This window comes from Elgaria multicarinata, chromosome 5, assembly GCF_023053635.1.
Source record: "Elgaria multicarinata webbii isolate HBS135686 ecotype San Diego chromosome 5, rElgMul1.1.pri, whole genome shotgun sequence".
NCBI lineage: Eukaryota > Metazoa > Chordata > Lepidosauria > Squamata > Anguidae > Elgaria > Elgaria multicarinata.
This window is the reverse complement of record NC_086175.1, coordinates 110367284-110439372: the sequence shown is the minus strand read 5'-3', so window position 1 is coordinate 110439372 and position 72089 is coordinate 110367284. Positions and strand designations below refer to the sequence as shown.

General features: G+C 42.9%; 2 protein-coding genes across 2 annotated transcripts in view; one reads left to right on the top strand and one right to left on the bottom strand.

Moving 5' to 3' along the window:
* The first annotated feature begins 16260 nt into the window (after positions 1-16260).
* Positions 16261-44863, top strand: PDX1 (pancreatic and duodenal homeobox 1). Its single transcript, XM_063127726.1, has 2 exons — positions 16261-16672; positions 44442-44863. The coding sequence occupies exons 1-2, from the start codon at positions 16261-16263 to the stop codon at positions 44861-44863; spliced, it is 834 nt and encodes a 277-aa protein (XP_062983796.1).
* A 26235-nt stretch (positions 44864-71098) lies between these two features.
* Positions 71099-72089, bottom strand: part of CDX2 (caudal type homeobox 2) — a 22082-nt gene continuing 21091 nt past the window's right edge. The window contains exon 3 of the mRNA XM_063127725.1: positions 71099-71299. Within this exon, the coding sequence (XP_062983795.1) occupies positions 71099-71299 (201 nt within the window). The remainder of the gene's footprint in view (positions 71300-72089) is intronic.

The window sequence follows — 72089 nt, the reverse complement described above, 5'->3', positions numbered from 1 at the left end:
TAGATTATGTAAAATATTAAAAGAGAAAAATAAAATGAAATTAAAGGATTGGTTAAGGGATATAAAAACAAGAGAAGATATGGAAAATTTGTTAAAGGAAAAAAATTATCTTGGTTGGAGTATGGACAATTACAACAATGGAATAAAAAGTGGATTAAAGACAATAGAGTTTGTAGAGAGATGACGAAGTTTGAAGAGTTAATAGTAAATAAGGAAAAAGGTAAAGGAGGAAGTATAGTTTTAAAAGGGTTAATGAGCGAAATATATAAAATATTGTTAGAAAAGGAATTAAGGGATAGCTCAGGGAAAATGGTATGGGAGACAGATTTGAAGGTACAAATAGGGCGACAGAGCTGGGAGGGACTGTGGAAACAAAGAGTGTTGAGAAGTATGTCAGTGAGAATAAAGGAGAATTATTTTAAAATTTTGTGGAGGTGGTACCTAACCCCGATTAGATTGAATAAGATAAATGAGCAATATTCAGCAAATTGTTGGAGAGGTTGTGGGGAAATAGGAACGTATTTACATATGTGGTGGGAATGCAAATATGTACAAAGATTATGGAAGATGTTGTTTTTAGAAATTGAAGAAATAGTGGGAATGAAAATAGATCAAACACCAAAGATTGCATTACTGTCACTATTTGAAGATTTAAAATGTGGGAAAGAAATTAAAGAGTTGATATCGAGTTTGCTGACTGCAGCACGATTGATGGTAGCTAGGAACTGGAAGATTCAAGGGGAATACTCTATTGAAGAATGGTATAAAGAAGTATGGGATATAGCTATCAATGATAAATTGACTTGTAATATTAAGTGGAGAAAAGGCATAACTAAAATAAATGAGTTTGAAGGAATCTGGAAACAGTTCCTAATATTTGTGTTTACTAAGGGAAGTGGGAAACCGCTAGCAGAAGAAACGATAAGATTTTGGAATCAGGAATAGATCCCGAGGTGGGGGGTGCACTTTTATGTTAAGAATGATTATGCTGTGGTATGATATTTTATAGTTAATATCTATTCAACACATATGTATTCAACATCTTTTAGTATGTATGTAGTAGTTGTTTGATGTTGTTTTTTTCATTATTGTAAAGTTGTATGTATAATTAATGTAGAAAAATAAAAAAATATTATTAAAAAAAGAAAAAAGAAAAAAAAAGAAATTATATAGACAATGTGAATATATGTCACATCATTATGCAGCCAATCAGATTTGGCCACATGCCAACACCATGAAGTTAAATCAGACATGAAACATTACCCTCCTCCTCATTATGGCACATAACCAATCCCATTTTTCTGTGTGATGATGTCACAAAGCCAAATCAGAATGAGGGCAATACTTTTTCCTTTCACTTTGAATGGGCAAACATTTTTCTTGGGTGAATCCTATTTTTCAGGGAGGAAATGGGAGAATACATTTCCCAGAAGGGCATGATTTCTTTTTTCGTTCTTGGCAAAACAAGACTCGTATTTTTATCTCTTATTCTTAGAGATCAACATGGTAATGACGAGGAGGCAGACAATATGTCAACTATATTTCAAGTAACCAATTCGAGGGCGCCCAAGAGTCAATAGCTGCAGCAATTTGGATATTTAATTCATTAACGTTTTCCTTGGGCATCCTCCAAGAATCCTGAGGACATGATAGCAATATCATCACATACTAGACCTGTTCACAGGGGGGAGGGAATAACCCATGGTGGTGAATCCGGTCACTGTGATGTTTGTGTTGTCAGGAAAACAGGCAGGCAAGGAGCTGATGATGCTGGTGAGGTTCGTCCTCTACTGAACCCAAAGGCAAATAACGCAAATGTCAAAACAAACCTTCCATAAGAAAGGTGCTTTCCCCCACTCTTCCTGGAAGGGAAAGATCTGGAGTCTTGACGATGACCCTAAACAGAACTCCTCAGCGGTTAGTTTTAGCAGGGGTGGTATCAGAGAGAAAAGCTTGTCCTACTTTCCTGGTCACTAGATTCTCCTGAGAGGTTCAGCCATTGCTCTTCTGTAGTTCGAAGGCTCTACACTCCAGTTAAGAAGGTGTCAGCCAAAGCCTTCATGTAAGGCATGCTGGATCGTAGCTCAGATTCTGGTACTTTGCATCCTGTGCCATTTATTTACACTATTTATGGCATTTCTATACTGCCTTTCTGAAGCCAACCATTAAAACATCATGCCAAAAGAAGGAGCCACTTGTGCCTTAAGGTTCTTAATTGATGCTTTGAGGGGTCAGTGTTGGCTTCACTTTGGGTTAATACAAGGGCTGTAGCTCTGGGCAGATCCCAGTGCAAAGTAAGCCCAGGAATGCAGGGCAGGGGGCGGGCTTGACCAGCTGAATGGCTGCCATGGCGATGTTAAAGGGGAAGGAAGGTAAGGGCGGTTCATATGAAATGAAGGTCCAGTCCCATCAAATGAACTATAGCAGCACAGCTTTTAAAGCTGTGCAGCATTGCAAGAAAGGTTTTCACAGTTTTCTAGCCCCTTAATTTGCTCTCCATTCCAACCATCAGACGTCGCTGTGGTTTTTCCTGACTGGATAGACTTCGCTCCATGTAGCTCTATCAATTCTGCCTTGTAGCAGCAATGCTGCAGGGTTCTGAGGGAATCAGCAAGCAAAGCAACATCGTATAGATCAGTTGTTCCCAAAGTGGGCGGTACCACCCCCTTGGGGGTGGTGGGATTGCATAGGGGGCGCTAAGAGGCAAGGGGGCAGTAGGGGGGCACTTGAGGTGGTCTTTTCCGAGAAGCACCTCTCCAGAAGGTCTTAAAACCCAGGGACATTTTTATAGGAGAAGGTAATTTGGTCCCAAGCCATATAGGGGAAGAATCCACACATGTACCATTTAAGAAGAGTCCTTTAAATGGTGAATTGAAATGTTTCAAAAGCACCAAAATGCTAATGAAGAGACATAACCTGCTTGGTGTGCCCCGCCATGCCAGCTACAAAACAGAGGCATTCGCTCTCTTTTTCCTCCCCCCCTCCCTTGGCATGCCTGCAGCGGGTGCTTCGGATTTTGAATAAATATTCAATTAATTGTTACTGTTTTGAATTTTATTATTACCTTCCTTAGTGGGTCGTTGAAAACCACTATTCTGAATAATGATTTTTAGTGTAGGGTAGGGGGCACTGGGCATGAGTTTGTGAAACCAAGGGGGTGGTTACCTGAAAAATTTTGGGAACCACTGGTATAGATGGGCCCCTGGAGTGCTGTATTTTTAACAGTGGAAAGGTAGGATCTTCCTCAACAAACCAAGAAACCTGTCCATTTGCTCACCAGGTTCCTTACCTCAACCTGCCTCAGCCTTCCTAAACCTGTTGCCCTCAAAAAGTTTTGTACTAGAATTCCTAAACTTTGGCCGTGATAGCTGGGGCTCATGGGAGTTGAAGACCAATACATCTGTAGGTCATCAGGTTGGGGAAAGCTGACCTATCTACTCTGTACTGTCTATGAGCCATGGTAACTTTAGACCTTGGACTTAAAGGTCTTATGGGGTGGGAATCTTTAGTGGTAATGTGTGTTTCCTTCAGTTACTTCAGGATGTAATAAGACGCATCTTATGGGGAACTTCTTTTTAGAGGGTAATGTGCAGTGGAGGCTGGTGGCTCTGATGTAAATGGGGTGGTGAATTCGCTCTGGTTTCCAGTCAGAACCCTAAATGAGCTATCCAAGATGCTGAACCATAGCTCCAAACTAAGTTCAGAACCTTGGATAGCTCCTTTAGAGCCTTGGAGTGTTCTGACTGAAGCCCAAGGTGGATTCACTGCTCCACTGAGATCAGAGCCACCAGCATACACTGGTAATATATTATTTTAAAATGCTGTGTTTGGGAGTTCTCCTGCTCATTATACTGAGTGAGGCCCCAGACATTTGCCCCAAAGTCCAGCCCTGATGGCACCAATGTATCTGATCACCCATTCACTCATGAAAGTCACCACTCCACGTTGCAGCCTTCCAGTGATGCTTTTGTAAGTCCGCCCTTTGTCAAAAGTACTTTGTCTGGATGGCACCATCAAGAACTATTTGGTGACATTGTTCAAATACTTGGAAAATCCATGTTCGGAAGACAGATTTGGGAATAAGGGATAAAAATATTAGATTGTAAGCCTATGCGGCAGAGTCTTGCTATTTACTGTTTTACTCTGTACAGCACCATGTACATTGATGGTGCTATATAAATAAATAAATAAATAAATAATAATAATAATAATAATAATAATAATAATAAAACCAATTACCAGCATATCGTAGCAGTGCTTGCTATGACTTCCAGAATACCATGCCATTTTGATTTACTCAGTGCCTGGATACTGACTTTGAAAATAAAACACAAGAGCTCCTTTTCCTCCTGAGCTTTCATGGCTGTTAACTGGCTTCACATTCCCTTATCACCTGCTCATGCAGGCAGAATTAAAGAGAATTAGCTGTAAATCATATAAAATTCATGTACTTTTAAAGGAAACTGTTTGTTCTACTTAGAAATGCTCATTAGAGAGAGTGTCTTGCATTAGGACACCAGCTAATGGTGCTCCCTGGGAGAAGAATCAATTTACCTTGCTTTTTATTGCCCTCTCTGTGTTTGTCCGGCTTTGCTTCGTGTGATAGTCACTACCGCAGCAAATGTATCACCGTCAGCTCTGCACGGCCCACAGTTCAGAGAGAACAGCTCAAGTGAAAACGACATGGTGGATTTTATGGAGTAAGCAGTGTTTACAAGAACTTCACAGCCATGATCACCTGTTAACAATGTCTGGGAGATACCAAAGTGATTGGTTGCCCCTGTAAGGGGAAACAAAGCCGAAAGACAACTTTTCATCCCTGTGGGCGTTCTTTGCTATTAAAATATGGATTTCATGGAGTTCTGTTCTCTTTAATGGCAGCAGTCTTTTCCAGCTCCATAAAACACAAAGGCAAAACTGTGGACATTTTTTGAAAATCTATCCCAGAAATGATATTCGCCAGCATTTAAGGCTGCAATTTAAGAATGCAGTCTTATCTGTACTCACTTTCCTGGAAGTTCCATTGAACTCAATGGAGTTTACTTCTGAGTTCTAGGATTCAGGACTGGGCCAAGATATTTTGCCACCTCAGATGAAGAACAAGGCAGTGTCTCCTCCCATTCCATGTACTAAAGGCAACTGGCCTGGCTGTTAAAACTTTCTTTAACACCTGAAGGCAATAGGGTTACTTAGGAGGTGCAGAGCAGCTCAAATGGCACTCAGGTTTCTCCTCCAAAGCCTTGCTGCCAGATCCTAACATTTTCCGCCTGAGACACCCACCTCACTTTGCCAAATTGTAGGGCTGTCCCTGCTAGGATTACAGTGTACTGTAAGTGTGCAATCCTTTCCAGATGCCCATCAGCCTCCGAACTCAGAGACTGACAGGCATCCTATGCAGAGTGGGAGAAGCGCAGAGACGATCTTCACTTCCATAATCCTGATGCTCTGTATTTCATCTAGATGGGCAATTTTGCCCATCTAGCTGAGGTGTCGGGGAGCAGAAAGGAAGGAGGCTGGGAAGGGCTGGGGAAAGTTCATATCCCTGATTTCCCCACTCCCTGTCCCACCCATTGAAATGTGCCCTTTCTATCCTCTTTGAGGTCACTTTTGCAAGCTCAGAAAGGCAGCTGGTATGGTTCTTTCAGTGCCAGCTGCGAGGGGGCGGAGGCAGGGAACTTGGCCTCCTGGGTCCAAGATCAGAACACTTTCTCTGGGTTTCAGGGATCCAAACTATCCTATGCCCCCCACCAGATGTTGTCTAGGGGGCATAGGATTGCTCTCCTCATCTCATTTTCTTAAAACAGGGGTGAGCAACTTGTTGTTCTCTAGATGTTTGACCTACAACTCCCATGAACCCTAGCCAGCATTAGTCAGTGGTGAAGGAGTTGTAAGCCACAAGTTCCCCACCACTGCTTCAAAATATAGTACAGCTAAGTAGGGATGTCATCCATGGATTAATAGTGGATTAGCAACTCTGATGAAAAAAGAAATACTCTGAGTGTGTATACTTTCCACGCTCTGACTATAAAGCATTTTTCTATGTGAAACTGTTAATCTGCTGCATCTATTTTTGGTTTCATTGAAGAATTGATATCCAAGCACTATACGAGGAGTGTTTCCTTTTCTGCTTTTCTGCTACATAACCTCTAGGTGGCACTGTGATAGAGTAGATTTGTGCAAATACACAAGAAGAAATCACACTGTCTTTCACTTTCAAATTAAATGCCACATTTTCCCTGCTATAACAACAACAACAACTCACTGAAAGCACTAATTAGACACAGAAGTGAAGCTGGACGGTTACAGTGTTGTCTAAAGAACTGTAAACAGCCATGAGTAGGGAATGACAAGCACACAATAAATGCCTTGTGTAGAGAAGCCCAAGATGGTGTGTGTGTGTTTGCGGGGGGGGGGGAGGGTTGGTAAAAAATACAATTTGAAGAGAGAAAGGTTACTGCAATTAACAGTGTAAGCACCTCTGGGCCCACATGTCTTTGCCACCCCAAGTGCTGACGCTGGCCCAGTTTGCTTGTTGGTCCCTGGCTGATGGCTGGTTGGCCACTGTGTGAACAGAGTGCTGGACTAGATGGACCCTTGGTCTGATCCAACAGGGCACTTCTTATGATCTTATCATTATAAAGAAAATCCCTCTGCTCTGGGTTTTAGACCCTACTCTGAGCATTCCTTCTCCCAGGTGTTTTCTCTGTGTGTAGAAAATAGAAGGGGGTCTCACAGAGGCTAAAGAAGCTGTAGCACCTATCTTGTTCCTGCTAATAGAATGCATTTGGACTGTCCTTACTATAATTGTTTTACTGCCCTTTCTGTTTATTTATCTATAAGGGGCTGCTGTTAAATGGCTTGGGAGAGCAATTGCTTAATGGCTCAATATTGAATCAAATGCTCAGTGGCCTTTGGATGGCATGATGGGGGTGGGGTGGGGAGGCCCAAATGTATTCATAAAGGAAACTTCTGCCCAGTGAAGTGGACTTAATGGGCATCCAGTTCCAAGAAGATGAACATAAGATCATAAGAACAGCCATGCTGGACCAGACCAAGGGTCCATCTAGTCCAGCACTCTGTCCACTCATTGGCCAACCAGCTGTCAACCAGGAACTCACAATCAGGACATGGGTGCAGCAGTAAGCTGCCACCCGTGTTCCCCAACAACTGGGGTATACAGGCTCACAGCCTCCAAAACTGGAGGTAGCACATAGCCATCAGGAAGAGAAGCCATTCATAGCCTTCTCCTCCAAGAACCTATCCAACCCCCTTTGAAAGCCATCCAAATTGGTGGCTGTAACTACATCTTGTGGTAGTGAATTCCATAGTTTAACTATGCACTAGGGATGTGCAAAGTGGGTCTTCCCCACCACCAAATTTGAGCCAGAGCTCTGTTGAGGGGATTTTCTGCCCTGATTTTGGAGCAGCTCCTCTTACCCTGCCCCATAGGATTACCTGTCAGAGAACCGCCCCTTTTTGGATCACTCTAATCGATGGAAATTAATCAAATGCATACAGCTCCCTCATTTTAAAAGATAAAGAGATAAAACATGGCACAGTGGTAGCTCTTAATGAGGGCTTTAGTCATGCCAAGCTTGAATCAGATCAGTTCATGCTTTGATTTTTAAGATTTTTTTCAATGGAAATTAACAAAACTGCTTACATCTGCATAATTTTTATAGATAAAGTCATAAAAGTCAGCAAGGTGATAGCTCTTAATAACAAGGGCTTTAGCCATGCCAAGTTTGACTCAGATTGATTTTTTAGGATTTTTTTTTAAAAAAGTTCCCCACTTCAGCCTTCTCCAACTTAGTGCCCTTCAAATATATTGGATGGACCCCACCCCCTGCACTCAGCCACTGAAATAAAGAGCTTGCCTGTGCCTGATTCAGGTGTAGAAGCTTTCTCATTCACTATGCCTGCAACCCAGCCCAGCAGCAGTTTCACACTGTGGAAATGCGGATGATTGACTTCTATCAGTCCGAATAGAAACGTGCTCCCTCTCTCCCTTCCCACCCCACCCCATGGCCAGAATCAGCAGCCATTTAGTCTTTCCCACTCCCCTAAACACTGCAATTGGAGGAGAACACGATCAGGGACAGTGCTGCAGCTATTCCTAATTAGTTAGCCACAGAAGTCAATATCAAAGCTACCCCTCACCCCACTCAGTGTCTTCCGAATATGGAGATATTCAATTTATACAGCAGGATAAATGTGGAGACTTCTTAGAAACTCCAGTTGGGCATGTCTCCACGCTGATATTAATCTCTGCTCTGGAAGATAGAATACTCCATGGATGTTCAGTTATCAGATAATTCTGGGGCAGAGTGCACAACCCTACTATGCACTGTGTAAAGAAGACCTTCCTTTTATCTGTCCTGAATCTCCCATCAATCAGCTTCATGGGATGACTCCATTGTGTTCTGGTATTATGAGAGAGGGAGGAAAATGTCTCTCTATCTACATTCTCCACACTGTGCATAATTTTGTACACCTCTAAAATGGTGGGTCTCTCCTTAGGAGAAGACATCCAGCCATCCCCTCACCCAACGATAATTAATTCTGCTATTTTATTCATTTATTTCAGTGTTTGTGTATCCCACTTTTAACTTCTAATCATTTATGATTCAGTATTCCAAAATAAAACCATTAAAAAACTAAAAACCATATTAAAATACATGAAATTTAAAAATTGAATTTATGCCTTGTTGCACGGTCCAAATAACATGATAATTTTATTTATTTATTTATTTATTTGTTTTCAAACCATATGAGCTGTCTTTCAAGACAAACCCCTCCTGAGCTGGCTTACATCAAAGACATAATACATAACATATCAATAAAGCCGCAGTCTAAAATGAAAACATTATAGGCAACATCCAATTCAACATTATGGCACTAGGTAAAGACCACCTTCTACTCCCAGGCATTTCATGATATATTATGAGGCATCTATGTCTGCTGTTTTAGAACTGTTCTATTAGGGTAAAAACACCTTAGTTTATTTGTTTTTAGCTGTTTACCTTATTTTAATTTTTCTACGTTAATTTTTTTTAGACTATTTTTATTATCTTGTCTTTTGTACTTTTATCAATTGTTGTAAACTACCCAGAGAGCTTCAGTTATGGGGCAGTATAGAAAAGAAATAAAGAAAGATGTTAAAGGCCTCAAGCAAAGCAAAGCTACCTCTGGAGGCAGATTATTCCATTGTTGAACTGCTGTTACCATTAGGCAGCTTCTCATCATCATTTATTATTGTTATTATTATTATTATTATTATTATTATTATTATTATTATTATTATTATTTCTTCTTACCTGCCTCTCCCTCTGGTTCGAGGCAGGGAATAACATTCAATACAAAAATATAAAATACATAAAACTGATTAAAAACATAAAACCAATACATTATTAAAATCCTAAAATCTTTTAAGACATTTTAAAATTTGACTGGGTAGGCCTGCCAGAAGAGAGCCATCTTTAATGGATCTCTTATGTTTAGCCAAAATCCACTTCCCCTGCAATTTCCAACCCTTGGATCAAGTCCTGCTGTCTGGAGCAACAGGGAACGTCTGCTCTTGTAATGGCAATGCTCCTTTTGTCTTCAATCCCACCCACTATTGGAATTCAGGGATGATGGTGTCATCTGCCCCCTCCATGCTGGTGGAAGCTGGTGGCTCTGGTTTTGATGGGGCTGTGGATTCCATTCTAGGTTTCAGCCAGAACAAGCCAGAACTTTGAATAAGTTATCCAGCATGCTAAACCCTATCCCCAAAATAATTTCAGCACCTTGGATAGCTCCTTTAGAGTTCTGGCTGGTTCTGACTGAAACTAGCATGGATTCACAACCCCACCAAAATTTGAGCCACCAGCCTCCACTGGCATATGGACATTCCCCATCTATGGGTGCCATCTCCTGCCCAAGCCCATCATGGGAATCCACCAGGCACTTAGGAAGGGTGTGGGAATTCCCGTTATGCCCAAATATGACTCCGAGATAACGGGATTCCATGCCCCCTGGAAGCTTGGGGAGGGAAAGGGAAGATCAATCCCCCTCTTGTCCCCAATCGATGATAAGAGATAACAGAGGGATTACCCTTAGAGTGCTGCTCACCCTTCCAATTGGGGAGGACTTGGCTGGAGTCCCGGAGCCACATTTGTCCCTGCTGTGCTTGACTGAAGCGGTTCTGACCTGAGGTGCCAGCCAGAGCTCCAGCCAGCACTTTGTGTCGGGGTATGATGACATCAGGGGGTGGGGGTGGTCCACATCCTGTGCCATCAGGGTGGGGGTGGCCTGCCCTGTGAGTCAACCACCCCATGGAGGGCTGTGGTGGGGATCTGGCTCCTCAGCCCAACTCATTTCCCCTCCCCTGGGTCAAGGCCTCTCCCCAACCCCCAACCCCAGCAATCCTGACCAAGATCGCTCTTTCTGCGCTCTCCTTAGCAGTAGGGAAACAACCGTCTGCTTCCAGCTACCCAGGTGATCAGTTGGCAAACCTTGGCCCAGGGCTCTGTGAGCTGCAGGCGGAGCAGCTGAGCCCCCAAGTGCAGCCTATGGATTGCCCACCTGTGTGTCCCATGTCTGGGTGGGCTAGGGTTCGGAATACTGGGAGAAGGCCGGGATCATCTGGAAGCTGTGGAAGAGCAAATAAGGCAGAAGAGTCAATGAGAGAAAGCCAAACTGCTCCTGGTTTTCATTCGCTCCCCACCCACCGCCAACCCCAATTTATCCCTTCTTTTAAGCCCCTCCTGTTTGGCCAGCCTCAATCCCCTTGTTTTTCCTCTATTCTGGTGCATCCGAAGAAACCAGATGCGACGCGGGAGATGGGCTTAATTTTGAGAGAAAGGGGCAATTAGATAAAGAGTGCAAAGTCAATATGAGTCTGAGTGAGAACGGAGTGCAAGCGAGCGAGACCAGGTAAGGGAAATGATCTTTGTCCTTCAGGAGTTTTCCGCCACCTCGTCGCCAAGTCAACCGGTCCCAGCTGGGAAGGAGCAGATTATTTATCTCCAGGGGTCAACCTCTTTCAGGCTCCCAAACTAGCCCTGACCTAATCAATGCACTCAATCTCAGTATAGTCTCACTGCAGCCACCGTACAATGAGCTCATTCACAGGTGAGGTGCTACTTCCACAGCCGCAGCAGCACGCTGATGAGAAAGCAAGCCCAGGCCCAGCATGCGGACCAAATCTTTACTCTCTTGTGTATGATTTCTCAGTCTTCGGCTAGGCCTGAGTTTGCATAAACGCACCACTATCTGTTGCACATCTGCACATGAATCTCTCTGTCGCAGAACAGATATACACACATACAAAAGAGAGCAGGGCTCCTGCAGCTTTAACTGTGGTGATGAAGAGGGAATTTCACCAGGTGCTGCATGCGTACAAAGGACACCTGCTGAAATCCCCCTTTCTATACAACTGTTACAGGAGCCCTGTTCTCCTTTCCAGTTAGACTAACAGCAGCATGTAGACTGCATAGCGCTGAACACTCTATAATAGAGATGTTGGACCTTTTTCAGCCCAAGGTCCGAATTCCATTTTAGAGAAGCCCTCAGGTAGCACATTCCAGTGGCGGGCAGGGCCACAATACCAAAAATAATCCAGCATGTGTTAGCCTTAGTTAGTAACTAAGCCGTCTTGGAGGTATTTTCAACCTTTTAGAACTGGTGTAAAGCCCATATCACTGTGGGTGCTAGCAGTCTTGCTCCTTTCGCACTTTTCTGCCCCTCAGTCTCCTCATGATAAATAATCCAAATGTGGCTCATGTGTGGTGAATCCCCCCTCTCCTCCCCTCCCTCACGTGCCCTGATTGGCTGCCTCTGTCCCCTTCCTGCTCACCACAGCGGTGACAGCCTAACCACATGGCTGGGCCGGGCCCCACCTTTGTGCTACACTGCTTGGCTAGCAGGGCCATCCATCTTCTCAAGGAGGAGGGGCTGTCCTGCCTGTTCAGCGCAGAGGAAATGCATTGCTATTAAAGCTCAAGCCTTGGGGTGTTTTTGTTTTTTTGAACTTTCAAAATTTTCTGCATATCTACACTGCTCAAGCTTCAGTTTAAATAAAAAATATAAGCAAAATTGGTCTAGTAGATCTCAAGTAATATGCCTTACACTACTATATTCTTAGATAGATGGGTAGAAACTGCAGAAAAGCCAGGAAACCAGCAATCAATTGGTGGTTCACATTGGAGGTGGCCATCTGTGGAATGCTGCAGGGCCAGATGTGCCCTAGCCTGAGATTCTCTACACGCTTTATGTATCAGATTCATATGTTAAATAGGAGTTATGTTTATGTTCATGTGTAAGCTGTGACTACTTAGAATCATAGAATAGCAGAGTTGGAAGGGACCTACAAGGGTTAATAATGAACACTTTCCTTCCAAGAAGAAGAAGAAGAAGAAGAAGAAGAAGAAGAAGAACAACAACAACAACAACAACAACAACAACAACAACAATGCAGTAATCCTATAGCCACTTTCCTAAGAGTAAGCTCCATTGAATTCAGTGAGAATTGCTTCTGAGTAGACATGCATAGGCTTGTGCCTATACATAGGCCTACGCAAAAGTATAGGCTTGTGCCTATATAAAAGTTAACTTTTTAAATACCCTGCCATCCATGCTTGCATTCATAGTCACCAAAACATAGTTACCAAAGCAACCTGGTGCCCTCCAAATGATTCAGATGGCAACTCCGAGTGTTCCTGACCATTTGTCATGCTGCCTGGGGCTGATTGGCATTGAAGTCCAAGACATCTGGGTATCAGCAGGCTGAAGAAGGCTGCACTGAAGGGTGATTTAGGGTAAGTTAAGCAAGATAAGGTTGTCCGTCAGTGTGAACATTCTCCCCTGAATTAGGGGGAATATTAGATGGGCAAATCCAGGTGGGTGGAATTTGGAAGCAAGGGGAAGCAGCTATTACCATTTCCCCTTCACCCAAAAGATCTCCTATTCTAAGAATAAACTCTAGTTATTTATACAGAAGCAGTGATTACACTGATTAGCAAGGCTGCTTTTTCAAAACTTTCCTAGGTGGGACAAATCAGTGCTCCAGGCTGGATAGCACATCCACTGACCTTTATGTCTCTTGGAATAGCGATCATTTTAGATAGCATTAAATGGCCATTTAATATCACTACTTAAAGCATAATCCAGCCAATATTAAGCATGATTAAGTCCCATTAATTTCCATATGAATGATTTAAACCCAGGCTTAATTCTCCAGTTTTAATTAATTGAATTTAATGACACAATCCTGTGCATGCTTAGACCAAGAAAGTCCTACAACTGCCAGTCACTGGCTGGGAAATGCTAGAAGTTGTAGGATATTTCCCTATCTAAATATGCATAGGATTGTGCCCTAAATGTGCTGCACATTGGCTGCATTTAAATAACAGTTTGAGTACTGAATGTGCTATCTGTATAAGCTCCTGTGAGTAGTTTGTGAGTTAGGTCAGTGTTGTTTTACCACTTTTACAGATGTGAGGAGGGGGAGCATTGAAGCAGGGAGAGAGAACATTTGATTTAGGACAATGTCCACCCCAATCCTATACATACTATGGAGTTTACAACCAGTTAACTGTGCATAGGATTGTAGCTCGAAACTAGGGCTGAAGCAAGATTTAAACTAAGAACTTCCCTGCTGCTCTGAGCACACATATTGAACCACACAACTACACTCTTGCACTAGTTTGATATATGATATAATATATATATAATATTATCAAGGTTAATCCAGGGCAAGACATTTCTGTGCTCGATGCAGAAAATCTGAAAAATCCCCTAATCCAGTTTATGGCAACACAGTGTCCTCCAGATGTTTTGGATTACACCATCCATATTACATGAGAATTGGCCATGCTGGCCGGTGGGAATTGTAGTCCAAAACATCTGAACTTTGCCATATTGGGGAAGGTTGCCCTAATAATGTAATAAATGAACATTATTTTCGATAATTTTACAAACTGACAATTTGCTACCTTTGATCCAGTGGAGGATCATGGCTCCAATTTTGGTGGGACTGTGAATCCATTCTGGATTTCAGTTAGAACCCGCAAAATACTAAAGGAGCTATCCAAGGTGCTGAACCCTATTCTGAAAATGCCTGGTCTGTGTTACCTGAGAGGGCATCAAGGTCCTGTATATGCCTTTCTTTTTAACTGATTGAGTGTTCTGTTTTTATTGCATTTTATTACGTATTTGTGATTTTAGAGTCATAATTTTAATGTTGTTTATGGAGAGTGCTGTTTTTTATATGTACGTTGTTAGCTACCCTGGGCTCTATGTGAGAAAGGGCAAGTTCTAAATATAAATAAAGCCAATAAATAAAGAGACCCATTCAATTAAAATCATTGGAAGGGTGTCTTGCTGCTTTTACCATGACCTGGAGATTCCCATCTGGCAGGGACCTGGAAATGGGCTTTCTCAGTGGTGGCACCCCACTTTGTGATATGCCCCCCCCCACTGGTATGTGGGAGGCGCTAACTGTGGCATCTTTTAGCCACCATTTAAAGACCTACTTTTTCATGAAGGCCTTCCCTGGCTGGTTGTGCTGCTCACTTTGTTGGTAATTATTTCTCTGATTTTAAATGTTTTAACTGAGTTTTTTATGTTTTTTACTGAGACATTTTGTATTCTGTTTCTAAGTGATTTAGCTGTGGATGTTTCATATTTTAAACGTTATGTTGTAAAATGCTTGAAGATTATTATTTTTTAAATATAGTGAAGCAGTCTATGCATAAATTCAGAGCACAATCTGTATGAATGTTTAAATGGAGCTGTAGGACTTCTTTCCATCTATGTTTCCATCTAAACATGCATAGGATTGTGCTTTTAATTAATTAATTAATTAATTAATTAAATACAAACTATTAACAACACATAGCCATACTTTTGCTATGCATGCCAGCACAGACTCATTTTGTTTAGGTGTTATCATCAGCATTATTATTCGTGCTAAGAGCATGGAGTATGAAGTGTCTTAGGAAATGTTTCTTTTCTGTTTGCTCGCTGAGCCTACTTGCTGCAGGAACCGAGAGAAGTGATAAGCAGCCAGTGGCCTTTTCTAATCTCTGGCTGATAGAATTCACTCGGGTCGACAGGTTTCCCAGGCTAGAGGCTTAAAATTCAACAATTCCGGACACTTGTTGATTGAGCTCAAACAAACGTGAGCGAAAGCGGAGCCTCGCCAGCTGCCCTGTTCCACGACGTGGAGGAGGGACGGCTCCTCTCCTCCTCACACACTAATGTCTCCCCGCCCTCCCGCTTCCTAGGTACTTCCACACACATGCAGAAGCTGAGATTGGGAACATGCGCCTTCCATTGGACTCTGCGAAGCAGCAGCGGGCGAGGCAAAAGCATCCAGGAAGCGTCCAGAACAATCAGGACGTCTTTTGCCGTTGACTTCAGTGGGATGTGGTTTGCGCAGATGTGGCCACTACAAAGGCCACGGCCACCCCCACCTACCCTAAAGTCCCTACCCTCAATCCAGGAAAACCTGGATCTTGCACAGCATCTTGTGCACTGAAAATCAACATAGAAAATTGCTTAAGATGGGAACAACAACAATAACGAGATCGTTTATTCACCACCAGAGGCTTCTGGGTCGAGCTCTAAAAAAATATTTGGCACTCGCGCACATAGAGTTGTTGTTGTTTTTTTAAATTATATTTTAAAAGGCTGGTACCGGAGCTCAGGGCTGACCTAGAAATGCCTCCTTTCTAATTCCAAAATATAGAACTCCCACTATTGGATAGAACACAAATACTGTTAATAAATTAGTACATTAGTAATGCACTTGGGTCCATGCCTCCAGAGACCCTTGCTTTAATTATTCAATCCCACGTTGTACTTTACACATACTCAGAGAGTCTTTTTCTTTGTTGTGCCCAAGTTCCACTTTGCACATGCTCCGAGACCCTCTTCCTTTAATTATGCCCACTGACGTCGGAGCCACCAGCCTGCACTGGTACTACGATCGCGCTAGAAAACCCAAACACCCGCCCCCTTTCCTATTCTGAAGAAAGCGAAAGAAACTCAAAGGTTCCAAGCCTAAGCAGCGCGGCTTCCCATTGGAGAAGTGCCGCCTAATGGGGACGCGAAGCCTCTTCACGTGGGCTGCCTGAGAGCCAATGGGAAAGCCCCCCGAGCTGTCCCGGTCCTCGGGGGTTCATCAGCACCTGGGGCAGGTTAAGCCAACCTGTCAAAGGCTTCGCCTCCCCTGCGCCGACTTGCGCGCCGCTCGCCCGGGCGGCCCCTGGAGCCATGAACGCCGAAGAGCAGTATTACGCCTCGAGCCAGCTCTACAAGGAGCCGTGCGCCTTCCAGAGATCGCAGCCCCAGGATTACAGCCCGAGCCCGCCAGCCTGCCTCTACATGGGCAGGCAGCCGCCGCCCGCGCCGCCGCAGCCCCCTTACCCGAACGTGCTGGGCAGCTTGGAACAAGGCAGCCCGCCAGACATTTCCCCCTACGAGGTGCCGCCCATCACCGAGGACCCGGGCATCCCTCACCTCCATCACCACCCCCCGCACCACCATCTCCCGCACCAGGAAGCGCTGACCTTCGGAGACGGGGTGGACGCCGGCGGCGTGCTAGAAGAGCCGCGAGTCCAGCTGCCCTTCCCCTGGATGAAATCCACCAAATCCCACGCCTGGAAGGGACAGTGGGCTGGCACGGGTAAGACACCCTTTCCTCTCCCTTCAGCCGCCTTTTGGGCAAGGCTGAAGAAGGACTGCGCTGCCTTCGACGTGGCAGCCTCCCCACCACCGGATGCCCTCCAGAGGTTGGGCTACCACTTCCATCAGCCCCGTCCAGCATGGCCATGGATGATGGGAGTTGTTCTCCAAAACATTTGGCGTAGTGCTTGACAGGGAAATTGAATTTGGGTTGTTGTTGTTTATGAGGGGCGATGATGATGATGATGATGATCATGGAGAACCAGCACAACCCTGGAACATCTCCATCCTAAACGCATTCACTGCGCAATCGTATGCGTCTTTACGCAGAAGGGGTCCTGCTGTGTCCGGGGGGGGGGGGCTTGCTCCAAAGGTAGGCGTCTTTCGGTCTGTAAATCTGGAGATTAAAAGACGGATGTGTAGGTGTAGCGGTGAATAATGCCAATGAAAGTGTACCTCCTCCCAGCGCGTTTAGGATCCCACCTGAAAGCCGTCCCGAAAGATTTCGTCTTCGGGTCCGTAAAGCATCACGGCACCTTAAGGATTAACTAGTTTGTGCTACAACAAAGCTGTTAGTCTATAAGGTGCCACGGGACCGCTTTCAAATGAATCCTAGGCACGTCTACTCAGAAGGAAGTCCCATTGATTCGTAAGCCGCCGTGAGAATATTTGTTGAGGGACGGCACTAGTAATGTAACAAATCAAGTAAACCAAACTACGGAGTTCACTGCAATTTATTTCCAGGTAAGTGGATACAGGGGGTGGCCAGCCTTGGTTGATTTTGCTGTGACAGTTTAACAGCGCTGTGTTTCTGGACGTTGAAGCCGCTGGTGCAGTTGGGTGACTTTTAAACTTTGGTCGTATTTTGGGGGTGCGTTGGTGTCTTTATGTGTACTACGTCAGAAGTTGGCAAGCCAGCCCTGCTGCATTCGGGGACCGTCCTGTTCACTGTGTTGAGTGGAGCCCTCGACTTCTGTTCGGCCTAAGGAAACTTTTCCATTTCCTGGTTGGAGTTGGGGGTCACTTTAACAACAACACAACCAGTTTCTTGTGGAGAGAGGGATATGTGTCTTCGTTCAGCATCCGATAGTGTGTGTATGGTGCTGCTGCTATATTATTTATTATTATTATTATTATTATTATTATTATTATTATTATTATTATTGAAATCTATTTTGCATTTCAATCTCTTTTGCCCGTACCACTCTGCGGCACGACAGCCTATACAAGGATGAGGTTCTCTTTGCAGATGTAATTAGGAAGCCACCAGGAAAGAGACAGAACTATAACTGCAGTCTTACATCTACTTACTTGGGAATATGCCTTACTGAACTTAATGGGGCTTACTTTTGAATAGGTATGCATATGATTAAAAGGAGGCCAAATTCAATTTATTTATTTATTTTTTAAAGAAGGTATCGGTACTTTCTCCAAGATTAAAGCCTTTTGGAAAAACAAAGGTATCCCCTCCCTTGCAGTATAATAAACCTGATTTTAGAGCATCAGAAGAGTGCCTTTAAAGCGGTTTGTGAATGTTAGTTAAATTAAATTAAAATAATTTATTTCTCTAGTGCCATCAGCGTGCATGGCAAAGAAGACAGACTCTGAACCACCTGATTAGTTGGCACAACAGGAACCTGGAGTTGGATCTAAATTCTAAACCCGCACTTGGTCTGCTGCTCTTTTCAAGCCTCCACCTGTTGTGGGGAGATTTAAAGGTGACGAAATCCCACTGTGAGCACGATGAAGCTAGTACAGTTCGCTTTAGTTACAACCCCAATTTTTATTTTTTATTTTTTGCTCCTGATAAAATGAACAGCGGATGCCACAATACATTGGATAGTCTTATGGTGCCACAAGACTGTTTATTTTTTAAATCCAAAAAGGAGTGACTGCAGAATAGCCTTAAAAGGTATATATCCTTCATGTGGGTTAATATTTTTATTTGCACAAGCCATATGGTTAAAGGTGGTAAAATATGCCAAATTATTAAAGCATGTAGGTACCAGTTTCTCCAGTTTTAATCGAGTCCATACTTTCCCTTTGCAATTAATTACAGAGTATTTTGGCAAACAGTAAAAAGGATTGGATATTTATTTTTTATGCTATTATTTTTAGATACTGGGGGGCTGGGGTGGAATCCGAACCTTAACTCCACGTTAATCCACTCTGGTTGTAATTGCATGTTTCTCCAACCATACCACCATACTTGGATCGAAAGCAATCTAGTCAACGCATTTTGGTAAAATAGTGCTTGGTTTTATAAACATCTCTATGTGTTTTCCAAAAAGAAAGGAAGGAAAAGTTATTTTCCTCCATAAAAAAATACAGCACTTTACCACTGAAATAATATACAATCCAAAATCCATTCTAAGGCCTTTGATTTAACTGTTTATGCGGTGGTCATAGATCCAGTTTCTAATTATATTCTAATGGAAGGGAGGGATTTTCTCACGCACGGTCCCCCCCCCCCCCAGTTATAACAGGATCTGAACTTGCAGGTAGTTCCTGCCACCTGCTTGATTAGTGGGTACTTAAGCTACCTGTATTTAACCTCCCTGTACGGAAATGGATGGTGTCAGTTTGCCAAAAAAGCAACCATTTCCCAACAGCAAAGAGCCTTGTGGCACCTTAAAGACGACCAGTTTAATTCTGGCACAAGCTCCCTCTGGAAATCCTTCCCAGCAGGATGAAACGCCAGCCCCGAGGCTTGGGGAAAGTATGGCCGCTGCTGTTGCTTCTGGATTTATACCTTCTAGAAACTGATTCAATGCTCCTTGCTTGGCAGCCGTAAAACTACGATCCAAGTATGGTGACTACACTTGACATGGCCTCATCGGAACCCCGGACTTAGGTTTTGGGGTAAACGTGCTGAGAATTTTGAGAATTGTACTGGAATTCTCAAGCCGATTTATTCTCAGTGAAGCCAATAGGGCAGAAATGGGTATTATAGATGGGATGCTTGGCCTAAATAAATAAATAAATAAATATTGAAGCCAATGGGGCGTGCCAGCCGAAGCCTATTCGATTTCTACTTAGAACAGGCCCGTTGAAATGAATGGGATTTAAGTTAGACTAGCGTTGGATACAGCTATTATCCTAAGCAAACGTGCTGGCGAAAAAGTTCCTCCAAACATAGTGGGACTTGCTTCCTAGTAAACAGGTTTGCTTCTACTAGGAAGCAAGGACTTCGGATTTGCAACCTTAATCTTAGTGTTGTTCGGTCTTAACTGGCTTCAGGATCGCGACTCTCGAGGTGTCAGAGCCTGTTCACGCTACTCAAGGAGACTCTTGAAGTCCATGCTCACAGGTAGGTAGGTCTCCCTGAAGGTAGGAAGCCTTCCCCAAAAGGCCGTCTCTCCCTGTAAAATCTCGAGCTAAACATACTTTGGGGAACACTTTCAGCCACTTCAAAATGTCAGCCCTGTGTCCATTGAATCCCACTGAATTCAGAGGGGGCTTCTTTCCAAGGCGGAAAAAAAATGTACAGGATCTATCTTCTAAGTGCAATGAAGAAGGAACAGGATTTACTCTTAGGTCCTAAGCTTATTTGCTTGGAAGTAAGTCCCAGTTGTTTCTATTTAACTTTTAAAAAATAAAGTATGGTTTAAATAGCTGCACTTTTAAACAGGCCTGTATTTTACTGGGACAGGTGGAAGAAAGTGCTGCGTGGGCAGGGGGCATATATTTAAAATGTACATGTTACCAGGAACGCAGAAATGGATTTCAGATGCATACCCTTCATCTGAGGGAAGAGATGCCCAAGTGTTTTTGAGACGGATGGAGATGAGTATTGGGATGGAGAAGCGCGTTGCTTTCCTCAGCCACTGTTAATGACTAGCTGTGTGTGACTTGCAGCAGGATTAGGTAAACAACCGCACACATTGGATTCTAAACACATTTATCTGAATAAGGACCCACTGACCCCAATGGAACCCATAGGACTAAATCTTCCAAGTAGGACTGCTGGAATTTTCTGTCTTCCCTGAGATTCCAAAAAGACAGCAGGCGCTGCTGATGCCGGCAACCGACAGCCATTAAAATGTCTCTGCACTAAGAACCCCCTTATTTTGAAACCTAATTTCATTGAAATCAATGGGATTTCCTCTTCCCATGTAAAATGGATCCTATTCAGTTCAATAAGAAGGACTGCTTGAATTAAGTGGGATTTGCTTCTGAGGATCCGGCTACAAATTCGATAGTAACAACTTCCAGACAAGTAACCAAAAATAACAAGCAGGCTTTCGGATCCTTAAAAAGGTGAAATGATTTAGAATTGTGTGCCTTCGCTCTCACCAACTTCAAGCCCAGAGAGCTTCGGCTATTGGGTGGTATAAAAATGAATGAATGAATGAATAAATAAATAAATAAATCCCTTTCATAGTCTGGGTTTTTAAACCAGCCGAGACTCCAATCCCTGGTCCTAGTCAAATTCCAGAGTAGGTTCAATTAAATTCAGTGGTGTTTACTTTTAAGTAAAGTTGTATAAGTTTGGACTGTAAATTTCTAAAACATACTTAGTACATCATAATAAGTTACAATCCTACTATTTGTTAGCCACATATAGTAAGTTACAATCTTTCCTACTAGTGCAATCCTAGTATTTGTTAGCCCCATATAGTAATTGACCGTCCTACCTATTGGTGCAATCCTAGTATTTAGTAGCTTCATAGTAAGTTACAATCCTTCTTATTGGTACAATCTTACTGTTGGTTAGCCCCATATGTCCTACCTATTGGTGCAATCCTAGTATTTACTAGCTTCATAGTAAATTACAATCCTTTTTATTGGTACAATCCTACTATTGGTTAGCCCCATATAGTAATTGACCGTCCTACCTATTGGTGCAATCCTAGTATTTACTAGCTTCATAGTAAGTTACAATCCTTCTTATTGGTACAATCCTACCATTGGTTAGCCCCATGTAGTAATTGACCGTCCTACCTATTGGTGCAATCCTAGTATTTACTAGCTTCATAGTAAGTTACAATCCTACTGGCACCTAGTATAAATTCTTCTCCAGAAGGAACAAGAGAAACTTGAAAGTGTAGTTTCATTCCCCGTAGTGACTGAGTTCCAGGAAGGGCAGTTAGGAACAACCTTTCTGTCTCTGACTGCACAATGTTATCGAGTCCTGCGTCTTGCGCACTCCGGGTCACGCCTTTCTGCAAATATTGCATTACGGGCTTTGTTCGAATAGATAGCAGAAATGGGGGCGGGAGGGGGGGAAGAATCCCTCTAATTTTCTGGAGGGTAGCCATGTTAGTCTATTCCAGCAAAAAACACAGAGAGTTGTGGCACATTAGAGCGTAACTGTGAAGTGTAATGTGGGCCAGGAAGGCTGATGCCAAAATAAATTTGTTAGGCTTTAATGTGCCACAAGACAGTTCATAATTTTCTTTTTTTCCTTTCCTTTTTTTAAAGCAAGAGCTAACCCTTCAAATAGGAAAGAAAGAAAGCAATAAAAATAATAAGATAAAATAAAATAAAACAACAAAATGAATAAATAAGAGAAAGAGAGAGTTTTAGTGTGTCTACTTCTGTGAAATTGTATATCAGTGTTTAAGGCTATGATCCTCCACTTTCCTTGGAGTAAGCTCCTTTGAATTCATTGAGTTTATTGCTCAGTGGACAGGCATAGGGTTGGACTGTAAATAAAATAACAAACTACGCTTAATTTCTTGTGGCACCTTGAGGACCAAGATAAATTTTGTGGCGTAACCTGTGGTGGACTAAAGTTCCTTTCATCACATATATGAAGAATTATTTATAATTATGTTTGATGCAACTGCCTGGGGCTGCACGCCTATACACATTTATATGGGAGTAAGTCCCATTGACTTCAGTAGAGTTTGCTTCTGGGTAGACAACTCCAAACCTAGACACCTCTCCTCAAAAGAAAGACAGATTGAATTCAGTCCCACCAAATTTGGCACTGCAATCCTATACCAGTTTACCTGGGAGTAAGCCCCATTGAACTCAGTGGGACTTGTAAGAGTATACACCTAAATGAAAGACAGCTACCCTTCTAGATTTTTTTTTTTTTTAAAAAATAGCATTTGCAGTATTCCGGAATGATCGTGCACCCCCTTCTCTTGCAGACCAAGATAAACATAAAGTCCTGAGATAGAAAGTAGAAGGCTTCTCCTGACACCTTTCAAGAATTGAGCAAGGCTGTGACCAATATAGAGTCGATTGTTTAAAATTGTTTTTAGATTTATGTTGTCTCTCTGTGTGCTGTCTGTTTATAGGTTTGTATGTAAATGGTTTTACACTTGGTATCATATATTTTAGTGGTTTTTAATATTTATAAACTGCTCAGAGAGCTTCAGTTATGGGGCGGTATAGAAATGTTAATACTAATACTGACTTTGGAATAAGATCTCTTATCAGCTGACCAACATGTGGACTAAGAACGTAAAAGAGGGGAAATCCTCTCTCTCGTCTATATGAACGCTAAGGCAACACAAACGGGTGGACAAATGAATGCCCACAGTGTTTAGATTTTAGACATCCTGAGTAAATAATACTCGATTTCCCAGCCTGTCTGTGCGTAATTCTACAGTTTGTCCTATACATGGTCTCATCCTCATGGCACCTCTTACATGGAAGTAGGATTTGCTTTTGGTAGAGCTTTTTCCCAACTAAACACATTAGTGGCGGGTGCATGTATGTGAATGAGGAATCTAATAAAAAAGCATAGGCAAATTTTCCAGCTGTATTTCCCCTCATTGAAGTCTATGGAACTTGTTTTCAAACGCTCTGTGTAGATCTGGATTTACAAAGCAATCCTATACATGTCTTCTAAGAAGTCCCAGGAAAGTGAGTATAAGATGGCAGTATATATTTCAAGCATTTATGCCGAGAACTTTCTGGGAAAATGGGACTTAACTGTAGCGTATCAAAAATAGTACCACCTTAATAGACTTGATCCATCAAGTCCCATTGAAATGAATGGGAGCTGAGAAAGCATGCATCGGAATTCTTGCAGAGTTCCCATTCATCTCAGTGGGACTAGTGCAGGACTTTTCCCCCTTTTTGCCAAGTAATACTGTGTTTCCTATCGAGAGAAATAGATAATTTGGAAGAAGTCGGTAAAATCCAACATAACTCATGCTTAGAGTAAACCCGCTAAAATGAATGGGATGTATAAGTCCCATTCACTTCAATGGGTCTACTCTAAATAGGACTTACTTGGATTTTATCCAGGGTGCCCCCATTCTACTTGCTCGAAGAGTCAGCTAATTATAATCACTGTCTAGTTTGAGATATGTGTAAAATAATAAAATCTTCCTCAGAGGAATACAAAAGCAGTATTCATTCATGACTCTCATGCTACTGAAAAGCCAGGTTGAACACCAACATCAACTTTATGAGTTCCAAACCAAACCATGCTTTCAAATTGTCCTCATTCTCCAAAGAGATCTATGCTTGGACACAGGGAAGAGACCTGCCCTTGGAGCTTTGGCTATTGGGAGGTATAGAAATGCAATAAATAAATAAATAAATAAATAAATATAAATAAATTGAAAATTCTCCTTGGACATGGGAAATGAATGCGTCACAAGGATTTTTGGATCTGTTCTTCAGGGCAGTTTAAAATCCAATGAAAACAGACATCATCATCATCATCATCATCATCATCAACAAGCTCTGCTTTCTGCAGATCATGGGAACTGTAGTCAACCCATCTGGAGGGCACCAGGTTGGGGAAAGTTGAGTTAGATGAATATCATCCATATGCCTTATTTCTTCATTTAGAGCTCATCTACACCAAGCAGGATATTCCACTACGAAAGTGGTATATAAAAGGCAGGAGCCACACTACTGCTTTATAGTGGTAGTGAAGTGCACTGACAACTGTTGGGGCCCATTGACACATACCATATACTGCTTTCATACCACCATATCCTGCTTGATGTAGATGTGTCATGGGGCCCAACACTTGTCAGTGTACTTCAGTGCCACTATAAAGCAGTGGTGTGGTTCCTGCCCTTTCTAAGCCACTTTCATAATGGAATATCTTGCTTGGTGTAGATGAGCCCTTAATTTATTATTATTTATTACATTTTATACTGCCCCGAAGCTGAACTCTCTGGGCAGTTTACATAAGATTAAAACAATTAAAACAATATATAAAATTTAAAACCATAAAAACATACAACATACACAGAAACATACTGTATGTATATCTAAAAACAATTATGAACAACTATAAAAACAGATCTAGGATCAATGAAACTCGTCACATTTTGCTAAATGCCTGGGAAAAGAGAAAAGCTTCCACTGGTGCAGAAAAGGTAGCAATGTTGGCACCAGGCAGGCCTCATTGGGGAGATCATTCCAAAATTAGGGGGGCACCACTGCGACAGCCCTCTCCCTTGTTGCCTTCCTCTGAGCTTCCCTTGGAGTAGGCACCCAGAGAAGGGCCTTAGACGTTGAATGTAGTAGGTTCATGTAGGAAAAGGTGTTCCATCAGGTATATAAAGTACAAGCCACAATAAAACCTAGCAGCAGTGCAGAGATTTGGTTGGTCACCAGTACATCTAGGGGTGAGCATATTACCCCAACATTAAAATCACTCCACTGGCTGCCAATTAGTTTCTGGGCAAAGTACAAAGTGTTGGTCATTACCTTTAAAGCCCTAAATGGTTTGGGTCCAGGTTACCTGTGGGATCGCCTTCTCCCATATAATCCGCCCCGCACACTCAGGTCCTCTGGGGTGAACTTACTTCAGTCAGCTAAAACTAGGCTGACATCAGTTTCCCAGAGGACCTTTTCTTCTGTCGCCCCCAGATTGTGGAATGGCCTGCCGGAGGAGATTCATAAAATTAACTCTCTGTGTGATTTTAAGGCAGCTTAAAATCTTTAAAATCTCTAGCCTTTTCCGGCAGGCCTATCCAGATCAATGTTAAATCATGATTTTTAAAGATGTATTGTTTCCTGTTCTAATGTTGTTCCCCGCCTCGATCCAAAGGGAGAGGCAGGTAAGAAACAAATATATTATTATTATTTATTATTATTATTGTGGTCCTGAGCTGTGTAAAGCTTTATAGGTTAGAAGGAGCAAGCGGGCCAGATTATATGTTTGCACTAGGGGTGTGCACGGACCCCCGATCCGCTTCTCTTCCAGATCTGTAATTTGCAGATCAGGCCGCTTTGCTCCGCCCCGCTCCGCCCCAATTTTCAAAAATTGGATACCCCATTTTCAAACATGGACTGTTCTCTGACATTTTGACAGATAAAAACTTGGAAGCAGGCACCCTCACAGATGCCATCTAGATCCACATTTATGGCAAGTTTCAAGCACATCCCATCATCCCCTGATTTTTGGCGGGGCTTTAACCTCTAATGCATCACCTGTAACCCCAATTAACACCCCTTTTGATATCTTCATCAATTTTCATGTTAAAAACCTCAAACTTGGCACCATGATAGCTTATCCATGTATACATTCATGGCAAGTTTCAAGCAAATCCCATCATCCCCTGATTTTTGGCGGGGCTTTAACCTTTTAACTCACCCCAAATCAAGTCCCATGCTAGAACTACGTCAATTTTCACCTTAGAAACCTCAAGTTCAGCACCATGACACCTCATGGACATATACACACGCATGCCAAGACTCAAGCCAATCCAAGCCTCCCCTGATTTTTGGGGAATTTTTGAAAATTGAACACCTCAGTATCTCAGGAATTTAAAGCTGCAGACAGATCAATGGGGCCATTTCAAAGAAAATCCCAACATGCCATGAATTGGGGAGTAGATAAACCTATATGAATCTTCTTTCACACTTGTAAAATTGATTTGGAACTTCAAAAAGTCTAAGTGAGCGCAGGAAGGACTTGTCCCCTGAGACAAAGCAAGACACACGAAAACCATCCCTGCGAGGCGGGCACAGAGGAGGAGGACAGGCGGGCAGAGAGGCAGGCAAAGATATGCCATAGATCTATGGGGGAGTCAGTCCCGGCAGATACCTCAAAACAACAGCACACAGGCGGAGGCGGGAAGGCAGGCATGGAGCAGACATTTCTGGGGGCACAAGGAAGTGAGCCAAGGATGCCAGTAATGCAAACCATCCCTATGAGGCGGGAGCAGCACAGAGAAATGCCTTTTCTTTTGCATCCCATAACTAGGAAGCTAGGAAGATAAGAGTAAAGCTTTGTGATCCTTGCTTCAGAGTTGATTGACTGCATTGTGATCACAGCCATTATTAAACAACAACAAAATAATAATGTTAATAATAGCAGTACTAATTAATATTAATAGCAATATTAATAATAACAACAACAATAAGGAGTTGAACCACAATGAAAGCCTGCCTGACTTCACTGAAGAGGAAAAGCCAGGAGAGCTTGGGCTATGGGGTGTAAAATGGAATAAATAAATAAACAAAGGAGGGGTGGAATTAAAAGCAGCAGTGCTGCTGAATAAACAACAAGAATTTTTTTAAAAAGGCTATGTCTGTCTTTTACCAGTAACAGGGAAGTGGACGTGCCCAGGGGGAGGGGGTAATTAAGAAGCTACCTGTTACTTTAACTCATAACAGGCATTAGCTTCTCCAGTCTCTCCACTGGTTACTCTTTGGAGGGCTCTGATGACCCTCCAAGGAGTGTACTGGGCATGTCCACATGCCCTAGGGGACCTCATCCCCTTGCACCACATCTATTCAGTTGTTCACCAAGGTTAGGGTGGGTAGCAGTGCTGTGTTTCCTATCTGTTATTTATTTGCTTAGTATATGATTTCAGGTTGTGTATGTGCATTTGGTGGGGATACAGTTTTAAAAAACACTGGGAAAAGTCTGTTCAGACTAAGAAAGAGAAGTTTCCCAGTATCCCAAGTTACTAAGACGGTCCCTACCTGCAGGCTTAAAATCTTAAAAAGACACGACACACAAGGAAAAAAGGAAGGGGACGGCAGAGGAAAATAGCACACGGTCTTTCAGGATGTACACCTTGCTCCCTATGTTGGGTTCTCACTTTGAGCATTTATTTATTTATTTATTTATTTATTTATTTATTACATTTTTATACCGCCCAATAGCTGAAGCTCTCTGGGCGGTTCACAAAAATTAAAACCACAGTAAAACACCCAACAGGTTAAAACACAATTACGAAATACAGTATAAAAAGCGCAACCAGGATAATATTTGTTCATTCCTCTCCAGACCAGTTTACATGCAATCACTTAAATAAGACGGTCCCTACGTGCAGGCTTAAAAGACACGACACACAAGGAAAAAAGGACCCGGATGGCAGAGGAAAATAGCACACGGTCTTTCAGGATGAACACCTTGCTTCTTATGTTGGGTTCTCGCTTTGAGCATTCATATTTGTTCATTCCTCTCCAGACCAGTTTACATGCAATCACTTAAACAGTATCCCGTTTTGCCTCTCAGCACTTCAAAAAGGTACCTCTCCCGCTTTTTTTACTCGATTTTTAAAAAAATACATAGCAAGCAAACCGCACCACGCAGAGTGCTGAGAGTAGGCTCAAAATGACCCCCAGCCACAACTCTCTAAGCACAAGAAATTTCAGAAAGATAGCCTTAAAAACAACACAGTTATGCCTTAATCTTTTCCGCAATGCAATTCTATGGGCGAAATGATCCAAAATGGCGGATCAAAATGGCGGAGTGCTCCGCGAAAAGAGAAGCGCTTCTCCTATGGCCGCTTCTCTTCACCATGCTTCTAAGGGTCCACAGTCCACTTCTACTCTGCCTCTGGGCAAGGCGGAGCAGGCCAATTCGCTTCTGATTCTCAGATTCTAAGCGGAGCGGAGCACATCCCTAGTTTGCACCATCTGGTCCCTGTTTATATTCTGCCCCCCTCTTTCCCTCACAAAAATGGTGCTCAAGGCAGCTAACAATAAAATACAGGCCAAAACAAAATCTTAATTAAAAGATACCAAAAAACAACAACACACAATTAAAAAACACAACAATAAAAGAAACTGACAGCCTGAGCCAATTTAAATCACAGTTTGTGGTCAAACTGACATAACAACCAAACTATGTAGTATGAGGTATTTCAAAGTATTTCACAGTTTTCAACAGGGCTGAAATGTCTTTCTCCAGGAATATTCTCCTCTGAAGCTTTTGAGTTCGGACACTCTCCAGTTGTTAGTGCATTTGTTCGGATATATTCTATTTGTCTCTTACATCCTTATTTAATGGATGATATCTGGTAATATTTGATGGTGGTATTGGAAGGCAGTGGCATATCCTCTTTGACAGCATTTGGTCATAACTTGGCATGCAGTGGTAGTTACCATTTGGCAGCTGACAATTTGTTTAATATTTGATGCCAGTCAAAACAATCATGAAATGCCAACTCATCTAAAGCAGGTGAATTCAAAGGTTAAAAATGTCACATTCGGAACTGCAACTTTTGAAGGAAGACATTTCCATTCAAGATCTAACTGGCAAACTTGGCATTTGTGTATTGGGGTGGTGGCGGTATTGGTTTTAGTTGATGGTTATTCATTTCAGATCTGGCCCCAACCAACTTTTGCTGGATTGAAAGTGTGCTTCAGTTTGTATCTGGATGCAGACACATTATATGTATGGAAGAATGCAAGTTATATGGAGCAATCCAAATTTTTCTTCTTAAAAAGAAAAGAAAGATTGTGCATGTTTATTAGTGGAAGTCAGTCCATTCAGCAATTTATTGATGCACTACTCAAAGAACCAAAACACAATTTTTTTCCAGATATGTGCATTATATCATTCAAGCAACATAAAGTTTGGAATCCTGTACCTTCTTAGCAGAGAGTAAGCCCCATTGTTCTCAGTGGGACTTACTTCTGAGTAGGCATGTCTAGGATTGCACAGTAAACATGCTTATTGGAAAGCATGTGGTGTAGTTGCTAAAGTGTTGGGCTGGGAGTTGGGAGATCCTAGTTCTAGTCCCCACTGGGTGACTTTGGGCCAGTCACAGACTCTCAGCCCAACCTACCTCACAGGGTTGTTGTTGTGAGGATAACATGGAGAGGAGGAGGATTATGTATGCCACCTTCGGTTCCTTGGAGGAAAAAAGGTAGGATATAAATGAATTAAATAAATAAATAGGACTGAGCTGCAACCTTAACAACTCAGTCCTATGCATAGTACCTACCCTGAGGTTAAGTCCCATTGCTGGGAGTTATTCCCAGATAGGTTTGTCTCCTGCAGCCATCTTTCCTTCCATCATTCCTTCCTTTCATCCTTTCTTAAACCTCTCAAAAATTGAAGTTCTCTGGGCAATATACATGAAAATTAAAACATGAAAAACAGAATAACAATAAAACAATGGCCATAAAACAGCGCATCAATCAGATTTATCAATAAATCTCTTTTAATCAACTAAAAAGGCATCCCCAATTAATGAGGCAACACTTTATCTTCTTTAATTATTTTAGTTATAAAAACAGCAGATGGCAGAGACACCACCTCAAAAGAGGCATTTTTCTTTCACACTGAAACTGGAGCTGCCCACTGAGGTGTATACACTCATGACCTAAAAACAAGAAGTCTCCTTTTGTCTTTAACACTAATGTGTTTCTTGTATGCAAATTTGTGCAGATTTAATTGCTTAAAACTCAGTTCATCAACCAAGATTTATTTAATTCTTCCTCATAAATATTATATGTAACGAAGACTAGTTTATCGCTGTTTAGTTTAGTGTTTGTGTGTGGTAAGTCCCTTATTTACACATTATAGCATGGTGTGTGACAGTATCCCTCTAAGTTCTGGAGCTTATGTGGTTTCACTTCTGTTTAGTTGCTTTCAATTTGTGTGTGTGTATGTGTGTATATAGTACACCAACCAGTTTCATTTAATTTCCTAAAAAAATAACACTGTTTTATTTTGAATGCTTACTTTTAGACTGCAACCTTGACCCTTGCCTAAAACAACTTTCAAAAACCAATTGAACTGATTTTTACCCAAAGTATTCTCAACCAAGGTATTAAATCGTTAATAAATCAAATAAAGTGCCATGGATTGCAGTGGAATTTACTTCCCACTGAGTGTATGTACTGTAAAAGGGGGTGAGGATCTATATTGTATTGCACACATGGTGGTGATGCCTCTGATAATGATCTGTTGTGCCAATGTGAGTGTCAGGGAATGTTCAAGCACATTTCAATAGCTCAGGGGACAGAGCTTTGAGGAGTGAAATATATCCCAGGAAAAGTTGTATGCAGCACGCTGAGGCCTGGAAAGCTGGGTGAAGTCCTAAGACAGCCTTCCCCACCTGGTACCTTCCAGCTATGTTGTACTACAACATCCAGCATGCCCCAGCCAGCATGGCCAGTGGTCAGAAATCCTGAGAGTTGTACCAGGTGGGGGAAGGGCACCAGGTGGGGAAGGCTGACCTAGGAGATAGGTGAAAAAAATGAGATAGTACCAGGAGGTAAGAAAGTAGAGGAGTAACAGGGTGACCACAAACAGGGCAGTGGGTAGAAGCAAACTGGAGCTGTGAGAGATGTAATCTAGGAAGGGTAGGTGGAAGATGTCAAAAGATAGCTTGTGAACCTTTCCCACCATTTATCTCAGTGCTATGGAAAGAATGGAGTCTAGCTGCTATTGGAAGTATCAACTCTTGGGCCCGGAGCCAGTAGAATAAAGTCATGGTAGTCAGTTTTACGTAGATTTTAACTCACCAGCCAATTCTTTGGTTACAGGCTTCTAGTAATATAAGGTAGCATCTTGGCCTATAATTAATATTATGTATCCAATGCTAATCTAACAAGTCCCATTCATTTCAATGGGTCTACTCTAAGTAGGACTAAGATTGGCTACAACCCATAATGCGTGAGTATATGTGCGCATGTATGTAAAAAAGAAACAAGTGTTAAATATCCATGTAACCATTCAAAGAATATATGCAAATCTAAAAAATGTGCTCAAGCTCTCTTTTATCCACTGTGTTTTTAAACCATGACAAAATGATGGCCCATCTCCAGCTCTAGTCATTCACAACATGTAGGGCATCAATGGAGATGTGCATTGCCTCATCCAGCATCAAATCAAATGATACACCCAGCTAATTCAGTGAGGTTTAGCTAAGCATTGTGATGCATCAGCTTTGTATGGAATTTATTACTGGATATACTGTGGGGTGTTTTTTTTTTAGAATCAGAGAATAGTAGAGTTGGAACTGGCCTATAATGCCATTGAGTCCAACACCCTGCTCAGTGCAGGAATCCACCCTAAAGCATCCCTGACAGATGCTTGTCCAGCTGCCTCTTGAATGCCTCTAGTGTGGGAGAGCCCACAGCCTCCTTGGGTAACTGGTTCCATTGTCATACTGCTCTAACAAACAAGAAGTTTTTCCTGATGTCCATCCGGAATCTGGCTTCCTGTAACTTGAGCCCATTGGTCTGTGTCCTACACTCTGGGATGATTGAGAAGAGATCCTGGCCCTCCTCTGTGTGACAACCTTTCAAGTATTTAAGAGGGCTATGTCTCCCCTCAATCTTCTCTTCTCCAGGCTAAACGTGCCCAGTTCTTTCAGTCTCTCCTCATAGGGCTTTGTTTCCAGACCCCTGATCATCCTCATTGCCCTCCTCTGACCCCCCTCCAGCTTGTCTGCATCCTTCTTGAAGTGTGGTGCCCAGAACTGGATGCAATACTCAAGATGAGGCCTAACCAGTGCCAAATAGAGGGAAACCAGTACTTCATGTGATTTGGAAGCTGTACTTCTATTAATGGAGCCCAAAATAGCATTTTCTGCACACGCATGTGGTGTGCCTCAATATAAAACCTCATGTACAGATATAAATAGACATCCACATGTAAAAGTATTCTGAATCAATTTGGTTTATTAGTTTCAGATGAGAACCATAGCAATGGTTAGTGAACATGAACAGTACAGAACATTCCTAGTGATTTTACTGGTTTTAGTATTTCTGTATATTAGTCATGTTTGTATCTTTAAAAAAAATCTTGCAGTTTTAAAATTTAGTCTGCCTTGGTAACTTTATTGAAGAGGTGAGGGTATAAATCCCTTAAACATATACAACATTTTTTAAAAAATCACTGACGATCTCACACATCTAATAATAACCAGCAGGTATACATATTTACAATCAGAATACATACATACATACACATACCTATCATCAAATACAGAGCAACCCTCCATATCAAACGTCATCAGCAAATCACACATTGAGCTATATGACAGTCAAGTGTCTGGGAATTAACAAAATCTCCTTATATACAGTATGACTAGTGCCAATTTGAAAGTTGCTACTTCTTGTACAATTCACTCACCACCATTTGCAATTTTAAAACTCTGTTTTATTTGATTAACTCGAAAAAGTGCAGAAAAGGGCAACTAAAATTATCAAAGGACTGGATCATCTTCCCTGTGAGGGAAGGTTACATACAACAGCTGGGATTGTTTAGCTGGGGGGGGGGGGGAAGGAGGCTTAAGGGGAGACATGATAGAGGTGTACAAAATTATGCATGGTGTGAAAAATGTGGATAGAGAGACATTTTTCTCCCTCTCCCATAATACTAGAACCCGGGGTCATCCCATGAAGCTGATTGGAGGGAGATTCAGGTCAAATAAAAGGAAGTACTTCTTCACACAGCACATTAAATGTTGTAAACCGCCCAGACAGCTTCGGCTGTGGGGCGGTATATAAATGTAATTAAATAAATAAATAAATGAATAGTTACTATGGAATTCACTACTACAAGATGTGGTGATGGCCACCAATTTGGATGGCTTTAAAAGGGGGGTGGATAAATTCCTGGAGAAGGCTATCAATGGCTATTAGTCCTGATGGCTAAGTGCAAACTACAGAATCAGAGGCAGTAAGCCTGTATACACCAATTGTTCAGGAACATGGGTGGGAGGGTGCTGTTTCCTCCTTTTCATTGCTCGTGGTTCCATGGTCCACAACTGATTGGCCACTGTGTGAACAGAGTGCTGGACTAGATGGACCCTTGGTCTGATCCAGCAGGGCTCTTCTTATGTTCTTTTCTGCTGTCTCAAATTGTGGAAGGCGTCATCTGGAATTTAAGAAGAATAGGATCATTTCTTAATGAGATTTTGATTAATAGTGTGCTCCTATGCATGTTTACAGAGAAGTAGATTCCACTATGTTCATTGGGGCTTCTCTCACAGGTAACTGTGCATAGGAACTTCTGTCTTTGCTTTGTTGCATTTCAGTTTCCTCCGATCTCATTGCTGACAATCCTCACCCCACCAGCCCCAGCATGTGTATATCAATCTGTCAATTTGGAGTTGATACTTCACGCATCCCATGAAGTGGACAGTGTTCACAAAAGCATGTGCCATAATACAAATTGGTTAGTCTTTAAGGTGCTGCAAGACAAGTCCCTCTGCTGTTTTTGTGCATAGGAACGCAAATGATTTTCAGATGAATATTGTAATGTGGTGCCCAGCTAGTGCTGGGCAAAAGAAATGAGTGACTTAAAAAAACACCACTGTAAACTGTTTCAGTTAGGCATGTGCTCCGCTCTGATTAGAAGCACAGAAGCAGGAGTGAATTGGCCTGCTCCGCCTTGCCCAGAGGCAGAGTAGAAGCGGACCGCAGACCCCTAGAAGCAAGGTGAAGAGAAGCACCCATTTTCGGAGCGCTCCGGTTTCCGCGTTCCGCTTCTATCGCCATCTTGAAACATTTCGCCCATAGGATTGCATTGCGGAAAAGAAAGGGGGATAACTGTGTTGTTTTTGAAGCTATCTTTCTGAAAATTCTTGTGCTTCGAGAGTCGTGGATGGGGGTCATTTTGAGACTACTCTCAGCTCTCTGCGTGGTGCGGGTCGCGCGCTAGAATTTTTTAAAAAGTGGCGGAAAATACCTTTTTCGAAGAGCTGAGGGGCAGAGTCAACTCCCGGTCATGAACACATGATCCCAAAGTTGGAGGAGGGGATAGGTGAAACGGGTAACTTGGGATTCTGGGAACTTCTCTTTCTACTCTGAACGGACTTTTCCCAGTGTTTTTTAAAACAGTAGCCCCACCAAATGCACAAACACAACCTGTGAAATCATATACTAAGCCAATAATAAGAGATAGAAACACAGCACTGCTACCCACCCTAACTTTGGGGAACAACTGAAAAGATGTGGTGCAAGGGGATGAGCTCCCCTAGGGCATCCCATGTGGACGTGCCCTCACTCTCTCCTGTACTTGGAGGGCCATCAGAGCCTTCCAAAGAGAGTAACCTGGTGGAGCAATGCCTATCATGAGTTGAAGTGAGAGTTCTATTTCTCAGAGCTCTCGTGGTGGAGCAATGGCTTTCATGAGTTGAACTGACAGCCTTGCTTCTTAAAAGACTGGTTACTAGGACCAGTCAAATTGGCAGCTGCTTCCCCCTCCCCTGGGCACGTCCCCCTATTGCTGGTAAAAGACAGATATAGCCTTTTTTTAAAAGTTCTTCTTGTTGTTTATTCAGCAACACTGCTGCTTTTAATTCCACCCCTCCTTCGTTTATTTATTTATTTATTTATTTATTTATTCCATTTTATATGCATTACTGACTTATCCTTGGCTCACTTCCTTATGCCCCCAGAAATGTCTGCTGCCTGCCTGCCTTCCCTCTCTCCTCCCCTGCCAGCCTCGCAGGGATGTTGTGTGTGTCTGGCTTTGACTCAGGGGAGAAGTCCTTCCTGTGCTCACTTGGAGTTTTGGAAGTTCCAAATCCATTTTTCAAGTGTGGAAGAAGATTCATATTAGGTTGATGATCTCTACTCCCCAATTCATGGCATATTGGGATTTCCTTTGAAATGGCCCCATTGAGATGTCTGCAGGTTTAAGCCCCGCCAAAAAACAGGGGATGATGGGACTGCCTTGAGTCTGGGTGTGTGTGTGTGTCCCTGGATAAGCTATCATGGTGGCGAGTTTGAGGTTTCTAATGTGCAAATTGACAGAGCTATCGAAAGGGGTGTGACTGGGGTGTTGGATTTTCATAAATTCCCCAAAAATCAGGGGATGATGGGACTGCCTTGAGTCTTGGCATGCATCTGTATCCCTGGATAAGCTATCATGGTGGTGAGTTTGAGATTTTTAACGTGCAAATTGACGGAGCTATCGAAAGGGGTGTGAATGGGGTGCCCGATTTTCACAAATTCCCCAAAAATCAGGGGATGATGGGATTGGCTTGAAACTTGGCGTGCATGTGTATACCTCCATGAGGTGTCATGGTGCCAAACTTGAGGTTTCTAACTTTCACAGAAAAAAGTTGTATACTTTTTTAGTTTAATGCAAGCCTATGGGGGGGGGGGAAATGGAGCTCCGATCCGGATCCGGAGCTCCGCAGCGGAGCGGAGCAGACATGGGCAGAGCGGGGGCGGAGCGAAGCGGGCTGATCCAAAAATCGCGGATCTGGAAGTGAAGCAGAGCGGGGGTCTGTGCACACCCCTAGTTTCAATAGAGCAGTTGAAGGAAAAGTCAAACGTCTGCATTATTGTGGCTAATTTCAGGGGAAAGTTGAAAATTAGGTTGGCAAAGCTTTATGTCGAGGCCATTACTTATTTACACATGAGCTTTATAACTGTGTGTCATAGGTTTGCAGAATGGTTGAACAGAGAGAAGCATTTTCCATAAGCAATAACTGAAAGTGAAAAGGTCATTTAGGCCCCACACAGACGTGATTATATTCGAAAGTCAATGTTAAAGTTTTTGAGTGAATTTGGGACTTAGGGCTCTTCTACACCAAGCAGATATTCCACTATGAAAGTGGTATGAAAGCAGTACAGTATATAAAAGGCAGGAGCCACACTACTGCTTTATAGTGGGATTGAAGTGCACTGACAACTGTTGGGGCCCATTGACACCTACCATATACTGCTTTCATACCATTATGTCCTGCTTGGTGTAGCTCCTGCCTTTTTATATACCACTTTCATAGTGGAATATCCTGCTTGGTGTAGATGAGCCCATAATCGTGACTTCCTTTCTTACTTTCTCCTTTTGTGGGGTGGGGGGTAGGGGAGGAGCTGGATTATACCCCTTGCCTCCACCTCCCTTTTTGAAATGCTTTAAGGCGGCCATCATATCCATATTTAGACTGAAAAAAGTCCTACAACGCCCAGCATGGCTGGGTGAGGGATGCTAGAAGCCTTAGGACTTTTTTGGTCTAAACCTGCATAGGATTGCACCCTGAAAGGCACCCGTTCAGCTCCAGAAATTAACACCCAGCTCTTCTACATGGTGTTTTGCATTGTACTAGGGTGAAAATATGTAAAGGAGGACAGGGCTCCCGTAACTTTAACAGTTGTATTGAAAAGGAAATTTCAGCAGGTGTCATTTGTATATACCGGGAACCTGGTAGAATTTCCTCTTCATCACAACAGTTAAAGCTGCAGGTGCCCTGCTCTCTTTTATATCTGGTCACTCTAGTATAGCTCCTGCAGCTTTAACTGTTGTGATGAAGAGGGAATTTCACCAGGTTCTCCATATATACAAATGACACCTGCTGAAATTCCTTTTTCTATGCAACTAGTAAAATTACAGGAGCCCTGTCCTCCTTTTCATATGGTCACCCTAATTGTACTGCAAGGGGACCTGAACAAGCTAACATTTATACTGGACAAAAATAAAAATAGAAAGCTAGAGTCCAGCGCTACCTCCTATGCTATCCCACCAAGTTTATGAGATATTCATTTGTTATTTTCCCCAAAGATAGTGACTTTCAAGATCAAGGAGAAAGTTCCTATATGCTATTTCCAGGGCTGGATCAAACAGTCGAATGTTACTAAATCCCTGGGGCAAGATCCGGCCAAACTTTTTTTTTTTGGGGGGGGAGGAGATGGGAAGTCTGATCCTATGCATTTAAAGGTGCCATCCTATCCATGTTTAGACAGAATATTTTTTTTACAGCGTGTAGGGCTTTGTTCTGTTTAAAAATGCATAGCATTGTGCCTTAAAATGAGGTCAATGCCGATGCGTTAAATGGAACTTACCCTCAAGTACATTTTTAACTTGCTCCATTGGGACAGGCAGCCAGATCCTATTGCGTATAAGCAGATCTTCTGCATATTTACTCAGAAGTAAATCCCACTAAATTAGGTGGGAGATATTTCCTAAGGTTCTAGGCTTCCGCATTGCAGTGCAGTGTTGTAAACAAGTGCTTAGCTTTGGCTGAATCATGTATATCTACTGGAAAGCAAATCCCAGTGCATGTATACATAATACCTACTTTCAGACAAGAGTACTTAGAAATCTTGAATTCAGTGGAGTTTATTCCTAAGTGAATGTGTGAACAGAATCTCAGGATCACTGCGCCCAATCCCAAACTCCTTTGTTTGATATTAAACTCTTTCTTCCATTTCCAAACAAAGTTTTACAAATCTAGATTAAACAGATTAGTGCCCCCATCCAATTAGTTCGCTTATGTGTGTTTCGATGATTCAACTGTTTTAAGTCCAAGAACTTGTTTCTTGCCAATAAATTCCCTCGGGTAAGGAAAGTATCTAGGACTAAATTGGCAGCCAGTTTATATCCAAGAAATCCAGTTTAATAAACGGACAAGCATTTTTTCCTTAAAAATATTGCTTGTTTTGAGTTAATGGATGATTTTAACGGCCAAGTAATCAGTTGATCGGTTAAAACGAAGAGAATTAATAGACCAACATCCTACTCCTGAACTCATTTATGTGGAGTTAATAAACTGGAAACATGTTCTGGGGTAAATTAATTTGTTAGGAAAGGTATGGAATCAATGGTACTGCCTGTATGATTAGGCTGTTCTGACATTATTGTAGCATAAAAGCTCTCAAGTATTAATCGATGTCACTGGAGAGGAAATCATGGGTTATTCAGAAATGTTTTCGTAGCAGGTACACAATCTAAGTCCTACGTAGAGTAGACCCATTGAAATGAATGGGACTAACTTTAGTCCCACTCATTTCAATGGATCTACTCTAATTAGGACTTATGTGTGATTTTACCAAATGATTTCATACGCATATATTTCGCTTTTATATCCGATTGAGTTCAATGGGACATAAAAGTGCTTAAGGTTGGCTGGATTGCATCATACATTCTTAAAAATATCCCACGGTCCATGCCGACTTAAGACAGAATATCTGCAAACTTATCTATGGGAACCAACTACATTTACGGAGTCTTTTCAGCCTCTCCATATTTCCTAAATTGTAACATCAAGCCTAAATCAATAGGATTGATGACAACGGAACCAGTAGGATTTGCTTGCTAATAAATCTGTTTAGGGTTGAATTGTAAACGATAAATGAAAATCAGATGTGAAACCCAATTGTTTCACTTATGATTTTGTTGCATTTATGCAAATGCAATTGTTTAACTGATCAAGATCCCCACCTCCTTGAGGGTCGGTCTATGGATGTGATAAACAGAATTAATTGGTTGATTGATTAAATTGAGGTTACTGTGTCTAATTCCACCTCCCGTAGTTATATAGAAGGAAGTTCTTCTGGTTTCAATACAATCTACTGCCACACTAATAGCACTCCTACCTGGAAGTAAGCCCCACCTGGAGTAAGCGCCATTGAACACAGTGGGACATACGTCCAAGTAAAGATGCATAAGATTGCGCTCGGACTTGTTTGTTTGAGAGATGTATAGCTCACCTTTCCAGTTCCAGGAAGGAAAGGCGGCTTAAAATTCTTCCTCTTGAAGTAAATGAATAGATGTGTTTAGGGTCCCACCATACCTGTGTTCAGGTTATCGGGTACTATTTGCTCAAATCAGCTCTGCTAATAAGGATATGAATGTGAGGGTAAGGAATACACACACACACACACACAGAGAGAGAGGGGGGGGGGAGAGAGAAACACACACAGTAATTATACCCAATTCATTAATTTCGCCTTTTAAATTATGTGGTTCTTAAAAAAAATTGATTATTGTAGGTGTTTTAAAGTTTTATTGTTTTAAATGTTCTTTCTTTTTTACTGTGTAAAGTTTTAATGATTTCAATTGTTGTGCACCGGGTTGATGGTGTTTTAGCAAATACGGGAGTATATAAATGTTAATATTGTTAATAAATGTTGTTGTTGGAGGTATTAGTGCTATTGGCATAAGGGTGCTGCTAAACAAGTAGTAAGCAATTCTAAATCTCAGTTGATGAACTTTAAAACACTGCCTTAAGGCTCCTTTCCCGTCAACATTTACCTGGGAGTAAGTCTCGTTGAACTCAGTGTGACTTGACTTCTGAGTAGATATTAATTGGATTGTGCCATCTAGCCTGATGAAGCCATGTGCAAAACAGAGTGCAAGTATGTGTGAAAGTCAAGTGTGCAAGCTTGCACACTATTTTGTGACTTTGGCTTGACCCAACAAAGGTATTGCCCTAATACGGATTTTAGCATTGAGTGTGGCTATGGATCTCTGGCAGGATCGCAGACCCATTGTCCGTTCATATTCTGCTCCAGAAAAGGGAAATTGGAGCTGCGTCAATGAGAGGCGGGTTGTCCTTGGAGACTCTCTTTAGGGCAGCCTCCCCCAAGCTGGTGGTCTCCAGCTGAGTTGGACTAGAACTCTCAGTATCCCTCAGCCAGCTGTGCATCTGGAGGGCATTGGGGAAAGCTGTTCTAACACTCAGGGGGATCCCTGGTAGAGACAAAGGGCCTGTTCAGGCCACACTTCAGGCTCTGAGGTTAGTGAAACGGTGGTTCTCTGGGACTAGCACTAACCACAAGCCGTGATGTCACACAAAGCACTTTAAGCCACTTTTGGAGTTGCTAACCCTGCTGCAGACTCGGACTGTGGTGGACTGTGGTTAGTGAGTGAGCAGGGTTTAGCAAAACGCATCGCAGGAGACACCTTAAACTCTGCTGCTTATCCAAAAGCCTGAACAGGTCCAAAAGAATTAACAAAACTTAAGCGCATAGAGGCAAAGTTTTTAGGAATGCATCTGTTTCTTTTCAAGTACTGTAATTATTTTAGATAGCACTTTAGAAGAAGACAGGAGGAGGTTCTTTCATAAGAACATAAACTCGGGAAAGATTATTTTAAACACTTGAGACAACAATGAAATCTAGCATTTCAGGGAGAGACAATATTGAAAGTTACATTTTTGCATTCCAAAAGGCAGTGGAGGCTGGTGGCTCCAATGACAGTGGGGGTAGTGATACCATACCTTTCAGGGATTGTTGACGCATATGTGCTTCTAGACTACCTGTTTCAATTTTCTCACTGCACAATCCTAGTCATAATTCCTCAGAAGCAAGTCCCACTATGTTCAACTGGGATTATCCCAGTTAATTGTGAATAATTATTGCAACTTTTAAGGTTCCATTGTTGTTCTGGGTATTTTTCAACTTCCGGGGTTTCATTTTTGGATGGAGTTGTCAATACCCACTTTGCTCATACGCACCCCAATCTTATTTGCTTTGTGTCATAAAGTTTAAGAATACTAAAAAAGCACAAACATGTTAGATTAGCGCTTTTATGTTGATATCTATAGGCCAGTATTGAGGGCTTGTATTTATTTTCCCATTGAAATTAATAGCATTAATAGTGCGATGTTTAGACCCGTGTAAATCCTAGTGAGATTGATAGGATTTAAGCGCAAGCATGTAGCAGACACAGAGCAATCGTATGGTTTACTCAGAAGTAAATCCCACTGAGTTCAATTGGGCTTACTGCCAAGTAAGCGTGTACAGGATTGCAGCCTAAAAGTCCACAATTTTGACTGCGTCTCCATCCCCTTTTGTAGGGACAGCACTTTATTTATTTATCACACATTTAATGCATTTATAATCACTTACAAGCCCAGGATACCTCCCTTGGATACTTCTTTCATAAATTAATCCAAGAGAAGTATGATGATGTAGTTTCTACACACATACACTAGAATGGATTATACTAACGTCATTCATATATTTTTCTATGCTCCTGTGAATATAGGCAGGCAAAGGAGGAGGAAAGAAGAGATACATAGAGATAAAAAGAGACAGAACCATGTCATTTTCTGGATAGGTCATTTTTCTAGCGCACATTTTCTAGCGGTAATTTAAAATAGCTGATAAACTATTTTTTTTAAAAAAAAAACTTCAGGGATGGAAGTGTGAGTTGCCCATAGAAGGCAATGAAGAAATCAAAGATGTTAATAAGGCATAAGTGTATCCATCTCATCCTCACGGGTGGGGGGAACCTGGAATGGCTGGAACCCTGAGCAAAAGCACACCATAGAACAACATTTTGGAGCAGGGCTCCACTTGTAGAATCCTTATGTAGGTATTGGAAGAGTCGGAAAGGATCGCCTCTTGCCGAACCCTGTGACAAGCTGGCTGAAGGGTACAACGGAGTAACCAGTTGCTATTAGTAAAGTAATCCGGTTGATTCCACAGAGCCAGAAATGCAAAGTTAAGCAAACTAATGCCAAAGAACGTTGCACCTGGTGGAGCTTCGGCTATTGGGCGGTACAGAAATGCAATAAATAAATAAATAAATAATAAAAAAGCAGTTTTTCCTTCCTTCCGCAGAAGCAGAACACTAGTTTTCATTAAAAACCAACCCGTTTGGGCGCTTAGTTTGGCCCCGAATGATTTAAAGTGCGCGTCCCTTCTCCTAACCAAAGTGATTTAGCCATGCGAACAGGGAATGCGTCCTGGCCCCGGGGGCACTTCGATTCATATCCGTATTCATTCAGTCCTAAATCGCACGTCCTTTAGGCCACCCGCTTTCTCGCCCCCTTGCCTACCTCGCAGGGTTGTTGCGAGGATGAAAGGGAAAACACCTATGCAGGAAGGATTTTTTTTAAAAAAAAATACAATAACGACTCGCACCTTTCCCGGCCCCTTTCAGATCCATGAACGGAGTGAAGACAAGCCTGTCCCACTTGAGGCTAATGTTTGTTTTGTTCGTTTAATTTCAAAATAAATGTAACTTAAACGCCTCAAAAATAAAGGGAGCTATTCACACTGGAATATAGGCATTCCTTTGTTTCCCTTTCTTTTTGGTGGTTCTGAAATAAATGCTGGGAAACGCAAAGGACTGCATGCTTACTGTGCTTTTAAGTCGAAATTCTCAGTTGGTTTGGTGCTGCAATCTGACTAAAGCGACAGATTTGTCAGATTTTTGGGGAAACCTCGGAGGAGAATAGGAATAAAGGGTTCTCTTCAAAACAGCTATCCGCCACCTTGGACGCAGCACTCCATTAGACGCTTCTGGGCGTGGTGAACAGCTGGGGATTATGGAGCATGTAGTTGAACACATCTGGGGAAGGCGGTGGAGAGACCACTTCTTTTAAATGAGCAAATACCCAAGTGATCTCAGCCGTCCTTACAATAACCACCAACTACTATATTCCACTCCATTCCTAGTTTCTTTCTGATAGAATTACAGTCACTTCTCCCTTTCTGGTTTTAAGACCTAGAATTCTTTCCAGATGCTTGTCCAAGTCAGAAGCGCAACACACACGCCCACTGAGTAAAAGCCAACGTGAGTCCTAATTAGAGTAGACCCATTGATATGAATAGGACTTAAATTAGCCATGATTATTTTATTTATTTATTTATTTATTTATTTATTACATTGTTATACTGCCCAATAGCCGAAGCTCTCTGGGCGGTTCACAAAAATTAACTTAAACCCCATTCATGTCAATGGGTCTATTCTAAGTAGCACTTATTTTGGATTTTATTTAAATTTATTTTGCTTCAGTTAGACACACGTAAACATTATTATTATTATTATTATTATTATTATTATTATTATTATCGGCCCATTTTTATTTGGCCAAGGTGAATCTTAATCAATGACAGTGCAATTTAAGGGCATCCTTTAAAAAAGCAAAACAAAACACCCATTTTGATTCTGTTTTGTATTATTTTTAACAGGAAACGAAGCAGAACATTTTTGAATGGTTCTGTAACTATGAATTATAGCTTTGGCTTATTAGATTTTAAATTCTTACCCAATTCCTTAATACTATTTTTAAAAAAAGAGTACCAATGCTGAAATTTTAGCAATATGGGTGTTTATTTTCATTTAATCAATATATTACTTATATTGATTAAAATGCAGATTAAACAAATTAAAAATAACAATTGTCTGACAGCTCAGCATAAAAGATTTCAGAATTCTTCCTAGAAGTGTTTCTGTTGAAATGTTGTTGACAGGACTTCTGAACCTTTAACAGTTGCATAGAAAAGGGAATTTCAGCAGGTGTCATTTGTATACATGCAGCACCTGGCGAAATTTCCTCTTCATCGCAACAGTTAAAGCTGCAGGAGCCCAGCCCTCTTTTGCATCTGGTCAAGCGAGCAGGGCTCCTGCAGCTTTGACAGTTGTGATGAAGAGGGAATTTTGCCAAATGCTGCATGCATACAAACGACTCCTGCTGCGATTCCCTTTTCTATACAACTGCTAAAGATCCAGGAGCCCTGTCCTCCTTTCCATAACAACATTTCAACAGAAACGCTTCTAGGAAGAATTCTGGAATCTTTTATGCTGAGCTGTCAGACAATTGTTATGTTTAATTTGTTAAAAATTATACAGGATCCCTTCGCCTTTCCCTACCATCACCCTAACATTGTTGAACATGGCCCATTTGTAAATTCATTTAAATCCAAATGGCTAGGCTTAACTTGGTTATATACAACAGGCTGCTAGATATTTCCTTGCGACCATAAGGAATATCCTCCTCTTGAGAGTTCTGGCTCAAAGGTGGGACAGAAATCGGTGAAACGAAACAGAGTCGCCTACCCCAAGGTAGAGGGCGCGGGAGGAGTTTCTATCTACTCTTCAAAATTCTAGTCCTCAAGATGCCGCCGCGGTGGTCTCACTCTCTCTGGGTGGATTCTAACGTTCCCCTTTTCCTTAGGGGGCTCCTACGTGGTGGAGCCGGAGGAGAACAAGCGGACGAGGACGGCCTACACGAGGGCGCAGCTCCTGGAGCTGGAGAAGGAGTTCCTCTTCAACAAGTACATCTCGCGGCCTCGCCGGGTGGAGCTGGCCGTCATGCTGAACTTGACGGAGAGACACATCAAGATCTGGTTCCAGAACCGGAGGATGAAGTGGAAGAAGGAGGAGGACAAAAAGCGAGGCGCGGGCGGCGGCGGAGGCAGGGAGCCGGAGCCGGAGCAAGACTGCGTGGTGTCCTCGGGAGACCTGCCGGGGAAAGAGGACGGGGAAGAGGAGCCGCCGCCGCCGCCGCCGCCCGCTGCCGCCAAGCTGGGCTCCCTGGAACTGCGCCTCGCCAGCCCCGCCGCGTCTCCCCGGCGGGAACAGCAGGAGGCCCGGTGAAGGGCCGCCGACGCTCCCAAGGGCAGGGAGGCCGCGACAAGCCACCATCACCACGAGGAGGAGGAGGAGGAGGAGGAGGAGGAGGAGGAGGGCGGGGGATCGCCTCCCGAGGACTTGGACACTGTCCGAAAGCCGATCCATGAAAGACTTGAAACTTCTACCTATAGGGTCCCGTCCACGCCGAAGTGACTACCACAACAGAGAAGGGCAGACTAAAGGAGAACTGGGGTTAGGCTGCCTAAGGCAGGAGCGGGCAGATGTCCAGATGTTTTGGACTTCAACTCCCAGCGTTCCTGACCATTAGCTATGCTGAAGTGCAGAACACCTGGAGATATACTTCTGCCCACCCCCTGGCCTAAGAGGTTGGCAAGCTGGTGCCTTCTAGATGTGTTGGACTACAGTTCCCATCAAGCCTGGGTATTGGCTATGCTGGCTGGGGTTTATGGGAGTTGGAGTCCAAAACATGTGGAGGGCCCCAGGTTGCCTACTCCGGGCCTAAGGAATGGGGCGAAGGTGGGAGGGGGAACAAGCAGGGATACCTACCTTTCCAAACAACCTATACCTTGTTTCTGTTTGTTTGTTTGTTTGTTTGTGATGCAGTCTTGGTTCAGAAGCCTTTTAAAGAAATGTGTTTACTTTAAACGTTTTGAAAATTGGATATTTAAATGATTGTTCCATGTAATAAAGATTCAATCATCGAGAAAATTGGGCGGTGCGAGAGAGAAAAGTCCCATGAATGTGAACTTGACTCACGTGAGCAAGACTTACTCCACCTAAGGGCGCAATCCTCCGCACGTTTAGACATGAAAATTGTCCTGCAACTTCTAGCATACCTGGCTGGGGAATGTTGAAAGTTGTAAGACATGTTTCTGTCTAAGCGTGCACAGAGGGCTGGGGAATACTGGGAATTGGAGGACTTCTCTCTGTCTAAGCATGCAGAGGATTGTGCTTTAACTGTGTTTGGGACATCTTGGCCTCTAAGAGATCCAGGGAGGGTTAAGGAATATATGGGATGGGTGCAGTGCTCCCACCACCCCCAGTGGGGCAGCTGGGGGCCAAAAATCCGGTGCCCTGCAGCCCAGGTGGACCACTGAAGGACCACCCAGAGAGTGGCAGCTGTTGGAGACAATGAGAAATAGGCCCACTGTCAGCACCTTGGCTGATATCAGCAGGCCCAGCCCAGTGGTCCGTGCAGCACGTTTTTCTTCCTTCTTATTTCTACAAACATTTTATAGTGGGGGTGGGGGTTTGTGACTGGCCAGGCATCAACATGGCTGCAGAGGCTCATTTGATTGTTCTTACTTTTAAAATGTATTGCCCTTTCCTACAGCAAAAAGGGCACTTATGCCCAAGTGAATGAGTTTAGCACCAGGGCAGCAGAAATAATAAATCCCATTTCATTCCTATAGCAATGTTGGTGCTATGATTTCAGTAAGTTTAAAGGCAAAGTGATGCATGCTTAGATGATGATGATGATGATGATGATGATGATTTTTAAAAATCAGAGTTGGCAAAAAGGGATTTTTGAATTATTTTGTTTATGTTTATTTGTCTAGGGTGACCACATACAAAGGAGGACAGGGCTCCTGTATCTTTAACAGCTGAGTAGAAAAGGGAATTTCAGCAGGTGTCATTTGTATGCAAGCAGCACCTGGTGAAATTCCCTCTTCATCACAACAGTTAAAGCTGCCCCCTTTTGTATCTGGTCACTCTAGTATAGCTAGAGGGCAGGGCTCCTGCAGCTTTAGCTGTTGCAGCCCAAAGGGATTGGGACTTCTGGATCAGGAAGTTTGGGCTGGGGGAAAGGACTCGGATGCTCCAACCGTTTTTGTGTAATGAGGCTTCTGGGGATGGGAACGGAGATCTGGAGCTTTGCATTGCACAAGGTGAAAGCACATTAACAGCAGCATCTGCTTTTCCTATTGAACCAGAAGGGTCTAGAGATCGGTGGAATAGCACAGGCCACAAGTAGCCAGATCCTAAACACATCCAATCTGAAAGAAGTCCCCCTGGGTTTCCTTCCAGGCGAGTAGGCATGTTTAGATTTCAATTCTATGCATGTCTACTAAGACCTAAGTCTCAATGTTCACTGGAGCTTCCTTCGAATAAGTGTGCCTAGAATCGCAGCCTTGAGTTACAGTCCCAAACACAATTACCTGGGAGTAGGCCCTATTAAACGCAATGGGGCTTACTTCTGAGTAGACCTGCATAGGAGTGCACTGTTGTTACAGCCCAATTCTCTGCATGCTTACTTGCAAGAACGAGCCAGCCCTGACCGTATTCCCAAGGACTCAACTTTGCAGCATGCTCCAACGCATGTTTTTATTTTGAAGTAAGACCCACTTACTACTCTGAAGGAAGGATTGCAGCCTTCGACAACAACCTGCACCTACTTGATCACTGAAAGTAGGATTTACTTCCAAGTGAACATTCCGAAGAGTCGGAAGCGACTGAACGAATAAACAACAACGAACATGCATAGAACTGTGGCCTTAGCTAGACCTAAGGTTTATCCCAGGATCGTCCTGGAGTCATCCCTGTTCATGTAAATGACACACAGGGGATCCTGGGAGCAGGCAGGGATGACCCTGGGACGATCCCAGGATAAACCTTAGGTCTAGCTAAGGCCTGAGTAACAGAATGCGCCTAGCTTTGCCCTGATGTGTTCACTGCACAGTAATATCATAAGCACATAAGAAGAGCCCTGCTGGATCAGACCAAGGGTCCATCTAGCCCAGCATTCTGTTCACATAGTGGCCCACCAGCTGTCCATTGATAGCCTTCCCCAGGAATTGTCCAACCCCCCTTTAAAGCCATTCAAATTGTGGCCATCAGTACATCTTGTGGAAGTGAATTGCTGTGTGAAGAAAGGGCAACCTACAGAAACCGAATTCAGATCAGGCTTCACATTTTAACTGGTAAGTGCTCCTTCTTACACAAACAGAAAAAACTTGAACGGGCATTGTGCAAGGACTCCCAGCCACCTTACTGAACCGATCGCTTCTTGGTGAATTGTACCCATCCCAATTGATAAACTTTTGGGGTTGGATACAGAATTGGTCATACTTAGAGGAGACCTACTGAAATCAAAGGGACATAAGTTAGTCACGACTAACTAACACATAGTTTTGTTTACTCGTTTTCAATGGAATGTTGCGAACGGTGGAAAGTCGTGCAGTTCCATCAACATTACCGAAAACTCCAATGGTTTGATCAGCTGGATCTCATGACATGCCTGTTACTGCAAGGAGAGGAAAACCTGTCCCTGAGAGAAATTTGGCTACTGCCGGTCTGGATAGGTTACAGCAGCCTTCCCCAACCTGGTACCTCCCATTTGACTAAGGCTGGATCCAACCCAATGGATCGTACTTCTACTAAGGCTGCAATCCTATACACCAGCCTTCCTCAACCTGGGGCGCTCCAGATGTGTTGGACTGCATCTCCCAGAATGCCCCAGGCTGGGGCATTCTGGGAGTTGTAGTCCCACACATCTGGAGCGCCCCAGGTTGAGGAAGGCTGCTATACACAGTCACCTGGGAGTAAGGTTCATTGAAAGCAATAGTACGTACTTTTTAGTAGAAATGCATACGATTAATCTGTAAACGTATTTAGCATTGAACTGAAAAGCCACAATCCTATATACTCATTTAGATGGGGAGTAAATTCCATTGAACTTACTAGAAGTAAACAGAGCCTAGGATGTCCAGGCTTTCCCCATTTAACCGAATATGACTTATTTCTGAGTAAAATTACATCGGATCGGGCTGCAAAAGAGGGGGAAAGTTCAGCAGGTATAATAATGTTCAGAAGTCTTATACATGTCTACTCCGAAGTAGGGCCCATTACGTTCAATGGGATTTACCACCAGGTAAGTGTTTTCCATGGGAAGGCTTTTCTATCTAGACATTCCTTCATCTGAGGATGGAAGTTTCTACTGTACCAGACAAAACTGCCTGGGCAAGAAGTCCCCAGACCTAGAACAGGGGTCATGAGGGGAAAGGCCCTCAGCGTTGAATTACTCAAAGAGCCAAGAGCTCAGAGAGTCGTTTTACTTTTGGTCAAACAGGGCAAGAGTTTGTGAGTTGCGTGTGTATCTTGTTACAAGACCGTGATCCAGCACTTTTGACTCTGATTTGCTGAACGGGCTGAATGAATGGATAACTCATGCTCATTCCTTTCTTATCTGGCCGAGAGTGATGCTATAGTTAGTCCCACGGGAATTCTTGTCCGGAAGACAAAGAGACGTTATTAGACTGGGGTCAGCCCTGACAAATACAGGTAACGAATTGCCTGTGTATAGCTAAGAAGAACACAAGCAGATCCCTGCGGGATCAGACTAAGGGGCCACCTAGTCCAGCATTCTGTTTACACAGCATTCCAGTGGACAACCACCTACCCAGGCCATGGGAAACCCACAAGCAGGACACCAGTGCAACAGCCATCCTCCCGCCCAAGTTCCCCAGCAATTGGTGTATGCTGGCATAACACTGCCCCTGATCCTGGAGTTAGCACATAACCATTAGCATTACTAGCCATTGATAGCCTTCTCCTCCAGGAATTTGTCTAATTTAGTGGAAGCTGTTAATTTGGCGTGCATGTTTAGGAATACACCACCTCCTTCCTGGGTGCCCTGCTGATCCATAAAGTGGTTCAGGCGGCAACTCTAAGTGCACTTGTAAGTAAGCTCCCTTGAACACAGCCAGATTTACTTCCGAGTTAACACGTGGAGGGGCGTGCTGCAAGCCTAAGCATTTGAGGCCACTGGATCTCCAGCAAGGCCCAATACAGTAAGGAAGACTGGGGTGGGGGCTTTCTCTAACCCATTCTTCCCAAATTCCTGCTCTGTTCCCAATGCAAGTTCCTGGCCTTGCACCAAATGATAGATGTAAAGAGTCCCTTTTCCTCATATCAGCTTCAGAAGTCCTTGCCATTTGGCCCCCCATTTCTTGCTTCTCCAGCTGTCCAGCGCAGATCATTCAAGAGCTGGAAGCAGGGCCAGATCTACACCAAGCAGGATAAAACACTTTGAAAACGTTTTGAAAACTGTACATGCAGTGTGTCCTGGGCCCCAACAGTTGTCAAAACTGTTATAAAGCGCTTTAAAGCAGTAGTGTAGATCCTGCCCTGGTGAAATCTAAACTAGCAATTTCTTTCCATGGTAGAGCCGTCGCTTTGCATGCAGAAGGTCCCAGGTTCAATCCTGGGCATCTCCAGGTAGGACTGGGGGAACCATGGACAGCTGCTGCCAGTCACGGACCAATGGTCTGATTCAAAATAAGGCAGCCCCCCCTCCAGGTTCTTATGCAATTGGCTGGTTTAGCTCAAAGCACCATTTGAAACGTACACCCCCACCCCACACCCCTAATCTTACTGCCCTTTCGCCCATGTAATATATTGGTTCATTCTTTCATAATTTCATTTCTTTCACTTCTATTATTTCATATTAATATGTGTGGACTGCTTGATATAATAAAATCTCTAAGTGGTTTATACATCTAAAATATTTTATAGCATTGTCTTACAAACACTATTAGGAAACAGTGCTGGCTAAACTAACAAAACAGAACAGATAAAAGAAACAATACAACAACAACAACAACAACAACAACCACAGTAAAATAGAGGAGCAACCTTGATGATCAGTTGCAAATCAGAGGAGGGTTTAAAACACAAGGTGTTCTCCCTGAGCCTCCTGAATAACACTGGGGAGGGTGTTTGGGGGGCACTTTTTTACAGTACCCTCTCACATGCATCCTTCCATTCTTCAGTTTGTCTCCCCTGCACCCTGCTTTTCCCTAGACTTCTTTTCCATCTCCTTATCCGGTCTTCCAGTTCCTGTTTCTCACTGCCCACTCTGCTTTCAGCCATCCTCTCTCTGTATTTCCTGATCCTACCTTTCCTTACCTTCCTGACTCTTTTCTCATTCAGTTTCCAGTCCTCAGCCTGTCCCTGCCCCAATTCTCCTATCCCAAATGTCTGTAAGTAGAAATCCCAGAAAAATGTACACTAGTCCTGTTCCTCATAGAATTTGGACCGCTAACATTCTATTGCTGAACATTCTCTGAGTAACTGGTGTGATTGGCATCATTTTGTGATGTCACATCAGGATCATTGGTCTCACGACTACATGGGCAATAGAATTTTCCATGAATCCTCTGCCTACCTTTGTAAACTACCCAGAGAACTTTAGCTATGGGGTGGTATATAAATGTAATAAATAAATAAATAAATAATACCTCTTAAGCCACAGCCATTCTTTTGCTTTTATCATTTAATATGCCTCATTCATGCCATTTTTGACTTACTCAAGACTCCTTCTATCCAGCAATTCATTAACAACTACAAAACAGACCTTTTCACCTAGTACAGCTCCTTTGCCTGTGACAGCTGAAAACAGGCAGAAATTCAATATATGAGGATTTTATCCATGCTACTTCTCCTTGCTATAAATGGCCTTACCTATTGCCTTCTGCATGTTGAAGGCACACAAGCCCTACCCACCCACCCCACCAAAATGCTGACCTCTCTTAATTACACTCAGGTTTCCTAGCTGCAGTTTAGGGTTGGCAACTTTTCCCCCCTGTCCCTTTTACTGTCTCTTTAAGAGAGGGGCAGTGGAAGCTAGTGGCTCCAATTTTGGTGGGGCTGTGAATCCATTCCATGTTTCAGTCAGAAACATGTAGTTGGCACGGAAAAGAAACAATCAGAAAAAGCCAGAACTCTAAAGGAGCTATCCAAGGTGCTAAACCCTTATCCCCAAAATAGGTTCAATACCTTGGATAGCCCATTTATTCCTGGTTCTGAATGAAATCTAGAATGGATTTACAGCCCCACAGAAATCAGAGCTCCCACTGGATATGGGTAGGCAACTTGTGGCTGACAAATGTTTTGACCTACACTATAATCCTTCGCCATAGTCTACTCTGACTAGGGCTGCTGGGGGTTGAAGGCCAAAACATCTGGAGAGCCACAACTTGTCCACACCTGCTTTAAGAGACACACAACAAATTCTCGGAAGATTTTTTTCTCATCCTGTATACCAGGTAGCAACAAATAATTAACTGTGAACCGCCCAGAGAGCTCCGGCTATTGGGCGGTATAGAAATGTAATAAATAAATAAATAAATAATGACACCAGTTTGGCTTTTGACTGTTTTCAATGGAATGAGAATTTGCACTGAGGTTTTGAATGCTGTTTAGAAATATATGGATACAACAGCCCATAGAAGGCATACTATAAGCCAGGCTTTGGAGAGTTCCCTTCCCCTTAGAAACCAATGTCTTAAGCAACCTTGCTTTAAACCTTTTGAAACCTTTTGTGGTAACAGTCAACAACTTTTTATCAATTTGTCATTAATATTGGTAAATAACTCAGTAGTCATATATTTATCATTTAGGAAATGTTAATCTCAGAACACCTCTGGAGCTAAACTGAAGTTAGTGAGACTACTCTGGGATAAGTGTATCAACCACAGGAAGAGAAGCTACAGGAGACTACATAGCTTGGATGGGTTCTTTCCTTTACCATTTGTGGAGATTGGAATTTGGTTAAAACTGGAACTAACTGCAGTGAAAATCTCTCTCTCTCTCTCTCTCTTTCTCTCTCTGTCTCTGTCTCTGTCTCTCTCTGTCTCTGTCTCTCTCTCTCTCTCTCTCTCTCTCTCTCTCTCTGTGTTATATTCTTATTGTAAAATGACCATATGGTGGTCACAATCTAGAATATACCATCATTATAAAAGTCCAATAAAATACACAAATCAAAATAAAATACACACACACACACACACACACAGAGAGAGAGAGAGAGAGAGAGAGTTACTCTCTGACAAATTCAATATACACAACCCTTCAACTACTGTGAAATGTAGGCTTGCATCTGGATTTAGAGTAGATCTATAGAAACCAATGGGACTTAAATTAGTCATGACTCATTGATTCCAATTAAGCCTCATTGATTTCAATGGGTGTTCGTTGTATGACTAAATCTGGTTCCAACCTGTGCAGTGATGATAACAGTATGACTATGTAAGAGTGGATTGTAAAAGAATCTTCAGATAAGAGCTGTGAGCACAAAATTCGAGATTAGTTCAGTATCAGAGCGAGTTCATATGTTGCCTTTTGCAACATCAAGCAATGATTTGCTTGCCAACAGAACTCTCATGTCAATTGGCATCAGCTCAGACCACGTGGTTGGTTGGTTTTAATTCTTACTTTCAGCTGCAAGTAATGAAATGCTGAGATACAGAGGGGTGCTAACCATGGTTCTATGTGTGTGGATCACCCTTTACAATAGAAAGGTTATGAGTTCATCTACTAGGGAATGCAATTATTTATTTATTGCATTTATATCCTGCCATTTTTCATCTTGCAAGGAACCCAAGATGGCTTACATAGTCCTCTTCCCCTCCATTTTATCCTCACAACAACCCTATGAGGTAGGTAAGGCTGGGGACTAGAAGCCGGGTCCCCTGGCTCCCAGTCCAACACTCTAGCCACTACACCATACTGGCTCGAAAATGATGTTGTTTCCCCATACTCATGCTTTGCTGAGGCTACTATTTTCCCTGTCATTCATTTGCTAAATGTGGGTAGCTCAGCTGCTGCCATCTGTCCCCCCTCCCCAGCCCTCAGCCTGCCCCAACTGGGTGTCATTTTTCAGAGGCTTGTGGAAAGGTGGCTGATCCGAAGCAAGAGAGGAAACAAACCTATCATGCCAGGCACTGATATTATTAATTCACATTTCAGCTCTACCCTAGAAGGTTGCATTCACACTGCCTGCTGGTCCCCTTGGTCCAGCCATCTGTTCCAAAGAGAGGACAGCAGGGTGGAGTTGAATTCTTCCATCCGTTCTATTTGTAGACTTTTACATTATAGAGGCACAAGGGTCATTCCTAGGCCTGGTCCCATGGGCCCCATCACCAAACCTATTTCCCAGGGTCCTAGATCTATTCCATGGAGCCTGGATTGTCCATTGGTACAGATGGATGCTTTCCCCTGCACACACACACACACACACACACACACACACCTGCTTAATCACCATGCAAGGGGCAATTTTCATCGTAGATTACAATTGGGAAGGAAAAGGGTTAACTTCCCCCTTCCCACATGCAGCAATACCCCCTCCCCCCCATAAAACCCCTCCTCTGCATGGCAGTTTATTTTATTTATTTTATTTCATTTATTACATTTATATACCGCCCCATAGCCGAAGCTCTCTGGGCAGTTTCAGAGGAGTGGGGAAGAAATCTAGGGCAGAGTGTATATTAATAGAAGGAACTATTTTATTTGAGATGATCTGGATGAGAAATATAGACAAGTAGCTCTCTCAATCAATCATTTATTGTTACAGCCAATGACCAGCATGACAAGTTAAAAACACACACACATGTGGAATACAATACACATAGACTACACAAAATAAAAAATAAAATAAGAAATAAGGCCAAGGAAAAGGGGGAGAAAAAACATGACAGCAATATTATAAACTTTATGATCATACTGCGCTCTCCTGTAATTCCTTCTAAATTTGCGTATATTGATATAAAAGCATATGCAGATTCTATACAAATTTGTGCCCTATGGGCCTAGCCCCTGAAACTTTTTAGTGCCTAGCAACACCCTGCCCTGACAACATTTTTTGCTACAAATCTCACTTTAACAGTCCACAGTTGAGACCTGCAGGCAGTCATAGAATCACAGAATTATAGAATAGTTGAGTTGGAGGGGCCCTACAAGGCCATCGAGTCCAACCCCCTGCTCAATGCAGGAATCCTCAAATCTGACAATTTACAGTAAAATATGTCTTCTCAAAAATAAGTCCCTCTGAGTTCAATGGCACTTATTCCCAGGAAACAGGGTATGGGATTGCGTCTTTGGGAATTAATAGTGAGGGTTGGGGTGGGGGGTAGGAGGAGAAATGAACCGGAAATTTTCCAACATACCTGGAAGCAGCTCTTTGCCTGCCTCCCAAGTAAGAGTCAACACTGCCATCTACTGGCGTGCGTGTGTTTTTGTGTGTGTTTGTCAGCACAGTCTATGTTTGAATAACCATTTCTCATAAAGACAACAGCTCAAGGAACAAGACTTACATGGCAATACATGGACCGACTTCAGTTTTGCATGGTCTGCTTTGTTTTTCTCTGGAATCTCATTGCTCCACTCTTGCGTTTTAAAATGTACAAAGCAAGAGCTCAGATATAATTGATCTGTGCTGAGTGATTCTAAATATGCACTCTTACTTCATAAGAACATAACAAGGGCGCGCTGCAGGCTGGATCATGCCAAGACACAGCTTGTCTAGCATCCTTTCAAGGATCCCATCAGTTACTTCTTGTCCTACTGGGAAGTGATGCACACTGGAGCAAAACATCTTAACATCAATATATTCTGATGAGGTCTGAGCTTGCAGTGATTAACCACAAAAAGAGGTCTTGGAGTTGTGTGGGGCAGCTCAATGAAAACGTCAACTCAGCTTGCAGCCACTATGAAAAAGGCAAATTCCATGTTGAGAATCATTAGGAAAGGAATCAAAAATAAAAACTGCCAATCAAATAAAGCCTTCATACAAATCTATGATATGATCAAATTTCAGCCTTCTAGCTGTTGAAGAAGTACTGCACTTACTTACTTACTTACTTGTAGAGCATGTAGCTGTGTTAATTTATTTATTTACAATATTTATATACCGCTCCCCATTGAAAATTTCAGAGCTGTGTACAAGATAAAATAAAAACAGAATACAACACTTTAAAATAGATTTTAAAAGAAGCAAAAAGCAAAAAAAAAGAAGAAGCAAAATTTTTATTTATTTATTTATTTAGTACATTTCTATACTGCCCAATAGCCGGAGCTCTCTGGGCGGTTCACAAAAATTAAAACCATTCATAATATAAAACAACAGTATAAAACCATAATATAAAATACAATAAAAAAGCTCAACCAGATAAAAACAGCAGCAATGCAAAATTACAAATTTAAAACACCAAGTTAAAATGTATTTATAGATTGTTAAAATGTTGGGAGAATAAAAAGGTCTTCACCTGGCGTCTAAAAGCATATAATGTAGGTGCCAAGCGAACCTCCTTAGGGAGCTCATTCCACAGCTGGGGTGCCACAGCAGAGAAGGCCCTCCTCCTGGTATCTTCCTCCATTGCAACAGAAACAATGAAGAGTTTTATGACACCTCAAAGACTAACACATTTGTTGTGGCATAACCTTATAGCCCATTTCATCAGAGGCATAGAGTATTATTGCTATTTTCAAGTTCACATATTGTACATATAATGGTAGTGGAATATGGGGGGAGCAGGAAAGAATTGTGAGCAGTGATGTCAAAAGGAAATTAAATGAAGAAGTGAAAATCACATTATTTCAGTAGGGGTTCCGCAAGGCTCGGTGCTTGGCCCGTTGTTGTTTTCCTTATACATGTTGCCCTTGGGCAAGCTTATTCAATCTCATGGCCTCCAATATCATCTGTACGCCGATGATACACAACTATATCTGTCATCTCCGGAACTTTCTCCTGATGTTCACAATCGTATCTCGGCATGTCTTTCAGATATCTCAGCTTGGCTGCTTCATCGTCATTTGAAACTCAATATGGCAAAGACTGAATTGCTCGTTTTTCCTCCTAAACCTTCTCCTCATCTCTCATTCTCTCTTACTGTCAATGATGTTACGCTTACTCCGGTCAAGGAAGCTCGTAGCCTTGGCTTTATATTTGACTCCTCGCTCTCCTTTATTCCTCATATTGAGGCAGTAGCTAAATCTTGTCGATTTTTCCTGTATAATATTGCCAGGATTCGATCATTTTTGTCTGTCTCTTCCGCCAAGACGCTTGTTCATGCACTGGTTATTTCACGGTTGGACTACTGCAACCTTCTTCTCTCTGGCCTTCCTTCCTCTCACATCAGTCCGCTGGTTTCTGTTCACCACTCTGCCGCAAAGATCATCTTCTTGGCTCGCCGCTCTGACCATGTTATTCCGCTTCTGAAATCTCTTCATTGGCTTCCAATTCACTTCAGAATCCACTATAAACTTCTCCTGTTAACCTTCAAAGCTTTTCACGGTCTAGCTCCTTCCTATCTCTCCTCTCTCATCTCACACTATTGCCCCGCTCGTGCTCTTCGCTCCTCTGATACCATGTTTCTCGCCTGCCCAAGGGCCTCTACTTCCCTTGCTCGGCTCCGTCCATTTTCTTCTGCTGCCCCTTCTTCCAGAACATTTGAGAACTACAAGTTCAATCGCAGCTTTTAAAGCTCAACTAAAAACTTTTCTTTTTCCTAAAGCTTTTAATACTTGATGCTGTGCAGACTTTATACTGTTAGTTTTACCCTACCCTGTGCCTGCTTACCCTACCCTGTGCCTGTTTGCATTCTCTTCCCCTCCTTATTGTTTTACTATGATTTTATTAGATTGTAAGCCTATGCGGCAGAGTCTTGCTATTTACTGTTTTACTCTGTACAGCACCATGTACATTGATGGTGCTATATAAATAAATAAATAAATAAATATTATTATTATTATTAATAATGGCCATTCACAGTGCAGATGTTGCTGTGCACTGGGTATGCCAACTAACATGTGTACGATATATAAACCTGAAACTCCATGCATCTGATGGTGTAGGCTATACTCCATGAAAGTTTATGCCAGGATAAATTTGTTAGTTATTAAGGTGACACTAGACTCTTTGTTATATACTTTGGTAACCTTCAAAGAGAGTGTGAATCAATCAAAATTAAGCAACGTATATAAACCTTTTCAAGCAATGCAATCCTATGCATGTTTAGACAACAAAAGGTCCTACAATTCCCAGCATTTCCCAGCCAGCCATGCTGACTGGGGAATGCTGGAAGTTGTCAGACTTCTCTCTGCCTAAACATGCATAGGATTGTGCCCTTAATAAGGGAAATGATCATACTTCCTTTTGCCAAAGATAATGTTCAGATATTGTGTTCATTTCTGATAAAACATTTATAGAAATGCTAATGTGTTCTGAGCTCATTCTTTTTTAAATTCTCCAACAGTTTCTCACCACTGGCAGGGGTTGTAGCACATCTTCTTTCTTGTTTCCTAAGGGTTTGTGTTTGTGGGTTTTTTTGCAAGTGGCAATAGCAGCAACTGTGTTGGCAGCCAAGTTCCTATTTTGCATCTTCCACAATGCCCCGTACCTAGCATTGTTCTAAGGTAATGTGGAGAGGGGGAAGTTGGCCACCATTAAAAAAATGGTGAAGAAAATTTGGAGAAAATTCCTCAAGGGCCTTAGCTAGACCTAAGGTTTATCCCAGGATCATCCCGGGGTCATCCCTGTTTATATAAATGACACACAGGGGATCCTGGGAGCAGGCAGGGACGACCCCGGGACAATCCCAGGATAAACCTTAGGTCTAGCTAAGGCCAAGGTAGCATTTCATTTCTGGGGCAGTGGATGGTGCTATAAAAATAAATAATAATAAAAAATAATAATAAAAAAGAAAAGAAAAATCTCAGAGCTTTTCTGAGAAAAAAATGTCTTCTGAGAGAGCATTTTATAATTTATTTTGAATTTATTTTGGTGGTGTTTCGAGCTTACCAAATCATGGTGAGGTAACCAAGGGTGCTGCATGTGCTTCCTGATTTGAAAAAAGCCCCATAGGAGGAATTATATCAGGATGTCTTTCCCTGGGCTATAATTAAACTACAGGAATTTAAGGATGCTGCCAGAGAAATGATTGTACAATGAAAGAGAGGACACTCACACACACTCCTCAACCACCTCATAAGTAAGGTAAGCACAGAAACCCTGAACCCAATCCATAAGAATTCTGAAATCCTTTTTTCCTTTGTACTTCTTTTCAAAAACCAATTTCTTTTCTCTCAAATTTTGATCAAATGGGAAGGGCAAAAAGAGCGGTGAGATAAACAATATAGTGTATATAAAAGGAGGCACTGAGACAAAGAACATACTGTAACTTCCTTAATTTTTGCACAGACAATCTGTGGCAGAGACTGCAGACTGAGGCATCATCAACATTTATCACTTACATGCCACTAGAAGGCACTAGATCTAAGCCTAAGACTGAAATCTGAAGCATACTTTCTTGAGAGTAAATATATCATTGAAATAAATGGGACTCACTTCTGAATAAACATAGTAAGAATTGGGACAGCATGAGCCAATTTGTGCATTGTCGTGGGAAGGGATGGGACGCTAACTCATAAGAACATAAGAATTCTTGAGTAGGTCCATGGGTGCATGTTGAGGTGCTCCAGTCAGGCCCAGGAGAATGTCTCTTGTAAAGGGAATGGGTCTTATTTGCCCACTCAATACCAAGCCACCCAAAAATACAACATTACAGCAGGGATCAATATACTGTTGTTGTGAAAATTCATTCCCCCTGCCCCTTAACTACTGTGGGGATTGCACCCAAGTGCATAGGGAACAGAGAAATCTGGGTGGAAGAGGGTGGTCTATAACCAGTGGAGTCTGGGGCAGTGAATCTGCTCTGGGTTTCAGTCAGAACTCTAAAGGAGCTATCCAAAGTGTGGAACCCTATTCGCCCAAGATGGGGTCAGCACCTTAGATAGCTCCTTTGGAATGCCGACTGAAACCCAGAGTGGATTTACAGCCCACTGACATTGGAGCCACCAGCCTCCACTGCTTGTAACATCAACATCCTTGCTAATAAAAAGAGTACTAGTGGTGTGACCCTGTGAGTCTTTGTTCCACTATATCACTAGCTGTGGTCTCTACTTCCCTTGCTCGGCTTCGTCCATTTTCTTCCGCTGACCCTTACGCCTGGAACGCTCTTCCAGAACATTTGAGAACTACAAGTTCAATCACAGCTTTTAAAGCTCAGCTAAAAACCTTTCTTTTTCCTAAAGCTTTTAAAACTTGACTTTGCTCTGACTTTATACTGTTAGTTTTACCCTACCCTGTGCCTGTTTGGTGCATTCTCTTCCCCTCCTTATTGTTTTATTATGATTTTATTAGAATGTAAGCCTATGCGGCAGGGTCTTGCTATTTACTGTTTTACTCTGTACAGCACCATGTACATTGATGGTGCTATATAAATAAATAAATAAATAAATAAATAAATAAATAATAATAATAATACAGCCCATGCTGGTTCTACTATTGGCCCCATCTGCCCTGCAAACGGGCGAGTAAGCAGTGTTTTATTTATTTTTATTATTGCATTTATATCCTGCCTTTTTTCCTCCAAGGAACCCAGGGCAGCATACATAATCCTCCTGCTCTCCATTTTATCCTCACAACAACAACCCTGTGAGGTAGGTTGGGCTGAGGATCTGTGACAGGCCCAAAGTCACCCAGTGGGTTTCCATGGCTGAGTGGGGACTTGAACCCAGATCTCCCGACTCCTAGTCCAACACTGGTGTAGTGGCTAAAAGCCCATGGACCTATGCACTGAGCAGGTGTGAGGCCTGATGGCCACACGAGTACATCTGAGCCCCCTTCCAAGGGTCCAAAAAACTGAGCGTGACGTACATCTTCCATTTTAAAGGAAAACCCAGCTATCATGAACCATTCTTTTCTAACCTTCAGATGAAGCCCTATGTACAGAAAAGCTTGAACTAGAGCACCTTTGAAGTGAGGAAAGGAAGACGGCCCTGCCCAAAAGCAAGGATCCTGAAGAGCTAACAATGGGCCCTGACATCAAAGAGCACCTGGAGGATGACTAAAGGCCCTAGAATGCTTCCCAGTGAACAAGGCCCTTGGGTTTTGCCAGCTAACCATATTTGTTGCTGTCCTGTGTTTTCCCTCTGATTGCCTGACCTTTCCCCTCTGATGTTGCATCCTCCCTCCCATCAGTAAGCAATTGGGTGCTGGCTTGTTACTTAAGCTTGCCTTTTGCATTCGGGCCAAGGAGCTGCTGATAGAGTGTGCTAATCGTGCCAGATGATATATATATATATATATATATATATATATATATGCCGTGACACTAATTGTTTCCACTAGTAGGGGTCAATAGATTGTAAATGGCCAGCTGGAGCAAGTAAAGCACTTCTAAAGAAGGGGAAGTCACTTCTGTTAATTAAGCAGAATTGAATGGAGGGTCACTTCCATTGCAGATAGGATTAGGAATTATCTGTAATGGATAACCACCCAGGGATAGATTAAAGGGCAGGAGGCGGAGCCTTATGCAGGACACACACAGAGGTCGGCTCCTTCCAAGAACGGTATTGTAGAGCCAGGATGGTCAGCAGGAGTCAAAGCTGAATCTGCTGGTAGATCTCTGGGTGATTTGCAGGAAGTCTGCAAGGATGGCCAACTGTTTAACCATAACAGCAATAAAAATACTCCCCTCCCAGATGAATTTATACTGCCCAAATTGAGAAGCTTGGGATAACCAGGAGTGAATTTTTGTGCAAAGGGACTGTGACGTCCTTTCAGTGTTCTTACTCGGAACAAATTCCTGAACTCAGGATTCTTTCATTCTAAGGATGTGTCTTTTGCCCAGGCTCTGCTTGAGGGATCTCAGGGTTCTAATAAAAACAACAACATTGTTTCCACAAGTCTAAAGTCAACCCACCCCTGTTGTACAGAGTTATATACTTCTTCTTTTGTAGCCAAAGAGCAAAAGTGTTATCGGTGAATGCAATGGGCTCATTTAGAGTGCATTTCACACAACAACCACACCAGGAATATGGTGAACAAGAATAGATATGTTCAGATGAACATTTTTATTTATTTCAGTCCCCAAACAAATACACCTAAAGGTGCAATCCTATAGATGTTTAGACAGAAATAAAGGCCTACAACTCCCAGCATGTCCCATGCTGGCTGGGGAATGCTGGGAATTGTAGGCCCTTTTCTCTCTCTAAACATGTATAAGATTCACCCCAAAAGGATTTTGTTTGGTAAAGCCATGTCTGCATGTTGCTCTTTTCAGGGATTTGATGACTTCATACAATACATCCTATGTGCACATATCATATACAGTGGAGGAGGGCCTCCCACCCATCCCCAGAACATATGAAGACAATTTAGTGACCAGTTCATGTGCTTGCCAGTTGTGATGATGGCTGGGTGTCTTGCACGAGAAAAATATTTTTACAGAGATATTTCTTCTTGAAGTTTTAGTCCATCCATACAAGTGGCACACAAGTTTCTCCTCACCCATTCTGCCTATGCAACCATCCTGCAAAGGAGGTTAGACAGAGAGAGTGACTCACCCAAGGTTGTGATTGTGGCTGAGTAGGGCAGTCGGCCTCAACCTGAGTTGAAAAACTGCATTGCTGCCTATTACCTACTGAGCCATCTTCAAAGCTTCGTTGTGGACATTCAAAGCCCTGAACAATACAGGGCCAGAATACCTCCATGACCACCTTCCCTGAGATATTCCAAGGAGGCCTTATTGGTTGTTCTACAACCAACAGTATGTTGTGGGGTAATGGCAATAAGGAGGTGGCGCCCACCCTCTAGTCTAGGACACTCTCCCATGTGTGATTCGGGAGGCAGGAACTGTAGTGAGCTTCAAACACCTTGTTAAAATACACTTGTTCATCACTTGGGCTTTCCTTGGCTTCTGATCGATCATGACACTACTCTGTTTTACTGCTTTTGTTGTAACATTTTAAGGTATTTATTGTTGTTGTTTTATAATGTACTGTATATGCTTTTCTGTAAACCTCTTGGAGATACTGAGATGTCAGGTGGTACAGAAGCTGCAGCTTAAATCAATCAACCAGCCATAAACCTGCTGCCAACCAAATGTGATGTACCACAACTCCCATTATCCCCAGCCAGCATGGCAGGTATTCTGTAAACAAGTCATCTGGAGAGGCTGAAGTACTGAGCTGGACTTTGATCTCCTCAGTTCTACTCCAGCACTCTACCCACTGCACTGACTCTCAAGTCTGTCTTTGCAATGACAGGCTATAGGCTGTTATAGCACTGAGTGAGCAGTAAGTGAAAGTAGCAGCTTCCTTGTAAACCTGCTCTTAACATTGGCTGAAGGCATTTCCACATTTCCTTTTAAAAATCACCTCCTTTTCTAGTGTATTTATCACATCTCCACTGGATTTAGTGTTGCCAACAGTTGGGCATCTGAGAAATACGTGGTCTATTAAAAAACAAAACAAGATCAATCAACACTTTCAGTACTATATTGACCCTAATTTCTCAAATGTTTTGGTGAGGATTAGCTAAAACTGAGTTGTTCTTTACTTTACCCAAACATAGTTTCCCACATGTCTGTATTTTGGTTTCTTTTTCATATCCACTACATATTGTGGTGTGGGCAGAATTTTAATGACATGGAAAGGGTGGGTGGGTGAAAATGTGGATGGGTAAGAATTTTAATTTGTTGGTATCATGTCTATATGATAAACATTTTGCAATAGATTGTATATCAAAACATGTATTGATTTAAAAAAAATAGTGCATTTTTTTAATCAGCAGGTGAATCATATTGAAGCATGGAGGCAAACATCTTATGGATTGATTGTATCCAATGTTAGTCTAACTTAAGTTCCATTTGTTTCAATGTGTTTATTCTAAGTAGATACAATCCCATGTCTGCAGATAATGCTGCTGTTAAAAGTTAATTAATGCTGTAAATAACTCAGTTTAAAAAACGTAGCCACATCAGGAAGATTCAGAAGTGAGGGGTGTTTTTTGTTTTGTTTTTGCTCTAAAGTTAGCCATGCTATGCTCTACCTTTGGCATGTGCACAGAAGAGAAGACTTCCCCATAGGCTTGGTCTGGAATGTATACAGCTCTGGTATTACCTTTGTGGATGGGGGACCAAACAGTGCACTTCAAGCAAAGCACTCTGTTCCTAGGTGACACAAAAAGGCCAAGAATGAAAATGTCTTGGGGATAATGCAAAAAACCCATCTATATACCCCTCATCTGTTAGCACTCAAAATAGCACTGAAGTGACATTAGCTACAGAGGGAGAATCCAATGTCCCTAGCAGCAACCCAAAGGAGATTTGTGGGAAGCCATTCTGATTCTCTGCAACAGCTGCACACTGGCATTCACTCCTGGAGATCTAACCTAAGCAAGAGACTAACTGAATGTCTTCAACACTGAGCCTGTGGTCATCAATGTGCCCTTACATACCTCTCTTGGTGTCCACCAAGCTTTCTGTTCCTCCAGCTTTTTTTTTTAAGGCTGGCATGCTACAAAATGCAGTGCTGAACCCCAGCACTATCTTCATTTGGGTTCAAAGAGTGATTTTGTGTTTCGGAGCTCAGTCTTACGGATGCCAGCCAGAGAAATCCACAACAGATTAAAATGAGTTTGGATAATTTCTATGAAACCGACCTGGAAATTTTGCAGCAGACTGGTTTATTCTAAGGTGTGTGGATTCCAGAGACTTGCAGGCTGGTTTTTCACTTTTTGGTGGGATTTGTGTGAATTCCTGACTGTTAGAGCAGTACGACAATGGAACCAGTTACCTAGGGAGGTTGTGGGATCTCCCACACTAGAGGCCTTCAAGAGGCAGCTGGACAACCATCTGTCAGGGATGCTGTAGGGTGGATTCCTGCATTGAGCAGGAGGTTGGACTCGATGGCCTTTTAGGTCCCTTCCAACTCTACTATTCTATGATTTTATGATTAGTACTTATTTGTACTTGTACTAATGCATTCTTGCACTAATACACCTTAGTGCAAGTGGAACTAAATTCTCCTACATCCCTCTTAAAAAATCCAATTCCACCAATGAGTAGACGATGGAGGAAAAAGATGCTTGACAATGCACAAAACACAGAGAGAACAGATTTAACAAAATTTGTACATCCATACTCAGACTCCACCTCTGCCTTGTACTTAGGTTCTTGCTTTTCTTTTAGTCTTACCTGTTGACTTCTGAGAAATGAATGTTATTAATTGGCCATGCCCCTATGATATGCATTTTTTAAATGGGTAAGTTGACCTCCCATGGCAGCCACTTTGTGAGAGCATCCGTATCACTCTGGCAAAATTCCCCAGAGAACAAAAAGTTTGGGGACCCTAAAGCAACTCTTGTATGCCCACTTATATGGACAAGTATACTATGGACACATGGAAAAGTTCACAAACCTCTCCATGTATGAAACACGCCAGTTAAAGCCTCATGGAACAACTCGGTAGGACATATTTCTGAGTAAAAGAGCTTAGATCAATGCACACAAGGCCCTTTAATGGAATCACTTACTTTCAAGTCAGTGGATTTCAGCCTAATCTTATGCATGCTGAGTCAAGAAGCTTGACTGAGTTCAATTGGTTTTATTCTCAGGCAAGTGTATATGTGTCTTGGATTGCAGCTTTCTGATTGGTAACCCCTCATACTCAGAGCTGGTATCAGGGGTAAGCATAGTCAAGCACTTGCTGAGGGCCACACCCCAGAAGGGGACCCCGGATATGAGCCCCCTGGAGTTGCTCCTCCTTTTCAGCATCACAACCTGATCATTCACCTGTCACTGACTCCAGCTCAGACCGCAGTGGTGGTGGTGAGGAGGAAGAGGAGCAGTGCTTGCTCACTGGCTCTCTGCCTGTCAAGCAAGGAAGTGGTAGAAATGATGAGGAGTAGAAAGAGGAGCAGAAATAGGAGTTGGTGAAGATGGCAGTAAGAAAATTAAAGGTGTCTTGCCCAACAGCCTTCCAAACCCGCCAGCTCTGCTCAGACCTTAAACCAGGTTTGGTTTGCCAGAAATTCTTAAGCCCTAAGACTGAGACTTAAGAGGTGGAGTTTGGGGGGCTAAGGGCAGTGGAGGCTAGTGGCTCCGCTTCCAATGGGTCTGTGAATTTCTTATGGCCAGAACTCTAAAGGAGATATCCAAGGTGCTGAACTCTACCTCCAGAATACATTCAGCACCTTGGACAGCTCCTTTAGAAGTCTGGCCGGTTCTGACTGAAACCCAGAATGGAAACACAGCCCCACTGAAATCAGAGCCATCAGCCTCCACTGGGTAAGGGTTAACTATGGACTTGGAGGTGTAGCTTGCCTGCCCCTTTGGCCGGACTCGGATCTTGCTCCTTCCCCTGGATGTCCTGAGAAGAAGCCACAAAAAAACGAGACCTCCTGCAAGACCTAGGCCACACAAGTGGTACAACTAAGTAATTTTAGACCCTGACTTACGTTTTTATTGGGGGGGGAGGGGCTCTAGAAGCCCCCCGTGTATTATTTCAGTTGCGAAGCACACCATTCACAATTCTCTTCTCCCCAACCACCATCACCATTTCCATACTTCAAAACTGGTTATACTTTCCTGATACCTTGGAGCAAAACAACAACAACAAACTGTTTGCCAACAATGGTGTGTGTATTTTTTGTTTAATATTCTGAGCACGGGCCGTTTCCTGTTTTAAACTCCCTTAAATCATAGCGTCATTACGATGACAAGAATACCATAGGCTAGCCTAGGTGCTGAGGTATTTGCCACTGCCCCGTCACCTGCCATCCCTCGGGTCGTTATTTGGGGGGACCACGTGGCTGCGCGGCCCTGGACTTTGACCCCCGGGTCCAGCCGTGGGCTGCACCGCTGCGCCACACCCGACGACATTGCTGCCGAGGATGGGCCTGAACTGAACATTGGCCCTCCAGTCAGGAAAGCCCCGGGTCAAGTTCTATGTCCCATGAGCCATTTCGCACCGGGCTGCTTTGGCGTCTTTTCCAGCTCCGCCCTGCTTTCCAGAAGCACCCAATCGTACCGCCTGCTGCAGGCCTCGGGCCTCTTGCGCCGGTGTTAGGGGCGCCTGATCTCTGGCTGCGGGTCAGGAGAGAGAGGGGCTGCCGCGGTTGCAGCCCCCCAACTCCTGCTACGGCGTTTGCTTCCCTCCTTCTCCCCCCGCAACTCTACAGCCAGTGGGACAATGCCGACTTTTGAACCTCTAACCACTAAGCAAACAGACCTTGCGCTTCGCTCCACAATCCAAACACGCTTTATTGACCGGCGTTCCATAGCAACGGAGGCACACGAGGCTTCCTCCGTCGCCTGCCAGCCAAAGCTCCGGGTGTGGCCGCCGCTTTCCAGAGCCGCTGAGCAGCACGACTTCAGCCGGGAGAACTCCAGCCAGCCTCGCCGCCTCGCCCTTGGCGTCCTTCGCCGCTATTAGGCTGTTGTTAATAGATGTTTAAAGAGGTACCGGGGCTCCAGCCTGCCTGGGGCGAAAAATGTGGGCTGTTTTTTCCGAAGGCTCTTTTGTCCCTTTGTTGTTGGTTCATCTCACTACCTCCCGGCCTCCAGTGGCGTCCTTTAAAGGGTGCGTAAGAGACAGAAGTTCAACAGGTGAAGCTTTCCCTTAGAATCCACACCCAGTGATGGGAGAAATGTTGCCTGTAGAGTTTTGACTTGTCACACAGTGGGAAAGATTCTACTGCAAGCCTGGTACGTCCATGGGAAGGACGGGGCAATCCACACATGCCCAGCGGCAGTCTTGTCTTTACGAGTTCCCTTTCTAGAGCAGAACTCTAGTGCAAATTAATCCTCTTTACTAGGCTCCATATATTTGCCAGCTCTGAACAACAGGGGTTAAGCCAAGGCAACAAATCACTTCCAGTACACCAGAAGTGGGCAGAGGGTAGACCTCCAAATGTTTTGGACTTCAACTTTTAATTTTTGTGAACCGCCCAGAAAGCTTTGGCTATTGGGCGGTATAAAAATGTAATAAACAATAAATGAAACTTCCCAGAGTGGGAAGGCAGATTTTAAGCATACTGATGTAAGACCCTTAGAAAGATCAATGGGACATCTTGCAAACATATGGATTTAGGCTTGTGATGCTGCTCCTACAACCCAATCCTATTTGAAAGCAGGGCCAGATTTCAAATACTCAAAAGTTTGGAACTTTTCAAAATCCAGAACTTTGATGCTAAGTTCAATTTTTTTGGCCATTTTCAATGATGTTTGTTGCAAAACGTCATCTTACCTACAATTACACCCAGTCCTAAACACTCATATGAAACACTATCGTTTTCAATAGAACATCACTCCATGCAAGTGAGTCTAGGATTCGAGTTCAGTCAATAGGATAGATCTCTGGGTTGCAATTTGGCAACCATGCACAAAAGTCCTGCTGAAATCCATAGGGCATTTTGCTTACAGTTAACTTGGATTCCATTGATTTCAACAGAACTTAGATGCAGATACTAACTTCCTCTGAATCGTGTCCAACATGTTGGGGTTCTTGCATCCTGTACTTTGCCTATGGGTGGCAACACAATTGAGCAGGAACAACAACACAGCTAACATGGCAAATGAGTACATTGCATCAGAAGACCTAGCAAAATGGAAAATTCCAAGTGTTCACCATTTTCAGAGGCAAGTCAAGGGAGATGTGAGAGGATTTCCCATAAGGTGCGTGACCAGTTCTTGCAGTTACTTACCACAGCTGGGACTTGTCTCAGTAAGGGGGTCCCAGATTTTGGCTAATGGAATACGCTTTCAAGTCAATCTGACCATGAATAAATATATACGCATATTATATTAACAAACCATTCTGTGGGTCTGTGGATTGGCTGTTTTTCTCTGCCATGTCCCTCTCAGGATATGTGCGTGTGTGTCAGTGGAGGCTGGTGGCTCCCATGTCAGTGGGGTGCTGAATCCACTCCAAGTTTTAGTCAGAATCAGTCAAAACTCTAAAGAAGCTATAGCTCCTTTAGAGTTCTGACTGAAATCTGGGGCAGATTCACTGCCCCACTGACATTAGATTCATGATCCTCCACTGGTGTTGGTGTTATCCTGCATGGCTTTGGGGGCAAAATCCAGCAGGAAGTTGCATTGCAAATATCCTATTCAAATGAATGAGAACTATGGATGGAACTACCGTGTTCCTGCACTGCTCCATTCATTTCAACGAAGCTTGCTTGAGCAAAACAATGTCCCAGCTACATTATATCCTTTTTATTAGAAACTTCTCTGAGTGCTTTCCGGCTGGAAAGTCAGTTTACACATGTAAAATTAAAAGGACAAGAATAAATGTTGCCTCTGGCAACCACTTCACCTCCACCTCCCCAAAGTTGGAATGCATCTGAGTTATTAATTGGATTAGGATAATTCATTTCAAGGAAACCTACTTTAAGGTAAATGTGCTTAGGACTTCAGCCTTAATTGCACCAACAGTTTGATTCTATACATGGCATTGGAACTCAGAACTAAGTCCTATTGAACACTGCAGGAGGTACTCCTGTGTAAACATATAAGGTGACCATATGAAAAAGAGGACAGGGCTCCTGTATCTTTAACAGATATACGTATAGGAAAGGGAATTTCAGCAGGTGTCATTTGCATGCATGCAGCACCTGGTGAAATTCCCTCTTCATCACAACAGTTAAAGCTGCAGGAGCCCTGCCTAATGTGACCAAATACAAAAGAGGGCAGAGCTCCCGCAGCTTTAACTGTTGTGATGAAGAGGAAATTTCACCAGGTGCTGCATACATACAAATGACACCTGATGAAATCCCCTTTCTATGCAATTGTTAAAGATACAGGAGCCCTGTCCTCCTTTTCATATGGTCACCTACATATATAGAAGATTGTGTTGCAAGTGTTCTCTGGACTGCACCTCTTGCTTGCAAAGCGAAGTCCAAGAAATCAATAAAACCTGCCCTGAAACTTATGAGAAAGCATTTTCCTTATGAAATGAATGGGGCTTCCAAATAGTGATGTAGTGGTAAATTTCAAAGGGCAGGCACTCATCATGACTATCCCCATAGCCACACACACCTGGAAGAGTCAAAAAATGCAGTCAGCTATGTTGATCTAGCTCAACAAACCACTTCTACTGTGTGTTTTTCTGCCTCCACCAGGAGCAGGTCTTTTGTAGAGCTTAATTGCCCATTCAACTACAAGCCTCCCCAAAATACTTCTCATTACAACAGGAAACAATGAATTCTTATGGGGGGAAAGTTCGTTCCCACCCACCCACCCACCCAAGCTACTGTGAGGATTGCAATTAAGCCAGTGGAGACTGGTGGCTCAGATGTCGGTAGGGCTGTTGATTCCATTCTGGATTTCAGTCAGAACCAGCCAGAACTCTAAAGGAACTATCCAAGGTTCTGAACCTTATTACAAAACTGGTACAAGCACTTTGGATGGCTCCTTTGGAGTTCTGACTGAAACCCAGAATGGAATCACAGCCCCACCAAAATCAGAGCCACCGGCCTCCACTGAACTAAACTCAGAATGAACAGGAATGTCTGAGAAGGATGGCGGATGCCATCAGCATTCCTGCTGAAAAGCAAAAAAATGGCATCCCTTGAGCCCCGACTAATATATGCTGGCATTTTTGGCATTGTCGCCCTGCCCCTTTTGCCTTCAACTCTATCCACCACTTGGATATCACTCCTGAGAGCTTCTCTGAAACTAAATTAGGCCCTTGGCTTCCAAAGCCATATGCAGGATTGGGCTATTAAGTACTTCACATTGCAGATATTTTTGCAATATTCTCTTCAGAACATTTGCCCTTTGCATCCCTCTCTCTCTCTCTCTCTCACACACACACACCTGGATGAATGACCACCAGCACCTGGTCTACAAGCTCTTTTACAAGAAATGTGCTTTAAGTACCTTGCTTCAGAACATTTCCACAGCTTCTTTTCTCAATCTTCTCCTGCCAGCTATAAGTATAAAATGGCTTCTCCCTTTGGTATATTTAGGGTATCAAGAAAACCAAGTGAAATACGCTTTAATTTTTCTTTTCTTCTTTTACCATTATCATTTATCATTAGCCCGACAACATTGGTAATAAAAACAACAACAGCAAGAACAACAACAAGAAAAACAACAAGAAAAGGCATTCCAGGCCCAATTCCCTGAGATACGGTGTTTTCATTTTCAAGAAATGTGTTGGTTACAAGGCATCTGCTGGAGCGTGGAGGAAAAAAAGATGAAGCAAATTAAGGAAAATCAACTCCCTCCCCTGCCCCCAATGAAACTTGGGTCGCTCACAGTACCATTTTGTACAGATGTGGCGCAAAACGCCGGAGTGTGGCGCTTTTTTGTGAAGTCCATCGTAGTGCACAGGTGGGAAGGACAAAGAGGCACTGCAGCCTCTACTCATCAGTTCTGTTGATGAACCAGTGGCCTTTCCCACCAGGGACTGGGGTGCATGAGCACCTCCCCTTTAAGAACATCTCAAGAGCTCTGCTGGGTCAGACCAAGGGTCTATCCAGGCCAGCATTTGTTCGCACAGCGGCCAACCAGCTGCCCATGGGAAGCCCACCAGCAGGGCGTTTCTGTTTATTGAAGGAGAGCAGGAAATCTCCAACTGCTCGGTCCATCCTTCCAGCTGCCCTCACTGCACAGTGGGGGGTGCTAAGCCAGTGGCACCCAAGACTCCTCCGTTGGGGCCAGAGCCCGTTGTCCCTGGCTGCATGGAGGAGACTGGGCTCATGGGTTCAGAACCACTATGCACCCCGCCTGGTTGAGTTTGTTGCAACTTCTTCTTGTTGATCTTCCTTTCCTTGGCCCGTCTGTTCTGAAACCAGATCTTTACCTGGGGGTGGAGCAGGGGGTGGGGGAGAGAGAGGAAAACAAAGTAAGTGCTAGTAAATTAGACAGCTGGGGATACATACAATGCTTGCCTAATGTTGCTTTCAAATAATCCTGTTCATGCTGAGGGACTAGAATTGTGCTTTTATAGACTAGAGCTAAAACTGTAATCCTAGACATACTAAGACTGCAATCCTAGACATACTTACCTATGACTAAGGCCCATAGAGTAGAGCAGGGGTTATTTAGAGTAAATTTGCAGGGGACTGAGCTGCATGAGCAAAAAATACTTACATCCCCCACCCACCCAAAAAGGACAGGGAGTGGAGATGTGTAGAAAGAGGGTGGACTCCTCATAAATTCCTGAGAATCTAAGCTCTTCTTTTCAAAGCAGAAAGATAACGTGTTTTCGGCAGGAGAGAATGGACACCTTGATTTGTTATGGAGATGAAATATTGTATACCATGAAGTTCACATCTTCTTAGTAAAACAAATAAGACCAATAATAATAATAATAATAATAATAATAATAATAATAATAATAATAATAATAATAATAATTTTACAAATTAGAAGTAACTCAAATATTCTCACACCAAAATCTAATGGGCCAAAGTAAAATTTCAATGGGAGAGCATTGAAATTTAGACATGCCTAAATATATAATTTAGTGTATAATTCAGACATGCCTAAAACACTTCTTTGCCTGCATTCTGGGATCTCACTCCCCTTGAGATGTCAGACATACCTATCCCACTCCTAGGCTGAGCTCAGGGAAAACTGGTGCTGCAGGT

Coding starts and splice junctions, on each gene's coding strand:
- PDX1 (XM_063127726.1), top strand. CDS start 16,261: ATGAACGCCGAAGAGCAGTATTACGCCTCGAGCCAGCTCTACAAGGAG. Junction 16,673..44,441: donor GGGACAGTGGGCTGGCACGG/GTAAGACACCCT, acceptor CCTTTTCCTTAG/GGGGCTCCTACGTGGTGGAG.